This window comes from Cyclopterus lumpus, chromosome 12 (genome assembly GCF_009769545.1).
Source record: "Cyclopterus lumpus isolate fCycLum1 chromosome 12, fCycLum1.pri, whole genome shotgun sequence".
Classification (NCBI taxonomy): Eukaryota; Metazoa; Chordata; class Actinopteri; order Perciformes; family Cyclopteridae; genus Cyclopterus; species Cyclopterus lumpus.
Genome location: NC_046977.1, coordinates 18658402 through 18730490, shown reverse-complemented (window position 1 = coordinate 18730490; position 72089 = coordinate 18658402). Strand labels below are relative to the sequence as shown.

The window sequence follows — 72089 nt, the reverse complement described above, 5'->3', positions numbered from 1 at the left end:
ACCAAGTGACAGGGTTTCATTAAGCCACAGGGTTTCGCCATCCCCACCTTTACCTGAGAGACAAAAGGGTACGTTAAATAAATAAATACTTTTGTGGTGTCATTTTGTGGAAAGAGTGCATTTCCCCAGTCAAATATGAAAGCTAACTCTGAAACATTTCCTGGCTTACTTTGCTCTTTAATACCAGTTTTTTTTAACCCCTTTTTTTTTTAGACAGTATCTGTTTTCAAATATGCCCTTAACTGTAGCAAAAATGGCTCCTAAACTAGATCCTCAAATGCAAAAAAAATCACATCCTGATGAATCTGGCTTCTTAATGAATTTAAAATAAATAAAATAAAAATAAAAAACCTCTGGTCAACTATTTGTTTTTTTTAAACTGACTTGACTTCATAAGATTCTCATTGGAAGTTTTAGGTTTTAAAGTCCAGTTGCATTTTGCAGCATGCAAGCAAACATGCTTGCCAGGCTATTCTGACCAACAACGCCCTGTGCTGCAGATATATGAGCCAGAGGGTCAATGTTCAAGGTGCCAAGTTATGCCAAAGTAGTATGTCCCAATCAGAAGGCAACCTTCGGGTCTGAATAGGGAAGTCAATGTCAATTGTCTTAAACTTTCATTCTCCTCCAGTTGTACTGAAGTTTATGAGAAAATGACCCTACATCTGATGGAAGTGGGACGTTTTTAATGTAGTAGTTTTATATTTCAGTAACCTTAGAACTATCATTTCTCTACATTGCGGTATCAACTGTGTGTCCGTTGGCCTTTTTATGATCTCTTATTTATGTGAAATTGTTGAAACTCGGTCAGAATACCCAGGGAAGTTAAACACGTCTATTGCACAGAAATACAATATTGAGATGACAGAGGTCTTTTATACAGTACAGCAAAATAAACTGAATTGAATGATTCAATTCAACAAGTAAATGTTAGTAATATCAAATGTCTTAGATCTCATCTTAACTGTCACCATTCTGCAAACATGTATCTGCAGTAATTAGGTTTGTAATCCACAAGAAAGTTTCCAGTAGATTCCATCTACAGAGATGATATTTGAAGTCAGAGTTGGACACACGTTTCTTCCTGGATCAATATTTGTATAAATAAATAAATAAATAAATAAATAATAGAGATGAATGTATCAGGTCACAAATAAAAGTGACAACCCTCAGGAGCTCTGGTCCAATGAAACAAATGGTTGTATATGATTTTCAAGCAATGTTATGATTTGGGCTGTTCTTTTATTGAATTGGGGTGGTTTTAGTTGTGATCGCGCTGGAAAAAGTAAATGTGACCTGGCAACAGTGCCCCTCTCGTGCACAGACCCCGCTTCTTGGTAACACTTGACTACCAGGTGACGTCCTTTAAAAGCGACATGTCACCGGTAGAGGGCAGCCTGCACTCATTTACAACTCGACTATAGAGTCAACAAAAATACCAATAAGTAAATGATAAAGTGAACATCTAAAATTAATCAGAGGATAACTTCATATTCAAAAGTCGCCTTGGATAGTGGCTTCCCCCCGGGCCCATCCATCACAAATTACTTTTTCTTTTTGTACAGATCAGATGATAAAAAATGTAAAAGCTAAAAAATAATGGTAAGCAAATCTCCTGCAGCATAATGTTTCTGAATCCGTCACTCAAGGAAACAACAGCTAGTGTCGTAGAAATATAATCTAACGTTAAATATGCTTTAGTAGGTTAAGTGACTATGTGTATGTCCAATGATATTGAAATGGTCTTCAGACATATTAACGTTACTCCAAGCAGGTGCATTTACTGAGCAACATCATTCTGTTAATAATGAGTAGCATCGAGTTCACTTCGTTAGCTTTTCTTCATGAGACCAAAGAGCATTAAAATATGCTATTGTCGTCTCGGTCAAGCTTGTCCTTAAGTGTATTTTAGCTACCGTTATATTGAATCTTAGCGAACCACAACATCACCTTTGCCCCACTTAGCTTTGCTAACGTTAACTGCTACCGCGATCCTCTTCAGTTTACTACTCTACGAGCTAAATTAGCTCACTATGCTAACAGTTAGCACAAACTGCTTCACCGCCTCGCGTTAGTTAGGTAACTAGCGTTAACTGATCAATCAACATCATTAAGGTTATCTAAAGTTCGAAGGTCAATTGTATCAATTTCAATGACTTTTGCTCAAGTCGGCTTTTGGCCAGTGTAAACAAGATCAGCTAAAAGTGCGTTACTTACCATAGTTCTGCTGCAAATCCCCCACATTCTGCCCTCAAAGAAACGCCCACAGGTCCAGTTCCGGTCAGTCGGTGGTCAAAGTGCAGCATTAAGTATAAGCCTGTTATTAATCGGCGTTAGGTCAGACCCAACAGAGACAGGCTGGCTGTGAGTGTGTAACCGGGGACAGCACAGCTGCTGAACGCCACAGCACGGTTGCTTCGTGGTGGGTGTGACTTATTGAAGGAGTCATGCAGTGTTTAACGTTTCATGTTCAATAAATGACGACGGAGGGAAACCGTGTTATATATATATGTGATATAACATGTCATTCTGAAAGAGGAACTTAACGGGAGTAAGTGGAATTTGAGTACTTTCATATGTATACCTCCGGTATATTTATGCTGGTACATACATTTTTTTGTAATGCACGGTACTAAAATAAATTAGTTAAAATCGATTGTTAGTATGCTTATAATAGAACCTGGGACGCCGTTTACAGTTTGGACAGCGGTGGCAGTAATGCGCCATGGTTAGTTTAAATCTGCCTGAAACCCACGAAGAAGACTGTTATCCTCACCATGGCGGAAACAGAGCAGCAGTCAGGTAAAGCCACAGCTGGTAGCTATTGATCAGCTTTAGAAGGTGCTGCATCGTTGTTGCTCTCTTGTGTTAAACGTTGTTAACGTTAGCAGGTATAACACACTACCACACGGGACACGAAGTCGTGAATGAACTTTTCGGTTGGTAGATAAGCCTAGAAGGCACATTGCCGCTGTCCTCCGGCAAATACATCCCTAACGTTACATTTGGAATAACTTAAGTTGCCACCAGTATTGGTTTGACACACTTGAAGTCGTGCTCAGTAATGTTTAGTTAGCAGTCGGTGTCAAACTCTGAAAAAGAACAGTCTCGAAGGTGTTAGCTAGCACGTAGAGGGAATGTGCAGGAGACCGTTCGCAGTGTACCCCCACTGCCGTTCACTTATGATGAAGAACATCATTATGAGAGATTGTATTTGAAAGTTCGGTTACAATGTTCCACGATGAATGGAGCAAGTATTCCTGTTGTGTTCTGCTTCAACGGGTAACATTGCAGCCCTCACAGGAGAACGGTTTAAACATTATTTTTCAAAAATGAAGCAGCAGAGGCCATGTCCTGGATTGTAGTCCCTAGTTTGAGCCTAGCTGCAAAAATACCGGATCCTACATATCCCATAGTACGCCTTAATGCATCTTTCGTTCGACCTTTTATGCCTGGTAGACATCCATATCTTTTACATTTTGTAATCACGATTTCTGTGAAAAATCTACATCAGACAAAATGAACAATCTCACATTGAGTGAATATTGAATTACTTTATCGTTAAAATACTTAGCTTCGCTGCCAAAACCAATAAGATATCTGCTGCATATCTAAACTGCAATTACTTTTTGACATCTTTCTTTTCCTAAACTATTTATTTAGGATCCACTCCTGAGGATGAAGCACATGAAGTCACAGACAGCGTCACCTTCATGGTCCCCAAGAAAGAAATCAGCATGGTGCCTGACATGAGCAAGTGGAAGCGATCTCAAGTAGGTTGCTGCATTAGCATGTTGCAACGTCTTCACCACACCAAGAACATGTAGACCTGATCAGTGTGATACTGAGACAGGTTTCTCCCAGACTAAAAGTGAATTTGTCTTTTAATCTTTTTACAATAATAATGGTTATCATCTGCAACTATAGGCTTTGTTCACACCTGCAGTTGGTTTGATGTAGTTGTTTAGTGGGTTTATGATTGAAGCCAAGCAAATAATAATGAAAACTTTGGAAAGCGATTGCAGTTATTAGTTCTTGAGGCCCACGTAAAGAGTTTTGTCTGATTGTAGTCATCACAGTGGAATATAGGCCTTATCTTGATCAATATCCATTTAGTAGCAATACTCCTCAATATCATAGCATTGGGATTAGTTTTTGTATTAGTTTGTCTGACTGCACATCTTGATACGTCCCAGTTTTGAACACATCTCTCCCTCTTACAGGCGTATGCTGACTACATGGGCTTCGTTCTGACACTGAATGAAGGTGTGAAGGGGAAGAATCTCACATGTGAATATAAAGTGTCAGAGGTATGTTGTCTTTCATATCAGGGATATCACCCTTCACACATGCTCAAGAAGACAACTTCCTGTTGTCTCCTTGTTTTTGAAGCTGTATCTATGTTAAAGCCATCAGTCGACTTCACAGTACCAGTGCAGCCGCACAGGAGCTGCTAATCTCCTCCATAATAATCACATTTTCATACTTTAAATTTGTCTGAGAATATAAACGTATGGCAATGAGAATAACTCTTGAAATTCTGCGACATGGAAACAAAGTCCCTAAGGTTTTCCACCTGACGCTCAGATGAGTGAACCAGGACCCCCCTACTGAGCTAAATAAGCTGTTTTGTTGTTTGCTCCCCACCATTTAATGATGATGCTAAATATCACTTCCAGTGTTGCTGCAGTTACTGTTGTCTTGTTGTGTGACAGACAGTGGAGAAGTTACTAGATCTTTTGGAGACTCTTGACCGGTGGATAAACGAGACCCCTCCTGCTGACCAGCCATCCCGCTTTGGTAATAGGGCCTACAGAACCTGGTTTGCCAAACTAGATCAGGTTAGTGCACACGCACACCCCTACACACGCACACCCTTACACACGCACAACCCAACACACAAGTGTGCGCGCATACATTACATTACATGTCATTTAGCTGACGCTTTTATCCAAAGCGACTTACAATCATGTTACATTCATACACTGTAGAACAGCTACAGGGAACAATTCAGGGTTAAGTGTCTTGCTCAAGGACACATCGACTAGGGCGGGGATTGAACCACGAGCCCCCTGATTGAAAGACGGACCTGCTAACCACTGACCCACAGTCACCCACAACCTACATAACCTGAGACTAACAATTCTTAACTACAAGTGACAGTTGTACAAATTTCAGTTATTGCCTAAGATGTCTACCGGTAAACATGTGTGTTACAATGCAGCAGGCACACCATCACAGTCGACTTGTCTTGTGCTTTAACACACAGCGCTGAGCTGCTCATTCTAAAGCAGCTGGGAAGGGCTCAGTGTAATGACATGTTTTACATCTCTTTACCAAAACACTTTACCTGTTCGTGGCTGTGTCTTTTTTCTCACAAACCAGAACAGATGGTCAAAACAACGTAGCTCCTCCGTAGTGTTTTATGACTCCACTTCCTAAAACTCAAGCTATGTGTTTCGTCCATGTAATGTTTTCAAACTGACACTTGTATAAAAGTGCCCAAAATGTCTGAATCTAGTTTATAATTTGAGTTCATGTGGCATAACAGCACAACTTCAAGTACAGGCCTGCAAATGCATTTATTGTGAGACCCATGCCGGCATAGTATCAGCAGTAGCCTCACTCATCATTCACTCAGCACATTAACCCTAACCCTGTCTTCACTGTGGATCAGTCAGATTCACAGATCCAACGTCTGTGCGTCCCTCATTGACACTGTAACATGCCAATTGTTTCAATTCAATAGAAAAACATGCCTTAAGACCTGGTGTGTTTTTTGTGTATTCCTCCCCATTTATAAATGTCAATCATTGTGTATTGAAACTGCAACGTTTTCAAGATTAGCAAGTTTAACTTCTCTTTGGACAATTTGCAGACATTCTCTGTACGAACCCTTTTGTAACCATGATCCCTTTTGTAACCATGATCTCATTCCACACAATCCATAAAGCTTTCCCCATGTTTGTATTGGACACATCCCCCTGGTGAGGTTTTTGTGTGTGCATGCAGGAGGCAGAGGCTTTGGTGGCAGCGGTGCTCCCAGCTGATAGATGTGCTGCAGCTCCAGAGATAGCTGTCTATCTGAAAGAGTCTGTTGGGAACGCCACCAGGATAGACTATGGAACAGGTAACTGCTGGTTATTTTGCTCCGTATAGCTATAATTCTATATCAAGCATTATGGGAAAGTATATAATGACAGTAACTGAAGAATCAGTTGAACTGGTCACCACATGTTTCCTGTCAGTTCTCCACTGTGTACCATCTAATAAAGACTGAAATTACAATGAACAATACTTCCAAAACATATGTTTTTTTTAATAAAAAGCAAAGCTTTGCTTGTGTGTCACAATGTATTGCATTTAGCAGTTATTTAGCAGTTATTGGCAGTGTCATTAATAGTACTGCCCATGTTCTTACTCTTAAATTAAAACCAATTCCAAACCTTGACACAACCCAGCCATCTTTAATGTTGAAGAGCCGGTCCTCATTAGACTCACTGCTACCTATCCAAGATGTGTGGATTTTAAATATCTCTGAGATATGCCTCCATCCCAATAAATAGAGTGAAATGGGATTTAGTTTGTAATGCTATGTTCCATGGATGATCTGCAGTAACAGACACTCTCTGGAGAGGCATTGCTGTTGGATTGTCAAAATATTTTTTCAAGCTGTAAACTCCAGAAACTTAAATGTACAAGATGACCTCTAGAAAGAGAGGGAGAACATGTTTCAATGGTTTATATCTTAATGTAACCAGATGGGATCTCTTGCCTAGTTTGTTGTGTCTTTCACAGCTCTTCTGTCATAACCATGGTGATCTGTCAAGTTGTCTTGACACATGATCACGTAGCTGCTGTGGTGTTTTGACACGTGTATCAGGCTGTAGATATACTACACGGACACCAGGAGGTGCTCTTGTGTCAGAAGTAGGCCTGATTCAGAGATGCATGCAGGCATGTATTCCTACAAAAGTAAAGAAACACTAGACAAATACTTTGAGTTCAGCTTCAAAGACTACACATGGATTTGAAATGTTTTTCAATGCCATATGTGTAAATGTCCAAAAATGCATTGAAAACAATATTGTGAGGAGCTATGGAGAAGAAGTCATTCAGGGCAAAGAGTCCATTTGGAGGACATTTGGACAAAAGGCAGATATATTGAGCAGAAGTTGAGGCAGCGGTGGTCTATAAACTACAAGTAACAAAACAATTCATTGTAGAAGTAGTACGTTGTAAAGTACTAGCTGAAAGCAGATGTAGTAGCTTGATTATATTGTCAGGTTTTGTTCTTCACATTACAGTCAAATCAAGAAAGGTGGAGAGTTAAAGTGAAGCACAAGTGAACTGCACACAGCTGTTTGAAGACCTGTGATGTGTGTGTTCTTCTCAGGTCATGAAGCTGCCTTTGCCGCATTCCTCTGCTGCCTCTGCAAGGTTGGAGCTCTCCGGGTAGATGATCAGCTGGCTATCGTTTTCAAAGTGTTTAACAGGTGAGCGTGTGTGTGTGTGCGCGCATGTGTGTGTGTTTCACGATTAGTGGAGAAATTCTATTATTGCAATAATCATGAAGATCTCCATATGAGTGATAGTCATAGTAGAGAAGTGAAAAGTCGTCTGATACATTTGGTATATGATTTTTCCAAAGCAGGTTAGATTAAGTGATGACTGATTTCCCGTAGGTGTGACTGTCTGTGTGAATGGTTGTCTCTCTCTATGCGCCCTGTGATGGTCTGGAGACCTTTCTAGGTGAACCTTGCCCCCCAACCCTGAACAGGATAACAGGTTAAAGATGATGGCTGGCTGGTTGGAAGATTGATGTTTGTGTATTTGATACACATCCCCTATCTCTAGTGTAACTGTTGGAATACACTGTTACTTTTGATCAGTCTCTACTGGGACCCTACATTGTCCTGCAGAGTGAGTACTGTTTGTTTCTGCAGGTATCTGGCAGTAATGCGGAAGCTGCAAAAGACCTACAGGATGGAGCCAGCTGGGAGCCAAGGTGTGTGGGGACTAGATGACTTCCAGTTTCTGCCCTTCATTTGGGGAAGCTCCCAGTTTGTAGGTAAGAGTCTCATCACGGCGTGCACGTTGTGACTGCTTCACTACGGCGAGTATGAACTACGCTTGGCTCGATCTGCTCTGGGTTTTCATCTGGGCCGTGAAAAGCTAAGGCCACTTTCACACCTGTAGTCTGGTTAATTTTGTCCATGCCTTAGTAGCATTGGTAGGTCAGACTGTAACTGGACCTCCATAGCTGCATCTTGATGGACAGATAGAAACAGGACACGATAGAAGCTCTTTGTACTATATTATTATGGATGCTATGTTTCAGACTCAAACCTAATGCACCTTACTTTCCGATTGTTCAGGTGAAATCACTGCTGCGGTTACCAAATAATCTGATAAATATTCTAATCAATAATGCTTATTAACATTAGAATATAAATCTGACAGACAGACATAAATCTTTTACACAGGCTGACAGTATAAGGAAGCTAAAACAGGACTAATGCCATTACAATCCGTTACAATTTCAGACAATCTGACTTCTTCCCAGCAGCCATTGTGACTTGTCCTTGTGCTACTTTTAATAACATGGGCTTTGTTTTGTCCAGATGTCACAGTAAGCCATGACTAACGAGACAGTGAGCCAGCACGAACAGTACCATTTAAACTTGTGCTGTTCTTGCTGTCACATGTGAGAAAGTCCACATTGCTAACTAAAAGTAATAACTGTAGTTGTGTTGATCCTGTGTAACAGGGCTTGGAGTTGGCCTTGATCTCAGGTAATGGGAAGATAAAGTGACACCTGGTGGTAAACATGTGCACTTACAGCTCATTCTCCCTTCAGATCACCCAACACTGGAGCCCCGGCACTTCATCGATGAGAGGGTGGTGAACGAACACCACCAAGACTTCATGTTTCTGGAGTGCATCAAGTTCATAAATGAGGTGGGCAAATGAAACGCACTCTGAATGAAACAATCTGATTTATTTTTATATCTGCTCAGGAACAACTCAACAACGCTTGTTGAACATTGTCAACTTTCTGAATGTAAACTTGACTCTAGTGATGGCATTCTACTCTATTTGTGTTTGCTATAACTCCAGTCAATGTTTGGTATTGACTATGGATCGTATGCCGATGTGTAATATAAAAGATGTTCCCAGAGTGACTAATCACATGTGCATTTAGCACATTAGAGTTCATTGTTTTGGTTGTGGTTCAGTCTTCCTGCTCTCATCACGTTGTTTCCAGCAGCTGTTTTGAGTCTAAAGTGTCCCTCTTATCAAGAGCTAGCAACTAGCTGCTAAACATAGCGGAGCATTTAGTAGCTAAACAGCTAAAGAAATACCCTTTTTGTAATGTGGGTGACCTTTTTAAACATAAAATGAAAGATTACAAGTAACACACGTCTAAGAAAGTTTCCTTTTTGAATTGTCAGAGCAGAAACCCCCAGAGCCCAAGGAGCACAAATTGTAGGCGCCCCAGATGCCTGATGGTCCAGGCGCATTCCACTAAGCTACAACAATTACGCTTCGATACCCGGCCAAAGTATTGCTGTTCTTACCCGTCTCTGTCCCTATTGTCTCTCTACACTGATGTCTGTCAAAATCAGCAAAAGGAAAACTTTAAAACGTTGTAGTGACTCAGCTGTTGGTTTCTTGGAGGCCTTGACATCTGTTCCCAGAACTCCAGATCATCCCTGCTGTTTTATAGGAGTACTGCCCTCTAGTGGACATTACCCGCACTGTGGTTGAACTCTGACAATCTCCTCACATGTATATAACATTCCTTTTGTGTGTCTTCCTGTATCCTATCATTGTGCACTTTTTAGATTACTTAGCAGTGGGATATATATATATATATATATATATATATATATATATATATATATATATATATAAATCTCTCTCTCTTTAAGTAGACATTGTACTGATATTGTTGGAAATGCTTTGTCCAGGAAGATGGGATTGTGTTGGTGGAGAGCCAGAGCAGGAACCAATGGCTTTGTTTTTGGTTTGGAAAGGAAAAGGAGGGGAGGGAAGTAGAGGAGGGCGTTGTTGGAGCAGCTACATCCTTTGCCTCCTTCCCACTCAGAAGCCATCGCCTTCCCTCTGCTTCCTCCTCCTCCTGCCGTTTGACCTCTCCCTCCTCCTCACGGCCATGAAAGGTCATGAAAGGATGCTGCTATTGTGGGAAGAATGGCTTATGTGGTTCTCCTCATCTGTTAGGCAGTTTTAATTTGTTCACGGTCATGTTTGATGTGGACAGGAAATGAACCTGTACATATTTTGAGAATGGGTTAAGTGTTCATCATTTAGCTTTCATAGATGAGAGGACCATGTGAGGATGTGCTGCTTTTCTCTGTTTGATATCATTCTAAACAGAATATCTTTGGTTTTGGGACTATCCGTCAGACAAACAACCTCATGAAGGCTGGCTGAGTACTGTACTCATCTCGTTACAGGTATAAGGGAAGGGAGGACTTGTGGAGAGAAGTCTCATTGTGTGGATGTTTGTGCGTTGTTAGAGTCGCTGTTGTGTTCACAATGCTTCCATCCTTACATTTTTAGACAATTAGTTTATAGTGTTTAGGGGTGACTGGTTCAGTGGTAGAGCAGGGTCATCCTTTAATCAGAGGATCGCTGGTTTGATCCCTGACCCCAATCGTCTGATGGGCAGTTTGCCCCTTGCAAGGTAGTTCCCGTCATCAGTGTATGAATGGGTGTGAATAATGACAAGCAGTGTTGTAGCACTTTTGAGTGGTCGGAAGACTAAAAAAGATCTGTACAACCATTTACTCTTCATTTAAACTCAAAATCAGTGATTCAATCAAGTATATACAATCTGTAAGTACAAGTAAACTACATATATTTTACTGCTAAAAGGATAAAGTCTCATCATAACATCAGAAAGTGTTTCCATAGTACTGGGTCAGTCCAGGTCGGTCCACTTCAGACCTGTGTTGCGGTCCAACCATGCCCAACCCGCGGTGGCTTCCTGCTCTCAGCTGGAGGGGAACACCTTTTCCTTGCTGTGCTGCATAGAGGATAAAAGACACAACGACCTCCTCTTCTATGGAAACCTCTAAGAGATAAATGCCATGCCGTCACTGAACTTCTAATTGAGTTTGTCTTTTTGTTCATAGTATCCCCCAGTATATTTAACTCTTTAAATGTAACTTACACTAACAGATCTTAGTGACTTCTCAACAACCAACATCTGTTGTCCTTGTATCAGCATTTTTCATTGAGGAAAAACAAATCATATTGTGAATGATGCAATCAAGCTAACTCGCCTATACTCATGAAGGATAGGGCTCAGCTGGAAATGGAAAAAACAGAGAAATCGTAAAATGTTGACCGATGACAGGCAGTGCTGTATCAAAAGTTCAGCTGGTCACCTCTGTATAAGAGTTTAGCCTCGGCTCAATAGTTCTAGTGGCTAACGGGACATTAAGGTTATTCCACGGACCTATTTTTACTTCTGTCTCATAACTGCAACATTTACCCTCACCAACAGAGCTTCCTCTGTTAGTGGTCAACATTTAGACTCTGGCTTCAGTGGATAGACTATTGCCTACAAACTCCATTTTAACTCCAAGTAAGAGGTTTATTTAACTGTAGGTAACCATAGCAACAATACTGAGGCTTAATAGTTAATACCACTTAACTCTGTGTTGAAATGGATTGTTTGGGAAGTGAATCAAAAAAAAAATCTATTGCTGGCCTCATTGTGTACTGTTGCTAAGACAGACCGTTTAAGCATTCAATACTCTACGTGTGTGTGTGTGTGTGTGTGTGTGTGTGTGTGTGTGTGTGTGTGTGTGTGTGTGTGTGTGTGTGTGTGTGTGTGTGTGTGTGTGTGTGTGTGTGTGTGTGTGTGTGTGTGTGTGTGTGTGTGTGTGTGTGTGTGTGTGTGTGTGTGTGTGTGTGTGTGTGTGTGTGTGTGTGTGTGTGTGTGTGTGTGTGTGTGTGTGTGTGTGTGTGTGTGTGTGTGTGTGTGTGTGTGTGTGTGTGTGTGTGTGTGTGTGTGTGTGTGTGTGTGTGTGTGTGTGTGTGTGTGTGTGTGTGTGTGTGTGTGTGTGTGTGTGTGTGTGTGTGTGTGTGTGTGTGTGTGTGTGTGTGTGTGTGTGTGTGTGTGTGTGTGTGTGTGTGTGTGTGTGTGTGTGTGTGTGTGTGTGTGTGTGTGTGTGTGTGTGTGTGTGCGCGCGCATGTGCATATGAGTCACTTCCTTCCCCACATGCTGCTGTGAATCACTCCTTCCTCCAGGGAATACGGTCTGCTCCATGCCCCTCCCCCATGTGTTCTCAGGCGAGGCCCTGGAAAGTGTCTAGAGCAGTGTGGCGGGGGATGGAAATAAGGAGGGGGTTGTTGGATTGATGCCCCAGGGTTTGGATTCCCCTGCCTCTAGGGGAAAATGGTCAATAGTCCTCACTTCATTCATACATTTATGAATTCATACATTTATTCTTGTCACGATGACTGTCTACCCATTGTTCTGCTCTATAATCTTACTAGTGGCTGTGTTGGTACTCTAGACTTTATTATCTTTATTTAGGTGTTTGTTGGAACAACAATCAACGTTTTGTTCTGCATATTGAAGGCAGAGAAGTCAATGTAATCACGTTTCCATGACAAGTGTTATTGAGGTCACACTCATTTGGCAATGACTTTTTCTTCCATCCTCCTATCATCTTTAGAAGAACAAACCTAGTAATGATAAAAAAGCTAAACAATACAGGATAATTTCAGTGGGGGCACTATTGGATTCTGGTGAATGCAGCTTTAAAGTTACAATCAAGACTAGCTAGACAGCAACAAAGGTTGCAAAGGTTGTAATTCATTAGCAGTGAATAGATCTTCATCTTTAGATCAAAGATGATATGAGGCCGTTGATCGAGTGAAGACAACGCATGTACATAGTGTATCTTTGAATACAAAATCTGTCTCAAACTTAGATTTCCTGGTTTGTCTGGAAAATGCTTTTTTGCTGAAAACAGCTGCCTAATCACCGGAAACGATGAGAGCCGTGAGAGTGAGTCCAAACAAGCCACAAAACAATTTATCAAGCCGATGCTGTAAAGTTCTGTGGAACTGGTGACAATGCTCTCTGTTTGTCACTTTCACATACAAGTAGTGACGTGATCTACTGATCTAAAAATATTGTATTGTGATGTATGTAGCGGCATCATTTGCATATCATTTTAAGCTTGTTGTACTCTTTCCTGGACTGTGCGATGAATCAAAGCAGGGTTCCCTTTGAATTCCTTTCTGTACACAGTCTTTCCCTCTACAGAACATATTAACTGGACACGTCCTTCAGTATAACTATCACTTTTCTCACATTAATTTCATTGTCATCCTTCACCATAATCAAAAAGGTGTAAATCTCAGTATCAGTGTTTTTCATTGTACACTTGAGTCAGAAATTTTGTCTGAATAATATTTTCATTATTATTGTGTTACTTTTTACATAAAGTGAGGATTAATTACATCATAGGTGTCTCACTTCTGGTCTTTGACACTCTTTCTCTGTCCTGTAGATGAAAACCGGTCCGTTTGCGGAACACTCCAACCAGCTGTGGAACATCAGTGCAGTTCCTTCCTGGTCCAAAGTCAACCAGGGCCTGGTCAGAATGTACAAGGCCGAGGTATGCTTGCTTCTTTCTCTCTCGTTGTTACTGCTCGGTCCAATTCTTCTTCCTTGATGTGTCACTGTGCTGGTGAGTTCATCCAGGTTTTAAGAACTTAAATTTAATATCATTGCTTGTTCTGGGCTGACCCCAAATGCACACCATGAAGTTAGGTACCATGAAGTTGGCTAACACACTAAACAAAGATTGAAACCATGGTACAGTAGATGCTAAACATCAACACATTAGGCATGTTGGCATGCTGATGTTAGCATTTGGTTCAAAGCACTGCTGAACGCCGACTGTCCTTATGAGTAACTAAGGCTGCATTCACACCAAATCAGGCGTTGTGATGATTAGCGCAGGGTTGTGCTGTGTTTTGGGAGTAAATGGCCCATTTGTGTGACACCATGGTACTAGTAAGCTGGTTGTACGAGTATTCAGGTGTCCAGGCAGATGAAAAAACAAAAACATTTCCTTTTAAAACTATGCAGGATAGGAGCCCTATCAAACAGGTGGTTCTAAGTGACAACACTGTTTTAGTCTATTGTGCTGCTGTTCTTGCTGAGGCCATCCTACGGTCAAATCTTGCGTGACTGGCCAATACAGTGTGACGTCGGGATGCTTTCTACCAAAAGTTGATTTTGTATGAATGTGTCAGTTTTTTTTTTTTTGGCAGCCTCCACTGCCGCACCCTACACACATGCAAATGAATGGGAAGACTGACGTTACATCCACAACGTTCGATTTGGTGTGAATGCAGCCTAACAGACTGGTTCAGCCTAACAGACTGGAGAGAGGCAGGAAAGGGTTAATAAAGGAATGGATGTGTGTGGGTGGGGGGGGGGTCGGGGGGTGTGTGGGGGGGGGGGTGTCTAAGCCCAAGCCCGTTCTCCCCGCCTCCATGCCCACATCCTGTGTTTTCCAGAGCAGCCTGTGAGCCTTCCCGAAGAGCTTAGGGGCCAAGCTGTCTGCCTCTCACTCCCCCTCCTCCTTTGCCATTCCCTTCATTAAATCCTCCCCTCCCTGTCCCGACCTTCCTCCAAGCCTGGAGCAACCATCAGCAGACTTGCATTCCTCACTCCCTTTTCCTGGCCCCACACAGGGTTTCGGCAGAGAGTTGTACTAGACTTAGACAGAGCAGAATCCACCATTTTCTGTCGGAGGAGGCAGTTCTGGGGGCTTGTCGCCTGTTCAAAACTAACTGACAGGGAAACAATGCTGGATGCACTTGGACTGTTAGCTTGAATGGACAGAATTACAGAATTACACAGTATGCCTTGTCCATACACAAGATCACCTTCTGCATATTTGGGCTCCTATTGGTGTGTGTTACTACCACTCATATTTTAGTTTCTTTCTTCTCCAGGCAGCTATTGGGTTCAGTTCAATTCAATGTACTATACAAATCTACTCGCACAGACTTGCTTGAGATGGATAATTCATCCCTGTAAACATCATGCTTGATTTATTGTTGTCAACAAGTTAATTTACATAATGGAGAGAGATGAATGAAATCCAGCTTTGAAGGAAGGAAAGACATTAAAACGCTTAATAGATAAGGCTGGTGTTATTCAATGTTTTTGACCACAAGGAACATGCCAATGTGACACAGTAAGGCTCATTGATGTGTTTTTAATGTTTTTTAGTCAACAATGGAGCTCTCTGGCACAAAGAGAGAATATGTATCCACACTCACTACTTTTTAGTGGATATAGTCAGTGATGGTTTGGGTCTGTTCATGGGATTTGTTCACCGTAAGAAAAATGTAGAATATCTCACTTATCCTTTCAGCACTTTGGTGTGCTGTAAAAAAAAAAAGTCAGCAGTGTGTGGGGTTTGATGTTAACAAAGACTAAAGCGTATAGAAACAAATGACTATGGATTGCCTTAATTTTCTTCAGCCATTTTGATTAAATCTATGTTAATGCAGATTATTAGAATAGTCTATCTTTGATCAATGACACGCTTTCATTGATTGAATATGTTTAGCCCAAAGTTCTCTGAGGCATGCGTTTCCACCCCAGTTCTGCCCAGATCATGACTGATAGTGTCACTGCACAGACAGACTGAGCACAAGAGTTCAATTCCACTGTGCTCCCTGAGACAGCCTCCCAACCCCCACTGCAGACAGCCACCACCCCCACCGCTGCTCCCCAAAACTGGGTCCATGTTAGTACACACTAAGGGCTTCCTCTAGGCTGAGCCACAGCCATCTTGAACATGTACAAATGGTGGTAAGAGTTAACAGCATCACTTGTTAATGTTAACTCACTGAACTCTATTTATCTAATAAGATAACGTTTTCACGACGCTCATCTCACGTCTATTTCTAATAAGCCTATAGCCTATTAACTAAAATATAATAATAATATATATTATACTTTTGTTTAAGTCATATATAGTGGTGATTTGCAATAAAACACACAATTCTAATGATTTTGAAATAAAATATTATTTAGCTGGTTAATGTTAGGAACTCCGCTCATAATTATTTGTAATATCTATTTATATTGTGTATATGTGTGTGTGTATATGTGTGTGTGTGTGTGTGTATATATATATATATATATGTATGTGTTTATGTAACTTTGTAAATGCTGTTCATTCTGTACACATGACATCTATTCTTCTGTCCATCCGGGGAGAGGGATCCTCCTCTGTTGCTCTCCTGAAGGTTTCTTCCCTTTTTTTCCCTGTCAAAGGTTATTTTTGGGGAGTTTTTCCTGATTCGATGTGAGGTCCTGGGACAGGGATGTCGTATGTGTACAGATTGTAAAGCCCTCTGAGGCAAATTTGTAATTTGTGATATTGGGCTATACAAAATAAACTGAATTGAAGTGTGTGTGTGTGTGTATACATACATACATACATATATGTATGTATATATATATATATATATATATATATATATATATATATATATATATATATATATATATATATATATATATATATATATATATATATATATGTATGTATGTTTGTGTGACTAAAAAAAACGTTTGATAAGAATTCTGCACAATGTTCATTATTATACTGCAGATAATCTTCAAATGTACCCAAAGATTATCAAAGACGGAATGTAAGTCAATGGAAATTTCCTTAAAAGTACTGGAGAAATAGACAAATGCAGTCTTCAATTGAGTGGCCTTCATCTGTACTGTACTTAGTTGGAAGCATACCTTCTCTGGTGTTGGTAAAACAGTTCTCTTCCTTTCTCTCTTTTCAGTGTATGGAGAAGTTCCCTGTGATCCAGCACTTCAAATTCGGTAGCCTGCTGTCCATCCAGCCAGGGAAGCCTTGACGCTCAATCTTCGCACACAATGGAAAGACCAAAATCCCAACAGTGTTCCCTTTCTCTGGCATCTTCACGTGCAAATAAAACAGTAGCAAAATTCAACCACATGTAGTTTGACACACTGATTCCCACACGTTCAAGCATGTGGTCATGAAAGCTTGAAGGCCATCCATAACTGCAATGCAAAGCATGTTGTGGATGACTTTTGGGATTTTGGAACATCTTTATATATATTTTTTTCATGTATTTATATTATGGATAGAGTTTGAATCGGGCTCCTTTTTTGAGGGATTTAAAAAAAAAAATTTTTGTAGAAGTCTATTCATTGATTGAATTTTCCTCAAAGGTGTGGCTCCTCGTGAGCAGAGACTCTGTGTGACTTCTACGAAATCATTAGTCATAGATTCTGTAGATATTTTCTTTGTTTTACTTTTAAGGCCAAATGTTTAAAGTGTATTGCAAATGTACGAACAATTTGATTGCCCAGTTCATCCCAACATGTAAGTCATATTAATAATTTGCTAAGAAATATCTGTGTTTGAGTGTTTTTTTTTTTCTTAAACAGAATGTCTTGACAGTTCAATGTCTCTCACTCAAAGGCAATACGTAAAGGATTAGGTTTTCAAAGCTTCTGTAACAGCTCATCCAAAGTTTAATGTACAGAGTTTATTCAGTCATGGTCACAAGCTTTGCATGAAATCCCTATTTTAGTTCCCACTCCCTGACCTGTCAAACCTGATTTAATAAAAGTCATCTATTATCTGGTGACCCCACCATGAATGTTGTTCTCAATTTCCATGGTATGTTAAAGTTATCACATTTTAAAAAGTCCCATAATCGGACCCCAATGCTCCCTGCTAATTTAAAAAGTACACATAATGGCTTTGAGACAGAAATAAGTTGTTTTGTCTCTTCATCCTCTTTCAGTTGCATCTTCATTTTTGGGTGAACTTCATTTTAGTTTTAATCCTGAAAGAGGCCCAGAACAATCAGACAAGATTAGTAGCTGCTGCTGTCACCGGAGCAATGCTGTAGACAAACAAATGAAGAAAGGATCTGACATGAAGTTAACTGTAACAAAACATCTCTCAAGCATGGCTGATATGAGAGGTTATCATGTGAGCGGTGATGTTACACTGTTCTAACAGGATGATACTGGACAGACCTGCTACAAGAGGCCGCTGCCAGACTCCGAACTCTGAACTCTTTATTTCAATGGATATAACTATAAATATGGCATTAACTGTTTAGGAATTACAGCCCTTTTACACAGTGCCCCACATTTTCAGAGATTCAGAAGTAATTTGACAAACTAACATAATAGTGAATATAATGATCATTTTTAATACTTGGAGGTAAACTCATTGGCAGTCAATGATTGCCTGAAGTCTTAAATCCATATTCATCACCAAATGCTGAGTTTCCTCCCTTGAGATGCGTTGCCAGGCCTTTACTGCAGCCTCCTTCAGGTGCTGCTTGTTTGTGGGTCTTTTTGTCTTCAGTTTTATCTGATAAATGAAAAGCATGCTCACTTGGGTTGACATCAGATGACTGACTTGGCCATTGAAGAATATTCCATTTCTTTGCTTTGAGAAACTCTTCTCAGTTTGTTTTGGGTCATCGTCCATCTGTACTGAGCCGTCCAATCAGTTTTGCCACATTTGGCTGAGTATAGTATAGTGTAGTATAGCCCTAAACACCTCAAAACCCATCCTGCTACTTCTATCAGCTCTTGACCTCAGTATTCATGTTATGAAGGTTTTTTTCTACTTTGCATGTCCTCCGTGGTCTTCTGGGCCTTTTGGGGCTGGTGAGTTTGCCATTTTACACCTTATTTTTCAGAATGTAACAAACTGTTGATTTGGTCAATCCTAATGTTTCTGCTACTTGTCAGATAGGTTTATGTAGTTTATCAGACTTTTAATGGCCTCCTTCACTTGCATTGCCACCTCTTTGGTCCTCATGTTGAGAGTTCCCTGGACCAGCTACCAAATATAAATTCAACATTTTGAATCATCTCCAGATATTTTTATCTGCTTGATTTGTCATAAAATAACGAGGGCCATACAATTGTGCAATTACTTTTGAGCTTCTGAAAATGTGGGGGACTGTGTAACAATCGTAATTCCTAAACCGGTAATACGATAGCTTTGTTATATCCATTGAATTAAAGCTGAAAGTCTACACTTCAACCACATGACTGTCATTTCAAATCCCTGTCATTAGAGGAAAATAAGAAAAATTGTGTCACAGTCCAAGTACTTATGGCCCTGACTGTATATGTCAATAAGAATCCTAAAATGTATTATTATTATTATTATAAATTGGCAGCGGTAATGATGATAATATGGTGAAAAGAATGTTAATTTTGCATCAGGTTTTTCTTTGTTTTATTTGAGTTAATATGGTATCATATCTTTACTCAAATTGATTGGAGGTCAAATTTTTTTGTTTTTGTGTTCACGTGGGAGACAATTCACTACGAGAAAATGTATAAATGCCACAAATTCTTTGAAATAGTTCATTGTTAAACTCGTACCTGCCACTTAAGAACTAGTCTCTGTGTAGAGTGTTTCCTGCATGAGGCCCACTGTTTTATTGGATATAGTCTTGCTTGTGACCCAGAGATGAACCCATTAGTGAGGCAGATGGATTATGAGATGAGAAGAGAAAGTGTTGAATATTGCATGAGTCAGGACACTGTACACTACTCCTTTGTGTGAGGGAGGATTGCTTAGATGTATGTATTATGTAGGGGAATTCCCATTCATGTCAAATTTCTGATTCTAAAACATCATACAACAGTCCGTTTTTCTACTGCGACAAAGACTGGGCTGGAATTCCCCTTATGTACAGGATGTTGGACTGCAGGGGAGAGAGCGCTGGAATTAAGCACAGCAGTGCAAAGGCGACTGAGGAACTTTGTACAAATGTTGTAGAGTAGCAGCTGTGTCCCATTTCAAATGAAGCCTCTGTTGTAGACGCAGGTATGTCCTTCACAGGAGTGTGATGTCATCAGACGAGATGCTGACTGGAATAAAAGCACTGGTGTATTCAGCCAATCCTTATCCCGCCACAAAGTCTGACAGCCATCAGGTTCGTATTCACCAGGTCTTTGTTTAGTCCACGAGATCATGAGAGCTGGTGTATTGAAAAAGCCACTGTGTAAATAGTGGAATCCCGGCAATAAGCTCAACACCCTGTGGAACCAGCTTCCTGCTCCCAACATCCTCAAAAAATCAATATGACGTGTTCTCACTAGCAAACTGCCCAGCGCGTCTGGAACGTGCCAACTGTACTTTTTGATGTCATAGCCAGACTAACTTGGTGCAAGAAAGGTCCTAGTATAGTTATCTTGTGTAGCTTTGTGAACTTTTTCGAATGTGTCTGCAACACGCCTGTTGATGTTCAGAGGAAATTAGAATAATGTATCCAAACATCCCATTGGATGTGCACATGCGTAGGGGGTTCTGTTACTTTACAACAGTCTGATGCTGGTTGCACAATATGTAACCAGCGGGTCTGCAGTGTGTAACTGTGGCTTGACACTGACATCATCGCGGGAGCGGGAGACTGTGGCTCAGCAGGGTTGTCCTTCAATCAGAGGATCCACTAGCCCATGTCGATGTGTCCTTGAGCAAGACACTTAACCCCAAATGACTGTGCCTATGGTGTATGAATGTGTTTGAATGTTAGTTAGTCCTGATGTGCAGGTGGAACCTTAGCTCCTCCCATCCTTGTTTGAATGGGTGTGAATGGGTGAATGATGACATGTAGTGTTAAAGCCTTTTTAGTGGTCGGGAAGACTAGAAAAGAGATAAACAAGTACTGGTCCATTTATCAATTACCATATCGTTCCAGTTAGAAGCTGCTGCCTTCATGTGGCCATGAAGGAAAGGCCTTCAGTGTAGAACCACTAACTGTCATGACAGACTTTATTCTGCCTGGATGGCTTTAATGCCATCAGCATTATCATGTTGTAAGATAAAGTTATTGTTGCTGTCATAACTAAATGACACTTATAACCCAAATAAGTCAGGTTTCTGTCCATGCCGCTGTAACAGTATGTGTCCTCCCCGGAATCCAGTTCATCAAATAGATGAAGGTAGCATCGTAAACCACCAAACACAATACAGAGAGTTAAGTGATTAATCAGCATAATTTAGACTCTGATGTCTGGGGTTTGGCAAGTATCATGATCATACTTATTCATCATTGATTATGATTATTGACTCATTCATCCATACATGGTTTTAAAAAAAGTGCTAAATGCTTAATGTTTAAAAGTTTGTCTGCTGAACTTTTTAAACAGAGTTCCTGGAGTTTAGGGGAGATGACCCAGATGGATGAGGGCCTCCTCATAAAATGACTTCACCCATAGGTGATCTCACACTGTACTAAAGTGAACAATGGACTGTGATTCCCATGCTGGGTTGGGGGTACAACTCTGAGGGAAAAGGCTGAATCTGTTGGGCTCGTTGCGAGGAATGTTTGGAATGGGACAGCTGCGTCGACCCATTCCCACATGTCTGGGCTTGAAATGTGGAATTTCTGAAATGGGAGGCAGCTGCTTAAGATGGTGGAAAGCAGTTGTGGAGAGTAAATAAGTACATTTACTTAGGCACAATTCTGAGGTACTTGTACTTTACTTGAGTATTCCCATTTGATGTTACTTTCTACTTCATTACCGATGGAAATATTATAATTTTACTATACTAATCTATAGTTACTTTAAGATTTTTCATTATTGACTTATAGAACTCAATGCATTATTATATACTGAACCAGTTGTTCCCAGCCTTTTTGGCTTGTGACCGTGATGCCAAATGTTCCAGAAGTCCCAGCAAAGAGGGAATTTCCCTCTTAACTTCTCTTGATGGCTTCAGTTAAAAAAATATTCAAGGCTGAAAGAGGCTAAAGTACACAATTATTCACAAAAAGCTAAGATTACTAAAATGATTAGTTCACAACCACCCCAGATGTGTTTATTTATCTTCTGTAAATATGTTTTATTGCTTTTTTACAGTTTTTATCCCACCAGAACATACATATATTTTACTTAAGTAAATCCTCATTCCCGACCCCGCCAGCCCCCCATTGTAGGGTTCAACTCTCTGGATTAACCTGCCTGTACAAACTGTATGTGAACTCGTCCAACAACAGTAAGAACAGTTCACATTAATGCAGCAGTTATAAACAAAAATGTTGTACTTCTTAAAAAAACATTCACAGGGCCATTTATATGTGAACTTTTAAGTAGAGAAGCTAATACTTCTGTACTTTTACTTGAAGATTTGATTTACAAGGACTTTTACTTTGTTTTTTTATATGGTTGCATTGAGGAAAGATTGTGTATGTTTTTACTCAACTTTATTTAATCAGCTATTCATCTATTCAGTACAGTCCAGTCAATAAGTTCAGCGTTTTATTGTAAAAAGATAGACCCATTGTGAAATAGATAAATGAATTGAATAATAAACATTCTCTCCATTTCCTCTTCTGAGCTTTTATTATCACTTTAGAAATTACATTCAAAATCCTCATTATTTCTATTTTCAGTGTACTAGTAACATTGTGACCTGATTAGTTATTATGATATGCAAATAAGATACAGCATTATGTCCCCAATATGGAATAATACCATAACCTAGTTTTCAATATGCAATATGCAAATTCATATTTAATAGGGGCGTGGTCAGTTTCTTTCAGCATGTTTTTTTAATTGATATGCAGCCATTCTTATGCACAACAGGCGTGGTCTATTTGTGCACAGTTATATGAGGAATTTAATCAAATCCTTTGCATTTGATTGGAGTGGACGGGCTCATACAGCTACAGAGGTCTGTGGCTCCACACACACCTCCCTTCACTAAAGGTTGGGATGGATATAATGATGTTTTTGATTGAAATTGGTTGGTAGGCCTACTATAGCTTACATCACCACACATCATTATTGTGTCTTACAAGGATTACAAGGAAGAATTGATCTTTTTCATATATTATTGCTATTGATATATATATTGATTGTCATTAGGCACAGTAGGACAGGTGATGTGATTTAAAGGGTGAAAAAAGGCATTTTTCAATTGATCTGGATTTAACTCGAAATGGGGGAGAGACCTATGTGTTCAGACCAAGCCCCCAGGAGGCACATTTGACATAGTGAATAGTCCTTATAAAAGTTATAATACATCCATTTATTTTTCTTCCTTTATTGGTGTGATCAAGGGCTGGGAGGCGGGGCTAAAATTAATGCTTGTGTGATTAGGGATTAGTTTCAAATGGTCCCAAATATGTAATACTAATGAAAATTCATTTTTTTTATAAATGTGTACAAGGATATGTGAGCAATTTTGTGTTTTATGATCCAATCTACACACAAATACCAAGCTTCCAATCTAAATATATGTCAAACATGTTAGCGTGTTAGCCTCGCTATGATGGGGGCTGTCGTTCCCCAACTGTATAGAAATGACCAGAGGTGTCAAAAGTATTCACATTCATTACTCAAGTAGAAGTATAGATACTAGGGTTTAAAAATACTTCTGTAAAAGTTGAAGTATCAACTCAAGCTTTTTACTTAAGTAAAAGTACTATAAAAGTAAAAGTAATGTAAGGGGAATTTTTTTTCCATTAAGGACAAACTCTTAATCCGCGTCTCAGGGGCCTATAGTGCACTACCCCACCTCCCCCCAAAACAATAATTGTTCCAAAGGCCATAATCACTATAATGTTGTATTAAAATGTTATGTTGAAAAATGTGGGATGCACTAGGCTACCCGTTTCAGCTGCATATATGCCCATTGAAAATTATCCCATTTTATTACAATGCAAATACATTAAAGTGTACTACTGAGCATTAACATGAGTTTCATGGAGCGGAAGAAATGACTATAACTAGTTGCCTATAAGTATTGTAATAGTGCAAAAGGTCAAACTTCAGTGGAATGTTATCAATAACCTTTATTGGAAGAGACCATTGAGACCTTTGGACTCAATCCCGTATGTACATCAACACTACCAATAGGCTTTGTTCAGCCGCAAAAGCAGCAGGTTCTCAAAGCTATTTGAGCCAATGCATGCTCTTCTTGGCCTGAAGATGAGCCCTGCAACACTAAACAGTCTTTCACAGGCTGCTGAGGCAGGAAGTGCCGTATTAAATTTAAGTGAAAGCTGGCACAGAGCTGGGAAGGACTTCAGTACATCTACTGTGTCTCCTCCTGGGCACCCCAGGTACGCATCCAACTGCTGGGTCGTTTCAAGAGGGCCGGTCTTCTTCAAGGAGGAAAAGAAGTCCTCTTCCTCAGATGATTGGGAGCCCTCAATGACGTGATTCTAAGCCTGACAGTCCAAGTGGCTTCTAATATAGTCAAGGCCTGTGGAATAAAAAAAACATAATCAGGATAATTTAGACAATATGACAGTATTGTAATTGTGTATTGGATTGTGTGTGTGTGTGTCATTAAATGTAATTTCACTGTCTCCATAGAAATTACACGTACTGAGGGGAAGTTGAGAAGTGAGACACTTACCAAGTTTGAGGATATTTCTGTCACTTAAATTTAGGAACTAGAATGGCTGCGGCTCTGGATCTGCAAGCATCTCTCCGAAGCGTTTTTGAAGGCCTGAAAGAAGTGCCGTAATCAAAGGCTCACAGAACTTGGAGGCGACGTGAAGGTGCTGGAGCTTGGTCCTTAGCAGAGTTATGGTTGGGACCAACCATCCCACCTGCACACTGGTTTCTCCCTGAAGGACGTCAAGTGCCTTGGCAATTGGGCTCATTGTCTTTGCATATTCTGCAAGAAATGCAAGTTCCACTCGAGTAAACCTGTACAAAGAAGAAAAGAAAAACACAACATGGAACATTTAGCCTACTTGATGTAGCACCTTTAACTGGATAATTAAAAAGGAAACATATTGTCATCTGAGACTTTTAGAAATGTAGTTGTGTTGCTACAAATCACATCCATAGTAAATTTGGGGACTGTATATTGGCATAGTGCATACATGTGTTCTACAGTACTCAAAGTATAAAACTGTAACTTAATCTATTGTTAATCACTTCATTAACCGAAAGGCATAAAAACAAGCATTTACTTAGGTTACACAGCAGTGTGTTTACTCTAGTTCACTGCAGGCAGCTGCAAGGGCTCCCTCACCTTGTTCTCTTGTTATTCTCACTATTCTTTCTACGGCTGAGAAGAGTGAATTCCACCTTGTAGCAACAGGCCTTACGAGTTGGAGTTTGCAGTGGTCTTCAATTACTTCAGATGCAGGGTTGATCTTGAACTTTTGTTCCACAGGCTAGAGCATTTGGCAAATGTGGACCTTGCCACACGCTTGTACAATGGGTTGACCTCTGCTTTTGAAGCATCAACTGTGGACACTAAATTGAGGAGGTGGCAGGCGCAACGATGGTGCTTGGGTAGCTGGTATTCCAAGTAGTCATCTTCGTCCAACAGGGCTCCGGCATCAACAAATTCAACACCCTCAACGCTTTCCTCATCTTCATCATAATTATCATTTTGGCCACCATCATCCTCTTCTCCATCACCCTCTCCTACAGGTTCAGGATTATTGTTCTCGTCAGTCTGCCCATAAACTCTGAAGGCTTTCAGGAAGTTTGATCCATTGTCAGTTGTAGTGTGAACGATCTTCTCTCTGATAGTGAATTCTGTGTGAATATCATTAAGGGCACCAGCCAGGGCAGAAAAGTTATGTGACCCTTTAAGTTGCTTCCATGCCAGGGCAGCACAGGATCTCTGCATGGTCTGTGGGTTAAACCAGTGCGCAGTGACACCAATGAAACCACGACGGTGTGCCGTCAGCTTTCAGTTTTCTTTTCATTTCAACAGAGGCCTTTGTGACTTGGTTTACAACATGACATTTGTATTTGGCTGAAGATGTTGCACAAGATCAATGAAGCCCTGTTGCTGAACAATGTGTGGTGGGTGCAAGCCTTCGACAACAAATTTGAGGACTACTTTATCCACACTTGCCTGGGACACTCTTCGAGTCTCCCACAGCTTGGTTTGTTTGGAGGGTGGGTCCAAAGAACCTTCAGTGGATGACTTCCTTTTGACGGCTGGTGAAGTAAGTTGCGTGTACCTCTCTAGACAAGTGGGTACAGATTGAGATTCATATTATTTCTCTCAAACCACAAACTCAGATTATCTAGGATTTACGCTGTATTAAATGTCCTGCTTGAAGTTCATGAAAGAAGGTGAAAGTTAGGGAGCAGTTTCACTGGTCTATGCAATTATGTTGAGCATAACAGAATATTTACAGCTGTTTTATGACCACAAGCAGCTACTGGCATGACCAAAAAGTAGCATTATTGATGAGATAGTCCGACTTTAATTCATTTTAAACTGCATTTGGCTGATAGTTGGGCCTATTACCTCTTTACAAGGACCCATGGGGCCTGCCCTACACAGGTGCGCGCACTCTCATACACAGACAAGATCATGCCTATCCTTAGTATATGCTTTATCAACAAGCTGTAGACTACAGCTTTGCACAATTAACCTACAAATATTGCATATAGCAATAATATAAGTTCAGATGACCTTTGGCTGAAGTTGAATTTCAAATGTCACACAGAGCCCAACAAACGAACTTGCAACGTTGAATCACAGCCTTTTTCAAATTCGACGGCAAGTTTTTGAAAGCCATTAGCTCGTGGTACTTGGGTGCGCAGAGCTTGCAGCGCATTCGAAATGAATTGTTTTTGCACCCAACCATCTCGAAAAAATTCTTCCAGGTACGGCCAGGGATGTACAAGGGTTGGCTGGTCTTGTTGGCTATCAACCTCCTCGCTGATACCTGATTGGGAGTGGGATATTCCGCTTGAGTTCTCTGACACATACATCTTTGTATGCAAAAAAAACATATATGAAACTACAATCAACACAGCATGATTCTGTATTGATTGTAGTTTCATATACAAGTAGCAGAAAATTACCAGCTTAGTTTACATGGAAAACTCAAACTGGTTAAAAAAAAGGGCAGGTTTTCAGATGTATCCTAATGAGCCTGGACCTGGTCTACATCAGAGCCCCCAAACCCCCCGACCTCCACTTCCCCCACAGACCTCTGTGCAACCTAGCTGACCCCCCCCCCCCCCCCCCCCCCCCCCACACACACACACACACACATACACCCACCCACCAACTACTGTCACAGTTGGCCCCTTCCCCCTCTGCAACCCCCCCCAATGCATCAACCCCCTTTCCTGACAAAGCACGCCTCCCTGCCCCCTCAGACTCTCACCCTCCCTCTGTTGTGTTCCTCCCAGCTACCCCCACCAACACTAGTCCCCCCCCATCCTAACCACATCAGTGAGTGATTGGTAAAATAAATAAAACACTCTTTAAGCATTTCTATCCAGTCATGCTTCAGATCTATAGGTATTCTTCTATTTATTTTATTTTGGATATCTGAGTTTTGTGTGTAATTTTATTTTTCACATTATATATTATATTGTATTACAATAGAATCAAACCAAAATAAATCACAACATAGGCAGAAGAATCCTAAATGCAGATGTGTATGACAAATAGGGTAGATCAATAATTAAAAAAACACTGATACCAAACAGAACTTCAAAGGTTTCGATTGAGAGTGTGTGCGTGTGTTCAGGAGTGTGTGTCTTTCCCAGTCCAGAGGGAGGAGCTGTGTGTACACCATGGTAAATGTGCTCATTGGCCACAACGCACAGAGGCTGAACCACGGTTTGCTTCTGATAGCATGTCATGTTTTTGTTTTGTTGGATCCTTTATTTTGAAGCAGAGGTGTTGTGTCTTAGTGCAGGAGGCAGATGTGCTCTGTAAATAAGCAAATAAAGGCTCCTCTGCACTCTGTCTCTGTATCATTACACAAGGCATTGTTCACATTGCCTCATTCGTTCCATTACACTCCACCTACTGAAAGTTATTATGGGTAACAGGAGCTGGAAATAGCCCACAGAGTTGGAGGAGCAGCCATGTGTTGGGATAGAGACAGAGAAATGAGCCAGGCAGGAAGAGGAGGAGGATGAAAGAGAGGAGGAGGAGGAGGCTGTGAGGGAGGGTCAGCCTGCGGTGGCTTTGCTCTGGATACACAGCCCGACTGATATCTCCATTCATTGATTTTAAAGAACACCACCAAGTGGCACAGAGCAGAGATAACATGACTCAGAGTTTAGCTTGGGGAGGGAAGGCTATGTCTCATGATGGTGCAGGTAGTGCATTTATTTTATGGATTCATGGATCTTTTGTTAGGGACAGATATAATAAACATGGACACAATGAAAACAACTATCCTAGATAGATAGATAGATAGATAGATAGATAGATAGATAGATAGATAGATAGATAGATAGATAGATAGATAGATAGATAGATAGATAGATAGATAGATAGATAGATAGATAGATAGATAGATAGATAGATAGATAGATAGATAGATAGCAATCGTGTTGATGCTAATTTGCAACAGCCATCCCTAGAATGACTTGTTCAGCATTAATTCATTATGAGCAGCTCTTTGGTCAAATATGCTGGGGAGTAAAACACAGCATTTGACACTTAAAAAGCAATAGATTAATAATTAACTTAAGATCCACTTACAAGTGTTTTCTGGAGCTTTCTACTGCAACTACAGGGGAGTTTGCTCATGACGATAGCTCAGCTGTCATCATGTGAGTCCAATCAAATGTTGAACATACAATGAATGCAAGATATATAACATGCATACGCCGTCCATTAAGGAAGACCTTGACATGTAAAAAGATAAGTGGACATTGAGTTTACTTCTTTAGGTTTCTTTTCTTTTCTTTTTTCTTCTTTTTATCAAACTACTGTTTCCAAGCTCAAATAAAAATAGGTACTGTTTTGGACATTGTTATATTGTATTAGTATTGTTCCCCCTTTCTAAAGGTTTACGTGTTGTTACAAATTACTTTATTGATGTTACATAATTTAGTAATGATTTATAAGTCATTAATAGCAAGATTGGGAAAGATAACAATAAAAAACTTTTTAATGGAACAGTTTGGGGAAATACGCATTTGCTTTCTGGCAACTTAGTTGAGAAGATCACTCTTGTATCTGTTTGCAGAACTGAGAAATATTCTGGAACATAACCTTGTTTTTAGACTTTAGTGCTGATGAAGTAATTAAGATATAATGTGTAAATCAGTGAGTTTCAGAAAACTGTTACCTACAAATCCAGGCTAACTTTTTCCCTGTTTCCCATCTGTGTGCTAAGCTAACCTTCTGCTTGCTGTAGCTGACATAATGGCATAAGGGCCATCTTTCCCTTTAGCCTTTACTGCAGACTTGATGAATTACTGTAAAAAGTCCCTTGATTATTTACATATGACTCTAGACTTATGAAGCTTATAATAAAGCAAGAAACCTGTCACTCTTTATTAATGATGTATGTATTACCATACGTTGAATAGGTAAATACAAGGAATAGACATCAGTGGTCCTGATGTAATAAGCAATAAAGTGTTTCTACTAAATGTATTGAAGTGTGTTTTTTCTAATGTGTGACCCTAGTCAGTCACTGTAGGCCTGTGACCTCATAAATATTCAATCAGAAGAAACGGCTAGTATACGGTTTTCATTGTTTATTTAGACATTTTTTAACAAATATTTTCTGGAACAGTTTTACCCGGTGATATACAATTTAGTAAGGACAGAAGTACAAGAATAACAACTAAATATATAGAGAATGGCTGAATACTCTCTTTATTTTGGTACACATAGTGCTCATAAAGCTAATGCGTGGATTCTCGGGTTATGGCTAAATCAGGAGTTTGCCTTTTTAAAACAAAAGGACTAAGATAATTATTTCACAAAACAAAGTAAACTCACAAAACCAAGAAATGTTGGAATTCTGAATAACTGTGAAGGCTTTGAGCAACAACCATGATTAAGAGGGGGGTGGGGATCCAACCAGCACTGTTCACTATCTCACACTGGGAGAGTGTTTCAGTACCGATGTGTTGGAGAGCCATTAAGTGATGTGAGTGTTTAGGAAGGAGTCTTGTTTTACATGACAACAAACAGTTTTTCCAAATGGCTCCTCGGCCCAGAACAGGAGAGACATTCAGTCACTTTCTGTTTGTTACAATAGCTAGCAGTGGTGTGCATTTCATTTAAGGCAATGGACGTCAATCCCTTCCACCAGTCCCACTTCTGTAGGTCATCTGCAGACATTATCTCCTATTCTGACACCAGGAACGCTCGTACAAGACTCACTGTGTATAACACAAACTCTCTCATCTCCCTCCTCTTTTAAATGCTCAGTTTTTAAATACTTTTTCCTTTTTCCTGCAAAAATAAAGTAGATTTAGACTTTGTAGTGGAGACCGGGCTCAGTTGTAACGCCTCCATATCCTCCAATCAGAAACAAGTGTGGGTGATGTCACACATACACACCAATGAACCACGGTGACATATTATTATATTATGTGAGGTATAATTCTTGACACTTTTGTCTTTTTGTTAAAAGCATGTGAAACGCAATCCGATGCTGGGAGGTAACGGTTATAAAATCCATGTCAGTGTTCCACATATGGAATAATTAAAGTTATAGGTTACAGTTTGGCTAATTGTGATAATTTGACACTTTGAGTGTTATACGTTTATTAATAATTAATTATAAACGAGTGACCATCACTGGGAAGTTGAATGGCATCTCCTACTGACCGTGCTGCTGTTGGTGAACTGACCTCACAGGAGACTGACTGTGTGTGTAACAATGCACAGCTTCTGGGATAACACTGACTTACAGCAGACTATGGTACATAGAGAGGAGGTTTATTAATATTCTGTAGTGTTCCGAAAACCTGTTCAAAGAACATTCCCAGGAGGTTGTAGAACACATTCCGTCTTGCATGGCCATTTAAAAAAACACAGAACATTTGCTGAAGTTGCACAGACGACATGAGAATGTGTTGTAAACACGGGGAAGATACTTTGTTATCAAGAACATTCTCCTGAGTTTAGCCAAGTGTTTCCCAACAATGTCCCCTGGGTTCACTTTAGTTGAATACTTCATGTTACAACTGACCCCGGTGTCTCCGAAAATAAAGGGTTTGATTCAAAATGCCACAATCGCTCGGGTCCATGCCCCCAGACTAGCCAGGACCTGTTTGCTACAGATCTGTTCCAAGTCCGCCTGTCTGCTCAGCAGTCCTGAAAACCCCGAGCCGAAGATGGAAATCAGGTTGGAGATATTGGAAGTGTCCGTGTAGTCGAGGCTGGAGTAGGAACATTCCTCGCGTTTCGCCCGTTTGCGAGCAGCTGTAAAGTCCGATAGTTCCTCAGCGTCGGATATACAACAGTCGAACTCAACCTTCCGTTTCTTGGCCGGGGACTGGAGTGCATCACAGCAGCAGTCCTGGTGGAGGTAGCCGTTCTCCACTGTGGTCACCACATGTGTGTCCAAATCCAGCACCGTGGTCTTGTTGCAGTGCGTGGTGTTGCTTGCAGGAAGCTGCTCACAGTGGGACACGGGCGAAGCCTCCATGCAGCAGCTTCGGTAGTAGTAGGGATCCGGTTCCCGGCTGCCGTCCTCGGGGGAAGAGCAGCCGAAAAGAGGGCTCGCTGTCCGGGCGTGCGTCGCTGACTGCGCCGTGCCTCGGTGGCACGCAGAGCTGCACAGACTCGCCTCTTCGCTGCAGCAAGTTGCCCGTGCCTGCTCCTCATCGTCGGCGTCCTCTGCGTCCAGATCCAGCGGGTTGAGCTCCTGGATCTCATTGCAGACCGTCATCACCTCCTCGTACTGCTGCATCCTATAGATCTCCGCGTATTTCTCCTTGATGTAGACCTGCCTGGCATTCCTCAGCACATAGGACACCAGCAGGTTTTTGTGCAGCTTGATCCCCCCTCTCTGCGTCCTGGAGTTGTGGATCTTCATTAGAGAAATGGAGATCAGGCTTTGCGCGTCCACTGCGCATTCCATGGTGTTGATCATTCTGGTGTTCCCCAGTCTACCTCCAGCTCCTCTCCGGGAGACGAAACCCGACTCTCGGCTATCTCAACGGGGGTCGTTTTGTTTGAGGAGAAAGGTTTAAGTCAGCTCTGTGGAGAAACATTGGACACAATGATCTGCCTCTCTCTGAAAGCCAGCAATTATTTGCAGATGGCCAGAAACCAGAACAAATATATAGTCAAGACAGAGGACCCGCCCTCTTCAAGAAGAGCCAATTAGCTACCTGGAATCTGTTGAGTGACAGTCTGGCGCGCTGGAAATATGTCGGTCTCGACCAATCAGCGTCAGGCGGTTCCTCTGTACTATTCAAATTCCACCCAGGTTGTCTAAGAGGAATGTCCTCATGTCAGCTACCCCACAGCTCGGACTTCCAGAAAACCAGTACAACCCACCAAGAAAAATGTTGGTGTCCCAAGGACAAATATCAATATTCGTTTGACCCTTTTAGACCAAGATAAATAAAGCATAACTTCATTTTGTCTCCAAACTGTTTAATTATGACAGACGTGACAAGAAACAAAACAAGTAGATGAACAACAACCAAAACAACCGCATAAATGATGACGTCTAGGGCTAAAACGAAAAATGTGCACTGGAAAAAAATTTCTGTGACAGTCCTTATACACCCAATACATATTTGTGGGTTTTAAATCTACAGTGTATACATACACATATTTTGATCCATGTACAAACAGAATGTCAGTCAAAATGTGGTGGAATTGCTGAAGTCATCCTATAATGAAGACATGCTCAGTCATAATGCACATTAGTAACATGAGTGTTAGAAAGCCTGTGTTTACAAAGACCTGGAGGGAAGTACCAACAAAAGCACATTCCCTTTCTTATCTATGCAGATAGTTTCATTTGGATTTGTCCTGGTTGTGAGATTTCTGCCTCCATCTGAATACAATGGAGGTAAATATAATGTCATTTGCGGTGCTCACAGTATTGGAACATTTTTTGTAACATTTAAAGAGGTGTCTTTTTGGACACATTGTCCTGGTTACTCTGGCTCATCCACAGCCCTCACTGTCAACAGTTTTCATTGTACTGTCTTTCCAGCAAAGTCGCTATGAAATTGATGATACATGATTACCTTGTCCATTCCAATCCACCTCCATTGTATTCGGGTGGATGCAGAAATCACAGGGACAACTGTATTACATGTAATGTAATGTATTCTTTTTTGGGAGTGAGAAGTTTCATTGGTGGATACATTACATGTCATTTAGCTGACGCTTTTATCCAAAGCGACTTACAATCATATTACATTCATACAGCTAAAGGAATCAATTCAATTATGTGTCTTGCTCAAGGAGACATTGACTAGGGCGGGGATTGAACCACCAACCCCCCCTGCTTAAAGGACGGACCTGCTAACCACACAGTCACCCTACATACCAGCGGACCTCCATGGCTGAGACCTGTGTCCATTTGTGTCTCCAATGGCTCCAACATGTATCTAACTGCACAGGATTCCACGCAAAACATCCAAACTTGTCTTGAAATATAATGTGAGTGTCTTGTCCACAAGTAGTCAGAGTTTTTACTGAGGCTCCAAGTTACCTTCTTCTATGTGCCATGGTGGCACTTTGAGGATGTCATTTAAACCTACAATAAAGAACATTTATAATGGGTCACATGGTTGTATTGCTTGTAGTGACAAACACATTGAGAATTATTATTTGGCCTACAACTTCACAGTCTTGGTTTGCTTTCAGGTTTTTCATAGCGTCGCTTCCAGTAGAAGCAGGCAGCTTTTTTCAGAGAGCTCTAAAAGGCCACTGTACACTTCCTGCTCAGCACCATGAGAGGACCACAAACATGGCTCTACATGAAAAGTGATGTTGCTCTGGCCCAATCTCCACACTCACATTGAGTGTTTGAGGACTTCATAGCAATGTAACAATAAACACAAGGTTGCCAGCATGTAGACATAAGAAAAAAAGGTAAACAAAGTAAAAAAGTATCAAATAAATACCCATGATATGAAGTTGTCATGGTAACATATTTTGTTGCAGCAAAGTGCTGTCCCATTCGTCAAGCCCTTACAGTCGCTTACAGTCTCTTACACTCAACCATTTAACAGGTGACGTCAGTATGGTTCAGAGCTTAAGGCCTTTACGGGGGTCATTGGGCCTGGGCCTCTGTGTCTGCTGGATGTGTCAGTGTGAATGGTACAGCCGGCATCGCTGTCGAATAACGTCTTGCTGCCATCTCAGCTGAAGGACAACTGTGTCCCCCCGTTCTACCACCGTTACTTTTTATACAGAGCAGCTAAGCGGAACGACAGCACAGTGAATAGACTGTGTGGAAGTGGGCTTCTGATGCCTACAGTAGTTTTCTGATACATGTCAGGTAATCATTACACCGTTATAGATAGACAACTGTTGACTGACATCTTTTACAAACCCAACACTGACATGCTTCATCTTGCTTTCACACCCAACCCGTTTGGTTCGGTTAAAACAAACTCAGGTCCATTTGCCTGGTTCGGACGGTTTGTTTGGGCTGGTGTGAAATCTGTCAATGTATTAATCTAGTGTAGTAATCTAGTGTATTAATCTAGTGTGGACCAAACAACCAAACTGCGACCACCTGCTTCCAAGTTGACTCTGGTACAGTTTGTTTGTGGTGTGAAAGCAAAGGATCCAACCATTTTATGATAGCAGATATGTGATATTAGCATAATTTCATGAGCTGAACTTCTAATTAGTTCATCTGCTGACTGTTCAGGAAGTGATCATCTTGATCAGTATTTAAGGTGTATAACTATTTATGTAAATCAACACATCAGAGTGGTAATAGATCAACAGCGGTTTAAACCGCTGTGCTAGTATCTGACTGTGTACTTTGTCAGTTCATTATGTACAATAAAAAGTGTGTGACAGCCATCCACAGTAATGAGCCCTGAATCATTACTGCACAAACAGCTCATGCTGTGCCCGTGGGCTCCAGTCATCTAAGAGCATGCAAAATGACATTTGATCATTGTTGTTATTACCTGTTATTGTCATTATTAACATTGTCGATTTGCAGACTTATAATACTAATAATGCTTATCATCAGTTAATTCCTTGTGAACTCTTTGTGACACCAAAGTCGTTTTGGTGTCCTCCAGAGTCAGGAAGCGGGCTGGTAAGATCACTGCAGACCCTTCACACCCTGGACACAAGCTGTTCAAACTACGCCACAACCACCAGACACAGGAACAGCTTCTTCCCTCTGGCCGTCACTCTGTTGAACAATTAATCACCTCCATCTGCACTATGAACACATTTCTGCACTACATCCCCATTTCACTGTTGTTATTGTTGATATTGTTGTCTTTAATGTCTTTTTTATATTTCACTTGTAATTGTAATTTAAATATGTTGTACGATGAGAGCGTACGTGTAACCGGAGTCAAATTCCATGTACGTGCACACGCCAATAAAGCTGATTCTGATTCTGATATACACATCATAAGCATTAGAGTGCTGCATAAACTGTTGGTCCTAATGATGCAGGATGACAATTGCCAAAACTGTTCAACCAATGAGCTACCTTTCAGTTTGTATGACTTCATGTTAACTCCTCTTGGGTGTTTAATAAAAGACCCTCCCCAGAACTCAAATGCAACAATGTATCCTTCTTTCCCTTGGTGTGGACCAGATGAACCCAACTACAGGTGTGCCAAAAATGAGTTCATGCAGCTTTACATAGAAGTATGTTTTTTAGGTTTTTTGTACACTGACAGGTATTTCATATATCTAGATATATTCATCTCTAAGATACGCCTTCATTTTAAAATTCCCATGACATGTCTGTGTCACCATTTTCGGTCAAAGTACAACTCAAGTGTCAAATCCGGTTTTAGTTGCTTTTTACGAGTTGATTTAAATGGAAACATGTTGTCATCATATTGATCACAGGCCCCTGAATTTAATCCAATTGAAATTGTATCACGACAGGCAAATATATTGCTGTCCAAAGAATCTATATCATATCTTATTGTGATTAAACTTGCAATATACACCCCAGTGAATATGTCCCCTGCCTTCGCCCTATGTCAGCTGGGATAGGCTCCAGCGCCCCGCGACCCTAATGAGGATAAGCGGTATTGAAAATGGATGGATGGATGGATGGATAATAACTGTTATAATAATACAATTTATTATAATTTTAATTATATTAATGTTATCATTAACATGGCAGCTGAATATGTGGAATGAATAACGGATGGTAGGATTAATGAAAGAAAACGCTTTTTCACACAAACACAATCACATAGCAGGACGCCAGCATTGCAGTGGCCTCTACAGGTTTATTCACAGGTTCAAATATTTGCTGTGTGAGTGCAATAACCCGTGTTGAACCTGCAGAGGCCAGTGCAGCACTAGTTTTCTGCCCTTTGTTATTAGTGCTTTGTTACTGTTTCCAAATTCTCATTCTGAGGTGGGACATTGCTTCTACGGTCTTCAATAGGAAATTTATTTTCCATTCAGTATGAAGCAGAATCCATGAGTCTGACTGGATAAGCTGAGCTGAGGGATGGCTGAAGGACACCTGATTGTAATGTTCTCTACGATTGATGAATGATGCAGAGCTTCCAGAGGAGGTAGTTGTTTGCAAAGAGGAGCACAGTCCAGGTTTCATTCAGTTTAATAAAGATCACCGTTCACCAGATCAAGGCTTATTGGAGGTGCTGGAGCTGATATTCAACATTTAATGAAGAGCGTCCCCATGCTGAAGATTTCAGTGCCTTATTGATTGCTTGAGGAAAGCTGTTAGTAAGGAACCTCTTTGAGAATAGTTTTTTCAACCATTCAATGGCACAATTCGTAAAAACACAAGCCCGCCATTTCATTTGCTGTGCTTTTCAGGATAGCGGAGAGCCTATGGTTGTGGGCCTCAGAGCACCTGCTGTCTCTGAAGGCTCTCCATATCTTTCGACTGGAGGACAGCGGTGCCAACCTAACGCTGAGAGGTGAACCACTAGGAGACAAGTGGAGGCATTACCCCGAGGTGGTGACCTAGATGTGGATCCGTTTTGGGAAAGTGGAAGTGGATCTGTTTGCTAATCGACGCAACACCCACTGCCCGATATGGTTCTCCCTTCCATGCAGGATGATCCACCACTGGGAGTAAATGTATTTTCACACGTGCCATGGACAAAAAAAGTTGCTTCACTCCTCTTCGACATTCTACCTTGTCCGTCTCCTGCTGCAGAGTGAGGTAGGAGCAGTTGTCGGTCATTCTGGTAGCCCCAGGTTTAAATGACAATTTCCCAGTTCCAGGGGCTCTGTCTCGTGAGGCGGGGGACATCCTCTCCAGGCTTGGCTCCTGAGGGGGACAGCCTGAGGAGGCTGGACTGTCTGTACAGATTAAGCAGACCATCAAGGAGGCAATAACACCATCAAAGTGTCAGGGTTCCAACACTAGTGTGAGGAAAAGAGGCTAGATCCTCTGTCCTGTGCAGTTGGGTATATTCTCTCCTTTTTTGGTGGACCGGGGGACGTCTCATGCCACTGTTAAAGTGTATGCAGCAGCCAGGTCTTCCTGACCCAAGCGCTTTGGCGACCTGGTGTCAAGGGACAACACCCATTGATGTGTGCCTCCTCTCCACAGTGGGAACTGCCATTGGTGCTTGAGACCTTGTTGAAGGGTCCCATTGAGTCTCTGGAGTGCTCGTCTCTGAAGGTACTGTCATTAAAGACAGCTTTGCTGCTTGCATTAAACTCAGAAGAGTTAGCAAACTAACTGCCCTGTCAACGTACTTCAGTTGCTTGCTGTTTTGTAGTGACCGCAGTGGGGATTTATTCTCACCTTTATTGTTCCCAAGAGATTATGTAGTTCTTTCAGGTCGAGGGTTGAAACGTCTACATGTCCCCGTGCTCCTTGATGTGGTATGCAGGATGTCTAACCTTTTTCTTTTCTTTTTTTTTTGAACTCACTTTTTTTTAAATTTAGTTTTAAACAACATAACTATATGTATTTTCATACAGACACTTTCTTTGTCAATTTTTTTTTTGTCAATTCAGTTTATTTTATATAGCCCAATATCACAAATTACAAATTTACAATAGGGCTTTACAATCTGTACACATACGACATCCCTCTCCCAGGACCTCACATCGGACCAGGAAAAAATCCCAAGAAATAGAAAAAAAAACCTTTCACGGAGAAAAAAGGGAAGAAACCTTCAGGAGAGCAACAGAGGAGGATCCCTCTCCCCGGATGGACAGACACAATAGATGTCATGTGTACAGAATGAACAGCATTACAGAGTTACATAAACACATTCAATAAATATGATAGAATGTATGAATGGACCGCCACAATCCATGAAACAGAAGGCGTTAGAGAGTAGGGGGGGCGGGACGCATCAGCAGGGGCCATTCAGGTACAGTGTACATACAACAAAGAAAGAACAACAAACATCAAATGGTGCTCATTCCAAGAAAAAAAAAGAAAGGATAATAATGAATAGATTGCATACAAAATAATTAAATAACCTCTGTCTTTTTGACCCCTGCAGGGTTAGGCAATGGCTCTACCCAGATAGTAACTGAACTCAGTTACTTCCTATAAGGGTTGGCTGGCGCCTCCTACTTCTCTATTGTGGTGGCTAGGTCTTGTGCAGTGGAAGATTACTTCCCTACCGCCCCTTGTTACAACCCTGGCCGTATTTTTTTTTATTTATTTGTTTTGTATGGCTGCGTTTTGTGTGAGAATTAGTGCTGTCTTGTGAGGATCTTTTGCATCAATTTAGGTTTCTTTCTCTGACTGGCTGGAGTCGTGGGTTCGACCTGGAGTTTGTCTGCTGCTGACTGGTACAGTGTTTTACAAATGTTTGGATTTCCGGAAGTCTGGTAACATCATTTTGACAGCAGCAGCGTTCTGTCTCCAGCCTCCACATCTATTTTTTCAATACCATGGGATAATTTCAGAAGACTGTAGTCTGACTTTTCTTACTTTTATGGGGCGCAGCTGCTCCTCTTTACTAGATGTAACATAAATCAAGGGTTTGTCCAGAATCAACTTCCGGATAGCGAGATGTCCCGAGTTCAAATCCAGGACGAACCCCCACTTTATGTTACGCCCCAATCTAGGGGTCTGGGAGCGTAACATAAGAACTCAGAAACAGGAAGCAGATGAATGCAACAATTAACGATTACATTTCTGGATACAGCAATGTTCAAATTATTTACAGAGGTGAAGCTTCTGTCCAGAGTGATCCAAAGGCCAAAACAATAAACAAAATGGAGTGCTGGCCTATCACGATAACATAAAAGAAACAAACAAAATACTAAACCAATTAAGCTAAACTTTACTCTCTAGACAGTGTAAGGGTATGTCTGGGTCCGAAGCACCCCAATAAAGAAAAATTACAACAACCGCTCCCATTGAGAAATATTGCTAAACCATGGCACAATCAAGCTGCAAAAGTCACTGTATTGATCTGTTTTGTGCCAACCAAAAGCCAATGCATCCACAATGTTTCCACAACTTTCCACCGGATTGCAAGCTCGCTGGGTTACAGCGACTAGAAGAGAGGAATGTGCCACTTTCAAAATTCTTCGTGGGAGCACCTATGTCTGCAGTCTTCATTTAAAAATGAGGATATTTAACTCCGAAAAGGCTTAAGACATCCTAAAAAGGAGGCTGTTCCTTTGTCTGGAACGACTGGGAAGGAAGCCAAAAACGGCTGGTGTCAGTAGAACTTTACCTCATGTGGTGCAGCTGCTGTCCCTCACCCTGACCATGACGATACTTTATCGCCTCCACCTGGTCAGTTTAAGGCTTCCCAGTGAGAGTCAATAATAAAAAAATCTGGAGATGGAGTCGAGGCTGACAAAGGGGTTTTAATTGATGCTATGCTGTTTTTAATTGATGCTATTTTCATTTAAATTTAAGTAAAAGACACACAGACCCTCGCATCAAACATTTATACTTCAATCAGGGAGAGACCAGTTAGATAAAGAAAGGATACATGTTTATTGTTAACGGATGATATGAAATGATGAAGTCTTTGGCGCTTGGATTCTACGGGGAGATTTGCAATTGAGGGCCGACGCCCCGATCAGCAACGGGATAGATCCCCCCGTGGAGTACAGACCTGGTGGTGATGAGCTGATAGAATGATGAGTTGATGAAGCTGATGGATCCGTGAAGACTGGGCGGAGATGGGGAGGTGGATGGATGCGTAACAGCAGCATGAATGAACTGAAGGTAGAGAGACAGTCATATTTAAATGAGATAGCAGCAAGATGATTGGCTAATGTCATCGTTTCCGTCTAGAGGACAGACCTATCTGTCATCTTGTCTCCATTCTCACAAGAGTCAGAAAGCACATAAGCTACCCAATGTTTGGACTTGAAAAACACATCTAAATAGTTGTCGTAATAAAACATTTGGCGAACGGTGTTCTTATCCCTCCAGACAGAGGGATAAGAACTGGGAAAACAGTGTGTGCAAAGTCATACCACTCCAGCCCGCTGATGGCCAGCTGGCCTGTGATATTTATGGCTCTTTTACAGTGTGGCCTCACCTCTGACTGGAGTTTGGTTCCTTTAAGAATGAGGGCTGTCAGGCCTTGTTGCTGAGGACATGCCTCCCTTAACCTGCTGGCAGACACTCTTGGTGGTCATTCTTGGACCCACAAGGGGCAGTCAGACTGTTCCCTGTTCTCAGAGAGACCATGAGACACATTTATGCTCTCAAAGTGGCACTGCTGCACAGGCAGGTGAGGGAATTATGGGGCATTTGGATGTTTCATAGTTTCCCTAGTAGCCTCAAGAGGGCACTGGTATAATAAAACAGATCCAAAGGGCACAAGTCCAAATTTTATTTAATCACCATCGTGAGTTTCTAAAGTCCATAAAGAATTGTTCAGATCCATAGCTGTATCCAAATGTCTCGCAATTTGTCTCCAACAGGCACCACACCCAGGTCAGGAAGGGGCTCTACAATACCAGAATATATCAGGGTTTATAACAATCCAGTGTCAGGTCCAATGCCTCTTGGCTTCTAGTGTTGAGACAGTGAAACCAAAACAAAATGCTGAAGATCTGGCTCCATCGGTTCAATGCGAGAGCAAGTCAATCTGTTCTACAACAACAGTTATGTTCATATCATAATAACTGAGGCTGTAATTGAGAGTTTCGTGCATTCTTATTAGCACTAACACCTGCAATTGTGAGAGAATTGTGCACCCTATATATTCATGAGGTTTACTCACATTAATATATAGGCTGGATTTGATAGCTGACTCCACACCAACTTTCCCTGTAATTGTGGTCTATGAATCACCATCTCATCAACAGACCCTGTTCAAATAAAACAAAGACTGTTAAGTTGTGTACTTGAAAATGCCTCCACTTCCTTATAATATTAAACCAATCATAACCTATTTTGGATTGCTGTCTGTCTGTGTACCAAACATGTAATGACCCAATCTTTTAGTTTAAGGCACTAAAACATTTGAGAAAGAACCACCACCAAATGGGGCTCTTCCTGAAGCACAGGGACAATATGTGGACCATATCACCACAACAACCATGGCGGCTTCCAATGTGATCTGTAAAGGGACGTTCAAAGACAAAACAAAAAACAGATTTCAATAACCAAAAGGATGACTATAATAACACATTATAGGATATGATCTGATAGAATACAACACATGTTTTGTCATGCATGTCCTGAATTAATGTGCTATCACCATCTGGTACATTTCTCTTGTGAATATCTTGATATCTATCTATCTTGTTTTTCACAGGTTAATTTTCTAAACAAAACAAGTTCAAATATTTGGCAATTAAGAGTTTTACTGAGTTTTACACTGCATATATTTTCAAAACAACAATAACGTGCAACCTGTGCAAAAAACAAACAAAATTAGTGCAGATATGAGTGAGCCATCAAGTTGTTTCAGTATTAGTGGCTGCAATGAGCCTTCTTTCCAATACAGATCTTTTTTTTTGCAGACTTGATATGGTCACTTCAATTGATATGGCCACGTCAATTCATGCTCAATGTTAAGCTTAGATCAGTATTTTGTTTTGAAGGGCAACAGCAGCAAAGCCGATCTCACGGATAGGACGTGGCGAGTCTCCAAGAATCTTGGCCGTCGTAACCTGTTAATGCCGTAATGTAAACATTTACACAAAGGTATTTATTAATGACTTAGTTTTATGTCCGCGTACTTTGGTAATATGTGAAGTTCTCAATAAAGGTCTTTCTGCATTTTCTGTAATACCACAGTTTGAGAACCACTGCATAAAGTAGTGTAGCTACAAAAAAAAACATCTGACTATAATCACCTTATAAAGTGGTACACATGCAAGAAGTTGCTTATTTACACAGAGTTGTGTTACTGGTCACGCAATAAAGCTGAACATTCACTCTCCTTTTAGCTCTGTTGGTCAACACCAACTCATGGGGTAAATATCTGTCTCTTTAGCTGCTAAATGCTCCACTAGGTTCACCAGATAGTCACTAATTGAGTCAGCAATCCCTGTGGTTAAGGACAACCCGCTCTGTCCACTGAGTCACAATTACCCCTTAGAATCAGAGGAGAGCACCACTACCACAAATTATTCAGTTGAAATATTACAACAAATAAGGAATTGACAGCGATCAGCACAACCAGTGTGCAGTGTCTGAGCCTAGCCCTGATGAACCACCTTCTTGATCATAGTATCGCCTGTGATGTTCACGGTGATAACAGCGCCACCTAGTGAGCATAGATATGTATGACATAGGCGAGTAAGCAGACAGCCTATAATGGATACATGTGTGAAAGCGAGCGGAGAATAAAGGCCCGGCAACCTACACCAAGTTGTCGTTCATCCGGTGTATAACCACCCAACAGAAACACTACATTGGTGACGAGGAGTAAACGGAAAAATACCTTGAAGAATCAACCCAATTACTGCGTCTTTCTCTTTGTTTCTCAAGCAAAAAAAAAAGAGGCGAAAAACGGACACGCGGGTGAGTGAGGCTAACGCTAACGCTAGGTCAAGCTAGCGAAGCTAACAGACGGACGTGAATGGCAGTCGGCACACTGCAGCAAGCATGGCAGTAAACACCGCTGCGCTCCCACCTTTCGACATAGAAACCGACGCTGGCTCAGTTGGACCTCGCTGGAATAAATGGATGCAAAGGTTTGAAAATTACACCACTGCTATGAACATCGGTGGAGATGCTAGGCTCAAAGCATTATTGATACATATAGCAGGAGAACAAGTGCATGATATCCACGACACACTAGCAGCAGCAGATGACATATATGCAGAGACCAAGCAGAAGTTTGAAAAACATACAGTAGGCCTATCAAGTATACCTTTTCAGAAAAAATGTACAGGAACCAGGAGAAAATGTGGACAGTTATCACACTAGGCTAAGGATGTTAGCTAAGAACTGAGTTTGCAAATGTCGAAGCAGAGATTAAAACGCAAATCATACAAAGCTGTGCATCATCCAGGCTGCGTAGGAAAGCGCTAAGGGAGCCTGAACTTGGCCTAGAAGAGCTTCTAGATCATGGAAGAACACTGGAACTGTCTGAAATGCAAGCGACTGGCATTGAAAGAGGCACAACAGCCAGTTGGACCAAAAGACTATGCAGAGACATCCAAACAACAGCCGATGGTCAGAAAAACGACGTTCGGACAACAGGTGCAGGAACTGTGGAGGTAAATATCCTCATGAGGGTGAATGCCCTGCTAGAAGCGAGCAATGCAGAGTCTGTGGTAAGCTAAACCATTTTGCAAAACAATTTTGTTCTAAAACTAAAGACATTAACACAAAACAACCACAGTACAAGGCTAACCAACACTTTAAAAAAGTCCATCACATAACAAATACACAAGGTGAAGAAATGGAACACAACTCTCCCAGCAGTGATGACGCCTATGTGTTTGTTTCGTTGATGCTGACAAAATATCAGAGCTGCCACAGACACACATCAAGTTAAATGGCAGTAGCATGCTAATTTTAATTGATTCAGGAGCCTCAGCAAAATGTATAAGCAAAATAGGTTTTGAGAAACTGACGCCATGTCCTCAACTAAGCCCCGCAAGCACAAAGATCTACCCTTTCCTGCCCAAAGTGCCATTGCCGGTCAGTGGTGTTTTCAAATGCAGTGTGGAAAAAGGACATGAAAAGACAACGTGCACATTCTTTGTAATAAAAGGAGACGGATTCAACGTTCTCAGCTGTAAAACATCGAAAGCACTGGGACTTATTAAAATAGTCACAGCAGTATCAGTCACACGACAGTGTTGCACAGTCGCAGATGAGCTGGTTGAAAGTAATCCTGAACCGTTTCAAGGCATCGGAAAACTGAAAGACTTTCAGGTAAAGCTACACATAAATCCTGACATTAAACCTACATGCCAACCACATTGACGTGTACCATTCCGCATTTGTGTGGCCGAAACACAGGGAATTCCCTGGAAACAACAACTGAACATTTTTCTACATGAGTATCGATCCACACCTCACAGCACAACAGAAAGCTCCCGTGCCAAACTGTTGTTCCAACGCAAGCTGTACACAAAGATTCCTTCATTCACTCACACTGTAAGCAAATGTTCAGACTCTGAAGTGAGATCAAGGGACTATAAGGCTGAAGCCAAAATGAAATCTCATGCAGACTCATAACGCTACCCCACACACTCTCACTCCAGGTGACACTGTGCTTCATCGTCAACCCAAGCGCAATAAGCTCACCACACCATACAACAGTAAGCCGTACAGAAATGGACACTTCATTGTCAGGAATGCTTCATTCTTCAAGAAGATCTCTTTAGAACTGTTGGACATCCCACCAGATCCTGATGATGATAATGATGATTGTGATTACAGTGATGCCTTTACAGTCACAACAACACCTAGATACCCCTCAATGCACAACAGATGTCCTCCCACCTACCTACAGGACTATACGCTAGGACACTAATGTGAACTGTTTTGAATTCAAAGGGAATGATGTAGCCTGAAGTTTTAGAAGATAGGGGATTTCCCTTTAGAAAATGTTTGTAATATACTTTTGTAACAAGTGTGAGTTCCGGCGAAGCATAAAAGAGTGCAACACATGATATTTCACAAGTAACCGGCTGTATTTTTCTGCTTCCGAACGCTCGGACAGCGTCTGCTCACCGTTCTCCAGCCACGACCTACTCTTATATTGAAGAGACAAACATTTAATTGACCCCAGCTGAGGCGGATTACACATCATGGCACTGTTCCCTGAACCACCCCCCCGCTCCCTCCCCTCTGCAGCTGAGCCTAACCACACCCCACTGCCACAACTTTCAATATGCATCTCACTATATTGAGTTATGCGTCCCAACATAGTGTGGAATGTAAATGTTCAGAGATACTGGTGATACAGATTTGTCATACTCTTAGAAGAGCATAATGTTCAGTATGTAAATAGGGCAGGCGACATATTGTTAGATATGTAAGAGCAAGCCCAGGTTCAGAATGTATAGTCATTATGTTGGTATATGTGTTTTAAAAAAAAAAGGGCAATGTGATGTTCACCGTGAGAACGGTGCCACCTAGCGAGCATAGATATGCATGACATAGACCTAGCGAGCATAGATATGCATGACATAGGCAAGTAAGCAGACAGCATATAATGGATACATGTGTTAAAGGGAGCGGAGAATAAAGGCCCGGGAACCTACACCAAGTTGTCGTTCATCTGGTGTATAACCACCCAACAGAAACACTACATCGCCCCTAAGTAACTATTTCACAATCATTTGACCCATCATTAGATAAGATGCAGCTAGATAATTGGTGCAGTCTTAATAATTGCTATATGGTCACCATTCCTATATTAAGGAATAGACCATTTCCATACCATGTCCTTTAACGTCCATATGAAACAAATCTCAAGGACTGCATTTTTTTCACTTACGTAACATTAAAGAAATCAGGCACATCTTGTCTCAAAGTGATGCAGAAAAACAACGCCTTTGTTACTTCTAGACTAGATTATTGCAATTCCTTATTGAGGCTGCTCTAATAAGTCTCTTAAGTCCCTCCAGTTAATCCAGTATGCTGCAGCTTGTGTACTTACAAAAACTAAGAAAAGAGATCACATTACTCCTGTATTAGCTGCTCTGCACTGGCTACCCGTAAAGTTCTCAGTGTTCTTGACATGAACTAGGTGCCCCGTCCATCCATCCATCCATTTTCAATACCGCTTATCCTCATTAGGGTCTCGGGGGCGCTGGAGCCTATCCCAGCTGACATAGGGCGAAGGCAGGGGACACCCTGGACAGGCCGCCAGTCCATCGAGGGCACATGTAGGGACATACAACCATTCACTCTCACATTCACACCTATGGGCAATTTAGAGATCAATTAACCTGCAGCATGTCTTTGGACTGTGGGAGGAAGCCGGAGAGCACCCACGCTGCCACGGGGAGAACATGCAAACTCCACACAGAAGGACCGCTCCGACCGGGAATTGAACCCGCGGCCCTCTTGCTGTGAGGCGACAGTGCTAGCCACTACACCACCGTGCAGCCCAGGTGTAGGTGCCCCGGTCAGTCAGAATCTCTTTCGGGATTCCGACTTGGGAGATGACCTGAAACAGCGCCTGCACGACACTCTTTGCAGAAATGTTGCACAATGGCACTGCCTCTGGATATCGCGTTGCGTAATCCACGAGGACTAACACAAAGCGATATCCGCGTGCACTCCAGTGAAATGGCCCCATGAGGTCCATGGTGATTCGCTCGAACGGTACCTCCATTAATGGCAGAGGACGCAAAGGCACCCTCGGAATGGCCGGGTGGTTTACCAATTGACACTCCGGGCAGGACGCACACCAACGGCAGGAGGCGGACAGCCCACTCCGCCGCTGGCCAGCCGCTTGCCTCCGCCACCGCCTCGAATGTCTCCACAAACATCGTCCGCTGCCGTCATTTTATGCAGGGCCAACCCCCGTAAAGGTGTGAAGGGTCCGGCATCGCCACAGCTGTGCCAGAGGCGAGCTGTTCCATGGCGTGAGTCTGCCTCTCTGCTTGGGCCAGGAGCGCCCCCAGGATCTGCCGGTTCACCTCTGCCTGGTCCCGCTGCATCGCTGCCACTCCCGCCAGCATCTGCCCCAGCGCAATAGCTTGCTGGGTCGGCAGATCTGGGTGCATTTCTATGCTCTCCATGGGTGCTTTTTAAAAAAAATGTTAAAGGGGGCCCCACGTTTGGCTCCAGTGTAAACAGGTTCTATGCTGTCACATGCAGGTTGCTTCCCTCCAGCACCAAAGGATGAGCATACAACTGAATATGTTTCGGAATATTCTTTATTGTCCAGACTGTGTCTCTGCTCCCCCTCTCTCTCGCCTCCACCTGTGTGCACCATATATAAGGAAGTGTCACTCTGGCATTGATTTGCTGCAGCTGAGGCCAATTAGGCCTCTCCCCGGCACCTGTTCCCCGAATCACTCCCCCACACCCCCCGCAGCTGAGCATAACCACGCCCCAGCCACCACAGTGCTATATAAATAAATGTATTATTATTATTATTATTACTAGAGAGCTGCGGGGCTACTCTTTTATGGAACCAGCTTCCACTTTCAGTCCGGGGAGCAGACACAGTCACCACATTTAAGAGTAGACTTAAGACTTTCCTCTTTTTATAGTTAGGGCTGAATCAGGTTTGCCCTGGTCCAGCCCCTAGATATGCTGCTATAGACCTAGGCTGCTGGGGGATATCTTAGGATACACTGAGCTCCTGGCCTCATGCCTCATTCGCGCTGCCTCTTTCACGATGCCTCCTGCATAATGGGCCTGCCTCCTGCCTCCGTGGCCCTGCCTCCTGCCATGGCCCTGCTGATGCCCCTCCTCTCTACCTCCTTCTGTTTACATGGATTGTGGAAATCTGCATCGTGGTCCATGCCTACTACTCATTAATCATCATTTCTGTAATATTCATTGAATGTGTTGTAACACTGTTCATTCTGTGCACATGACATATATTGCTTATGTCCATCCGGGGAGAGGGATCCTCCTCTGTTGCTCTCCTGAAAACTTCTTCCCTTTTTTCCCTTCAGGTTTTTTGGGGAATTTTTCCTGATCTGATGTGAGGTCCTGGGACAGGGATGTCGTATGTGTACATACATGTGTACGTAAATTTGTAATTTGTGATTTTGGGCTACACAAAATAAACTGAATTGAATTGAATAATATCAGTCAGTAAGAACCAGCACAATTGGTAGCACAAACCCAATATGGGTTTGTCTGATATTAGTTACTGTATTGACAAAAGGCACGACCACAACCCTGGAGCAACACATGTCACAAGCTGCAAAGAGGCAAGAGCAGGATGAATACATCATTAGTAGGAGAGCTACAGTATCGGCAGGTGGAGTTTTAATGATGGCGAGCTGCAGTAATGGCTAATCACATCCGCTCATTTAATACCCTTTGAAGGAGTAAATGTACCCAGCCTGAAAATCCTGCTCACTTTGCCATTTGGCAGTCGCTGCATGCTTTGCCACACCTCAGCGACAAGACTTTAGTGGTCCCAAGTGCAACTATTCCCACTTGTCCGCACCCTGGAGGTCAGAATGCCATGCAACGAACCTTTCAACCTATGTCAGTGCTTTCCACAAAGACAAGATTTAGTGTAACATTTATCCTTGAAAGACTTTACAAACCCACCATCCAACATTCACACTGCTGTGAGGTGCTGATAAAGGAGCCAGGAATTGAACTGCTCTCACTAGCTCTTGTTTTTTCATTTCCTTCATGTCACGTGTGGCTGTTTGGATCAGCTTTGGATACTTTTAATTTCCCATGTGGCCGCACCACACGTTGTACAAATTTGTTTTGAATGAGCACATTCCAGCCATAAGAATACACTTTTAAGTTGTGAATTATATTATTGTTAAGAACCAATTATTAATCATGAAAAGGCCAAAACCAACAATGCTGATACTTTCTGACTTACCTATCTGGTCTATGGAGCATTGGTCCTACTGTGGCGACTGTGGCTCAGTGGTAGAGCAGGGTCGTCCTTTAATCAGATAATTGTTGGTTCGATCCCCCGCTCCATGTCGTTGTGTCCTAACCCCACATTGCTCCCATAGCTTTGCCTACAATGTATGCATGTTAGTTAGTTCTGATGGCAGGTGTTACCTTGCTGCCATTAGTGTATTAATGGGTGAATGATTACAAGTGTGTTAAAGCACTTTGAGTGGTCGGAAGACTAGAAACACCTACAGTCCATTTACTCTTTACTAAAGATTTAAGTGTTAAAATAACTCACAATATAGTTTACCTTCTTTAAAAGGCCCATACATTTCCTAAAAGAGCTGCTCTCTGTAGTAGGCAAATGTGACTTAAGAACTTAAGAGGAAAAGGTGGATTGTTTGGGGACTATTTTTTTAGCAGTGGATGAATCCTCATGTGTTGCTCTTTTGAGAGATTTTCTAATAAAAGTGAAACATTGTACTTGAAATATAAGCAGTCGTTCATTCCACATTTGGATGTATTTTTCTAGCTCTGGCAACCAGCTATAACAAATAAAAGTAATTGCAGTGATCTGGGACTGCAATTATTTTAGACATGGTCCTTATTTGCCGTAATAGCAGCAACTCTATGACAATGTTAGCCAGTCAAAATATCTCAACACTAATACATTTCTTTTATCCTTTCTCGACCTCCGCCTGTAGTCCATTTTCTAGTCCAGCATTTATCATCCCACATTACAATTGACTGAATCCTAGTTCATCTTGAGCTTGCGATCTCCCTGTCCCCTCTTTTTGAGAAAGTTCTGTTCGTTAAATAAAAACATTAAAGTTTTTTTCCCTGCTGCCAAGAAAAATAAGTTATTTTTTCCTATTTGTTTCTGTCTGGATCTAGCTGCTTTGCTCTGCAAGCCCCCACCCCCCCTTCCTCTCCTCTCCTCTCCTCCCTTCCTCTGCTTTTGCTGGCTCTGCTCTCATTCTAGCCTCCTCCCCCCTCAGCTCCTCCAGACCTCCGTCTTCCCTCTGGAGAATAGGGGTCATTGCACAAATGATTACTCAGACCCCTGTCGCCATGGTAATGCTGCCACGTAACGGGCGACAGGGATGCATCGAGCACAGCAAAGACGCCGATTAGTAAGCTGGCGATGGAGGGAGCAAGCGCTGTCTTTGTGTATCTCCGTTTTGCCTCAATTTTTTCAAATAGCCTGTGTTTTCTGTGTGTCTCCAGCATAAGGAGGGTAGATGGAAAGAGGGAGGGTAGCAGTGGAATAGAAAGAAGCCTGAAAACATTCTGCTCACAGTCCTCCTGCTTTGTCTCCTTTCCTTGCTCGCCTTCTGTATCTGAATAAGGACTGCTGTTGGTTTATTTGAGCAGAAACGGTTTTAACGATTCTGTTAGCACAAATCTATTCAGAACAGTTAGCCACAATCTAGAGTTTGAAGATGGAAAATGTGTACAGGAAGAACAAGATCTCTTCTTGTTTTGTACAACAAACAAAGCTGGTCGAGCGTATCATTGTTTTTTTTTATCACCTTATTTCCCCTTCTCTGCAGGGAGGGCTATCGAAAGCCCCATAGAACCGTTTTTTCTCGCAAATAATAATTTTCTCACTTACTCCCATGGTATATAACCATGCAGACATGTTTTACTTTATTTGGGAAGGTTTTTAGATTTCTGCACCCACCTCTTCGAGTTTGTCTACAAACAAATTTAAGACTAGCAGCATGTCAACGCCACTTCAAGATTTCTCCCTTCAAGGATTTTAATGCAACAGATTTTATAAGCCAAATTTAAGGATCCCTTCAGTTTAAGTTACTTTCCAATTTGTTTGGTTTACAGTGGTATTATCAGATAATCTTCATTTTTAGAGTTTAGTGTGTTGGTCTGTCTACCTGAAAAAGACACCCACTGTGTTCATACTGTCAAAATATTGGACAATGAAAAAGGCATAGCTCAACACAACTGTAAAATAAAGACACCAAATATAATTTTCAGTAATCATGCCATAATGAAATGTATCCATTATCTGATGGCAGTAATAACTAAAAACAATGCATTGTTTAAGCATGGGGATAATGCTGCACACTGTCACATGTTTAGAGAGAAACACTCATTACCGACATGGACAAAAGACATAGGCACGGTTGGTATTTTGTCCCTCTTTCTCTGGTGGGGCTAGTCATTCTGGTCTTCTCTGGGCATAGTCATTTGACAGCAGCACCATGTCAGGGCTCAGTGATGTTGGTGTAATGGTGACATGGAACTTGAGTTCCCTCCCTGGTTCCACATGAAGATGACAGTCATTTCCTGTAGGGGCGGACATGTTGTCACCCTGGACTGTGGTTGATGGAGTTCACCTGCTTGTATGAACATCAAATGATTCATAGGTGAGTGGAGATGCTTGCTGCTATTGATGGCTAAATGGTAAATGTGCTCTGCCACTTCATTCAGCACCTGGTCAGTGGCTTTCCCCCAAGGTATTTGGGCATTTTTTCTCAGGATGTGCACCAAGTTTCCTCAACCAGTGCATTGGAGCTTCACTGTTGCCACAGGCATGGAGGCAGTATGGACCTGAGCCTTGACCATTAACTGGATACAGTGAGGTTCTGCATACCAGATCACCAGCTCACTTTTCTACATGCCCCCCCCCCCCCCCCCCCCTGTGCATACTTACCATCCTGACATTGCCTTCTCCATTGATGAGGGCCATCGATCACAGTTAAATTGAACATTATGGTAAGGTTTGAACCTTACAGCAGTAATTCTTTAATCTCTCAGAGGTATTTCGTTAATCCAAAAGGAACAGTTGAGAGTTGCAAAGGAAGAAAAGACAAATATCAAAAAGGAAATATTTTCGGGTTATGGCTAAGGAAGTGCTTACTTTTAGATATATTTCAAGACAATCCATCCATCCATCCATCCATTATCAGCCGCTTATCCGGGGTCGGGTCGCGTGGCAGCAGGTTCAGCAGGCCGACTCAGGCTTCCCTCTCACCCGCAACACTTTCCAGCTCATTCTGGGGGATCCCGAGGCGTTCCAAGGCCAGCCGAGAGATATAATCCCTCTAGCGTGTCCTCGGTCTTCCCCGGGGCCTCCTACCAGTTGGACGTGCCCGGAAAACCTCTAATGGGAGGCGTCCAGGAGGCATCCTGACTAGATGCCCGAACCACCTCAGCTGACTCCTTTCGACACGAAGGAGCAGCGACTCGACTCCAAGCTCCCCGCTGATGTCCGAGCTCCTTACCCTATCTCTAAGGCTGAGCCCGGCCACCCTACGGAGGAAGCTCATTTCGGCCGCTTGTATCTGAGATCTCGTGCTTTCGGTCACGACCCAGTTCGTGACCATAGGTGAGGGTTGGAACGTAGACCGACCATTAAATGGAGAGCTTTGCCTTCCGGCTCAGCTCCCTCTTCACCAATCCACCCAGTCCGTGTGAATATAGAACATTTGTTGGATTTTCGAGATATGAAACAATTGCATGGCTGCCCTGGCCCTTAATGACATTTGCTGTGACTAAAGGAACCATTTATCTTGTTGCTGTTGCATCATCAGAGCGAGGGAGGCAATGAACCGGGCCGGGCCAGGACATTGAAAATGTGCCATTATGATTCAATTACCCTGAGAGATCAATGGCGAGTTTACCACAGTATGTGAGGGTTTTCCTGCCAATCAGGTGTCGGAGTCATCATCAGACTTGGAAGAGGACATTATGTCCATCAGCTTTCCATCTCCAAGGACGCTCAGGTCCTTTTTTTCTGAGCATGCTCAGGATTTTTTTCTGAACACCTTTTCCAGCATGAACTTCTTATTGTTGGTTTAAAATCTGCAGATAAAGGTATTGTGATTGATGATTGAAAGTTCCAAAACAACTGCTAACTGGTGCTATACGTGATCTAGACTTTTTTCAGTTAAGATACAATTATATATAAATTGTATAATCTTCTAATAAACAATATTCTATGATATGACAATGACTCTCACATGTAAATTGATGAAGTGAAGCACTGAAATCTAAATTTGAGGGTCAAATGGTTCAGATGGTGACAATGTAACACAGCCTTCTAATCATGTTGTAATTGTCACTGGGAGCATTGTGTTTCACTTTAGTATTCTCTTTCTGTAAAAGTGCTTCTTTTTTTGCACTATTTTTAAAAGTGCTATTTAAAAATAAGTTTACTTGTTTTTCTGTGTCTGTATTACCGCTGCACAGCAGTGAAGTATTTTTTTATTTGGAATGGTATGGTATGGGAGTAGGAGGAAATAAGCCAGGGTTTGTGTTATAATAGTGTATTGTATGGTATAAGAGCAAATAAACAGAATGCACTTCCAAATGCTAGTGTGACACAGGAGGCTAACACTGTCCCTGTCTGCTATTTGGACAGAAATTAAGGTAAAGGAGCATCTCACATATGTGATCAGTCCTCGAGGTGTTGTGAAAGTCATCCTTTTAAGGTTAAAGGTCTCACACATCAAGATGAGTTGACTAGTAATAGACGGCCTCTGACAACAGTTGTATACTTGAGAAATTATACAACTCCTCCAGAGCCTCTCAAGAGAAGTCTGACAAAAATAATGCTGATCATGGGCGTTTAGCAGACATGGTAGCTCTGACAAATAGATTATATCAAGCTGCATTATGGTAAGTGTAGGATTCAATCTTTTAGAGCTCCAATACTACAGAGATGTGCTCTTGAAGTGGATGATTTACTATTAAAGAAGATGAGGGAGAATAAAAAAATGTAAAAGAGTTAATGAAAAAAAGATCTGTAGAGTGAGGAGAAGAGTGCAGATGATGCTTAGTGTTCCTGCAAGAATTTGCTGTTTAGTTCAACATGGCGTATTCGTCTGTGTGTGGTTCTGTGAACTTTGTCCCTCACAGAGATTTTTTCAACCCTCTCTTTTATTTTCCTAGTGAGAGAGAGAGAGAGAATTAGAGAGAGAGAAACTGGAGCCAGCAGTCTGGAACGAGCATGACAGAATTTGAATTATAGAAGCAGCAAAGAGGAGAGGGAGCGGGGGATGGTGTTTCAGTGTGTCTGTGTGTGTGTTTGTTTCTGTGTGGCAGGGAAACAGAGAGAGAGAGAATCATTTCTGCAATGGAGGCTGTTATTTTGAAGTCATTGTTGAAAATCAGGTTAGAAATAGTTTCATAGCACAATTTTCATTTAGATTATGTTTCCAATCACTGTGCAGTGATGAGGAGGAAGAGTGTAAGACCTAAATGTATTCAGTAAAATATGCAGTGCAACACTGATATTGTGGTTTAAAACTCTCAAAACCACATTGTGAAAATACTCCAAAATATATCCAAATAAATAAAATAGTCCAAAAAACAAGACATACTGGCTAAATGCTAACCGTAGAATGTTTAAGGTTACATCTGAATTGTTAATATGCTGATTTTTTCAAAGCAATGTTTACCTTGTTCACCATCTTAGTTTAATTAGCTTGCTAACACTAGCTAATTAATACTACACACATTACTGCTGAGGCTGATGGGAATGTCATTAGTTCTGCAGGTATTTGGTCAGAAACCAAAGTATTGGACAAATTGAAATGTTGACCTGAATGATGCCACTAGATGAAAAGTCAGAGGATGAACGCATTTATTACACTTCATCCAGGGTCATGAATGTCAGAGCCACATTTCATGTCAATCCATCTAATAGTTTCCAGGACATTTCAATCTTCACCAAAAATGCTGGAGGAAAAGTCAAAGAATCATCTTCTCGGGACCTTGGATCTCATCTCCAAATGTCCCCCACTTGTGTCACTATTAGACACCCAACTGACGTAGTATAAAGGGTAAGGTAGTCCACACAGAGCAGGCAGTGCATGGGGAAGGTAGATGGGTCAAACAAACCTGCACACTCTTACCAAATGGCGTATGAATGACACAACAGGTCATTTAGCGTGCAATAAGAACACTCTTCTTTCCTTTTGTATGTCATTTGTACACCATGTAAATGTATGTGCATTACAAGTTTAAAATGGGAGAGGGACCACTTGTGGCAGTCGGGTGTGTAAAACCCTATTAGTTCTGTCTGTCTCCCCAGTGTCTGTTGATTGCTCATTCCCTTCACCTGCCCTCAGCCACTCCTCTGCCTCCTTGATTACTCATGCCCTACACCTGTGGTTTCCCCCCTTATATATCCTCCCATTCTTTCCCTTGTCCCCTGCCCGATTGTTTTTAGTCTTTTTTGTGACTTCACCTTTCAGCCTGAGTTTTACATGTGTTTTTTTCTCTGTCAAAATTTGTTTTCTTTCACGGACCTGAACTCCTGCCTATACTATCTGTGCCTGAGCTTTACCCTACCATCCGTGTGATAGTACAATCTGGCCATGACTGGCTCAGCAGAGGACATTGTCATGCGCTCAGCTCTCCAGACGCAGGAAAGACGTCGATTCGACCACGAGCAGTTGCTCTCCGGGTTGACCAGCGGGATCCAGGAGCTCCACGACCGTCAGAGTGTTTTTCAGATTTCCATGATGGAACAGATGCGGGATCTCCAACTCCAGATGGAACAGTTGCGTTTCAGCTCTCGGTCTCCAGTTGGACCAACACCGCCAGACTCACCGGCCCCAGTGGCTCCAGGGCCTTCACCTAACCCGCAACCCAAGCCCAGAGTTCCGCAGATCGAGAGTTATGATGGCGACGCTGCCACATGTCTCTCCTTCCTTTCTCTGTGCGTCCTGACCTTTGATCTCCAGCCCTCGTCCTACCCCACCGAACGGTCCAGGGTGGCGTTCCTCATTACTAACCTCTCGGGGAGGGCGCGGAATGGGCTACAGCAGAGTGGGACCATCAGGCTGCTAGTTGCCTCTCTTTTGTTGACTTTCCGGAGCCTTAAGAAGGGTGTTCGACCACCGAACCTCGGGCCGAGGGTCGGCCCGGGAACTTCTGACTCTCCCACAGGGGAGCAGCCGGGCTGCTGATTATGCAATCCACTTCCACACCCTGGCAGCGGACAGTCAATGGAACGACCCCTCCCTCTCAGACGCCTTCTTGAGTGGTTTCTCTGAGGACATCAAGGATCAGATTGCACCTCTCGACCTCCCTACGGACCTTGATGCCTTGGTTACCAGGATAGATAACCAGCTGCACGAGAGAAGTGAGAGACGCCAGGCCGAGAGGAGACCTCCCGGTTCCTGGAGGCAATCTTCTCCACCACGTCTGCCAGACCTACACCCTAGCCCTGGTTGGAACCGCCAGGCCGACCCCACAGGGGCCCCTGGGAGATGGGAGGAACCCATGTAGTTGGGCCGTACTCGTCTCTCCTTGGATGAGCACCACTGTCGACTAAAGGAGGGGAGGTGCCTTTACTGCGGACAGCCGGGACACTTCCTGGCGAGGTGCCCGTCAAAAGATCAGACTCGCCAGTAGGAAGATTACTGGTGAGCCGAGCCTCTTCCTCACGTCCTCCCATCTTCCCCTGCTGTTTCCCTGGAGCTTGCGGTATTTATCAATTCAGGAGCAGATGAGAGCTTCGATCGAGGGCTGGGAGAGCAGCTACGGTTGGTACCCCTCGAGGCTCCCCTGCATGCCAACGCCTTAATAATAATAATAATAATGCATTTAATTTATATAGCGCTTTTCGTAATACTCAAAGACACTTCACATAATTAAAACATCCTAAAAGCTAAAAATAAATAAATAAGAATAGCTAAAATACAGGTAAAACAAATAAATAGGGACTTTATGAATTAGCTCGGACCCTGATAATAAAACAAACAAACAAACAATCACACATTAAAAGCAGTTCTGAACAGGTGGGTTTTGATTTGCGATTTGAATAAGGAAAGATCAGTGCAGTCTCGGATGAGTTTGGGGAGAGAGTTCAAGAGGGAGGGGGCAGATATGGAGAAGGCTCTGTCACCCCACGTCCGGTGCTTGGTCCTATGTGGGATGGACAGGAGATTGGCATCAGAGGAGCGGAGCCTGCAGACTGCCTTAGACGGCAGTCTGCTCTGTCGTGTGACTCACTGTACTCCACCTCTAGGCCTCCTCGTGTCAGGTAACCACTCTGAACAGTACACCTTCCACGTCATTGACTCACCTCAGTTACCCATCATTCTTGGTTATCCCTGGTTACTGGAACATAACCCACACGTTGATTGGCTTACAGGGTCCATAGTAGGGTGGAGTAACAAATGTCATGCATCTTGTCTCCGGTCCGCCTCTCCTAACGTACCTTCCAAGCCTTCAGGCCCTGTTACAGATGCCGCAGATCTCTCTGGGGTTCCCTCAGGACGTCTGGGGAGGTGTTTTGCAAGTCCCGTGCCACCTGCCTTCGTCCTCACGGACCCTATGACTGCGCCATCGCCCTCCTCGTCACTACGTCCCTGCATCGACTAGCGAGGTCTCAACGACATCACTGTTAAGAATCGTTGCCACTCATTTCCTCTGCTTTTGAACTATTGCAAGGTGTTCCATCTTCACTAAGCTTGATCCAAGAAACGCTTATCATCTTGTCAGAAGTCAGAATCAGGGAGGGGGACGAGTGGAAGACAGCGTTCAATACCCCCAGTGGCCACTATGAGTACCTTGTCATGCCGTTTGGCCTCACTAATGCCCCAGCTGTGTTTCAGGCACTGGTTAATGATGTCCTAAGGGACATGTTGAATGACTCTTTGTTACAGGGCGGGGCCAGTCTTGGATGGCCCGCAGTTTGGCCTCTTGCGGTTTGACAAGGCCCCGGCCTATTGTGTATCCGAGGTACTTGGTTTCACTGTATGCTAGCCTACACTTGCTGGGATTAGCTGTGAGACCTGCTTCACGAAGGGCATCCGGTACCTTCTGTACCTGGGGTAAATGATATCCCAATCCGTGCTATGTATCACTATGTCATCCAAATATGCTGCGGCATACTTTTTGTGGGGTCGCAGGACCCGGTCCATGAGCCGTTGCAGGGGCTCCGCGCAGCCCAAATGGTAATTTGGTGTACTGAAAAAGCCCCTCACTTGTTACAAAGGCGGTTTTCTTCTTGGAAGCTGGAGAAAGCGGGACTTGCCAGTATCCCTTTGTGAGGTCCAGCATTGTGATGAAGCGAGCCATTCCCAGGCGATCTATTAATTTGTCTACAAGGGGCATGGGGTAAGCATCAAACTCTGATATCTCATTTAGCTTCCTAAAGTCATTGCAGAATCGAGTTGACGTATCAGGTTTGGGGACCAATACGATAGGACTCGCCCAGGCACTGTGGGACTTTTTGATAACACCCAGCTCCAACATCTTTTTAACCTCCTCCCGAATTGTTTCCTTATGGGCCTCTGGCACTCTATAGGGACGCTGATTCACTACTTTACCCTATTTGGTGCGGATTTCATGTACCGCGAGGTGCGTTGTGCCAGGCTTAGCTGAGAACACATCTCGGTTATGGTCCACCAGCTCCATGCACTCCTGTCGTTGCTGGGGGGACAGATCAGGGCCGACCTTTATGACCTCTCTTGGTAGCGCTCCTGTGTCTTTTGGAGGTAAACAGCTTAACAGGACCTCTACAGAGTGCCACTTCTTCAGCAGGTTCACATGGTACAGCTGTTCTGGTTTCCTCCTTCCTGGTTGCTTTTCTCTGTAGTTCTATTCTCCCACTCTTTCGATAATTTCATAGGGTCCCTGCCAAGTTGCTAAAAACTTACATTCAGCAGTGGGTACCAGTACCAGAACCCGGTCTCCTGGCCTGAACTCTCTGGGCTGTGCAGGGCGGTTGTAGGATGCTTGCTGTTCTTTCTGAGCTTTGTGCTTTATGTGCTCTCTGACAATAGGATAAATGGCATTTCATGGCCTCCACATACTCAATAACCGTGCGGTGAGGACACAGCTGTTTTTCCCAGGATTCTTTTGCCAGGTCCAGGATCCCCCTGGGTTTGTACGAGTACAAGAGCTCAAAAGGTGAGAAGCTTGGGGAACCTCCCTAACTGTAAACATCAGGTAGGGGAGGAGCTGGTCCCAGTTGCGCCCATCTCTATCAATTGACTTCCTCAGCATCATTTTGAGAGTCTTGTTAAACCTCTCTACTAGTCCATCAGTTTGAGGGTGGTACACTGACGTCCTGAGATGCTTGAACACAGGCCTTTAGTGACACGAGACATGAAAGGGGTTCCCTGATCTGTCAGTATCTCTTTTGGAAGTCCTACTCTACTCTGCATAGGAGAAACAGTTCTTTTAGGCGATATGTGGGGCTGTAGCCTTTCTGAGGGGTATAGACTCGGGATATCGGGTAGCATAGTTCACTAGGACAAGAATATACTGATGCCCCCAAGCACTCTTGGGTAGGGGCCCCACAATATCTAACCCAATCCTTTCAAAGGGGACCTCAATAATGGGGAGGGGGATCAGGGGATTTCTAAATGAGAGCTGAGGGGCCACGAGCTGACATTCTGGACAACTTCTGCAATAATCTTCGACTTCCTTGTGAATGCCTGGCCAAAAGAACCGCTGTAAAATCCTGTATTTAGTCTTTTCCACTCCTAGATGCAGGTGGGTATGGGCCAGTTGTAACACAGTAGGGCAAAAGGATTTAGGCACCAACAACTGCTCTGTTACCTCCCCTCCATTCCAAACTTAGTGAGTCCTATTCTACTTAAAATTTCCTCTTTAAGGACATCAGTCATTGGCTATTGTGCTATCCAAGTCTTGAAAAGCTTTCTGTGACTCACCGGACAGGAACGGGGCTAGGATACCAACCCACTGGTCTTTCGGCCATTTTACTCTGGTTGCCGTGTTTTCAAAAGCATGAAGATAGGCCTCTGGATCATCAGTGGGTCCAATTTTAGGGATAAAGTCAGGGTTGGGGTTCAGTGGCCCTGCGTTTTGATGCCGACTTCTCTGTAGCCTGAGTTCAACATGTTGGCTTTTCTTTACTCGTCCACCAGAGCCTGGTTAGCTTCCATCTGGATCTGGGTGCTTTGCACCAGCAGCTTAAGCATTTCCACCATTGCGTTGTCACTGGTTCTCAATTGTGCAAAGCGAAAAGGTTAAATACATCAGGAATAGACGCCCTGACTTCCCTGAATGCATCGCGCTCTCTCTTCCGGTAAGCGTATTGCATCACTTCCGGTTGCCAGCTTAGCAGCTCGTGATGTTTTCCTCCTCTCCCCCTCCCTCTTGCTCAGAGTGTCTCATGTATAGCTATTCCTCTGCCTCCCTTAATGATAACGGTACATGCAACAAGTGTAGATCATTTGCTAGGTTGGAGGCAGTTCTAAGTGGGTTAGATGCACGGCTCTGCACCATCGAATCTCAGACAGTTACGTTAGTTAGCTTGCGCCGCCCAGAAGCAGAGTTGTAGTCTTCCACCCTTCTCTGCACTTCCATCCGAGCAGTTACCCTCCCTTAACCTTAACTTTATAGAGACTGTGTCTGTCCCACGGCCACTTAAATTAATTAAATCAAAAGTAACCAGAAGAGGAGTCATACAAAATAACCTCATAAAGGTTAACAACACTACTGCAACAGTGCAACAAAACAGGATAATTAAATGTGGACTCCTAAATATGGCACTTGAATTTATCCTTAAGTTTTCTTAAAATGTTAGAAATACAGCTGTCTATGATCGTTCTTCACCTTCAGGTGTGAGGACCATGTCAGGTTGTTTGTAATGCTGATTCCCAGGAACTGTTAATTTGCTCCACCTCAGCTGCATTCATGTAGATAGCGTGTCTTCGCCTCCTATTTTCTCAAATCAGCTCCTGATTCATAATATTGAGAACACGGATGGTGGTCAAAACAATAAGACCCTAGTTGCGGAAGGGGAATTACCAATTAAACCTATTTTGTCAGTAGAAGTGATGTGTGCTTGGAGTCAGTCTAGAGACAAATCAGTGATACCATTAAAGATACTGTCTGAGAGCTTTCTCAACAGAGACAGATGTGGATTGAGAAGTGACGTTGTAAACTACTGGATTGTCTCCCCTTCAGTCTTTCCATGTTACTGTTTAACTGTCCCTCTGTTTCACACTGTCTGTCCCTATGCAATCAATTCTGACAGCAGAGCAGGACAGAACATACAGGGTTTTGGGTATTTATTGGTGTACAGTCAGCAGCATTAACACCCTACAACGCACACAGAAACCCATTAAACTGCTATGATTCGACCAGCTTTCCCATCCCAAAGCTATCGTCTCACAGAACACTTTCACACAGTCAGAGAGAAAGAGTGAGGTGTGTGTGTTGGAGGGGAGGGAACATTCCGGAGAAGTTAAAGACAAAAAGAGAAACAGAGGGACAGACATCATTGTAATGACTGCATGCAATTCAATACTCCTGCATACTGAATTTTCCCCCCGAGGGCTTTTTCCATTACCCCAGAACGTTGCAGTCGTTTGGCTGATCCAGCCCAGCTTTTCCTCCTTTCTTTCTTTCTTTTTTTCACTCCCTACCTACCTCTTCTTTGCTGTTTTTTCACGGACACGTTGTGCAAATGTAACCTTTTGCAAGCCCCAACTCCCCCTCCTCCCCATCCCCAGGAAGCTGGCTAGCCGCTTTGCTGCCAAAAAATATGAAATGCTGGCAGGCTGCCCGTTTCATCTGCAAGCACACAGCGGAAAAGGGAGAGAGGGCTGAAAGCAGCAGGAGATGGAGGTGACACAGAGGAGAAGGAAACGCTGAAGCTGTGCTTGCCACGAGGAAGAAAAACGGAATCAAAAGCAAAGCAGAGAGATAAGGATGAATTTTACTTCCATGAAAAGGAGCCACATTACTGACTGAAGATAAATCATGTGGAACATTTTCTTAGTAGCAGCAAACCCAACACAGCCCCGGATTAACAGAGTGAACACACACCACACACATGCAACCCAATTCTGCTCTAGTTCTCCTGCCATAATAATAATAATATTGTACCTGAAACAAGAAATGTACCTCAAAATGTTATTAAATGAAAATTGGTGAATGGTATGGTAAATGGACCTGTACTTGTATCGCGCTTTTCTAGTCTTCTGACCACTCAAAGCGCTTTAACACTACATATTCACATATTCACACCCATTCATGGTGGCAGGCTACTAAGCAAGGTGTCACCTAGCTATCAGGAATATCTAACATCCATCACATTCACACGCAGGCCTTCCTAGTTGACACCTAACTGTCGGCTTTTCCTGCTTTGGCCATGGTGCACAATGTTCAAACAGGCTAACCATGAGTTGACAGCCTCAATAAGGTTGTAGGGAATAGAGCATTTCACCCTCCCCTAGAGGTGGAGACATTAACAACTCACGGCTCGGTAGAGAGCCATACTGGATCACTCACAACAAATCAGCCTGTACACGATTCCTAATTACTGACATGGAAAAACTGTCTTGAAGGTTACCACAAATGTAAAATGTAGGTAGATCACATTTTACCCACCAACTGGACAAAGGGTAGGTCGCCAGTTTAAAGTCTATGTAAGTTTATGTAGGTTTTCAGATTTTGTCAGTCTCAGTGACATTTTCTAGTAACCAAAAAAGACACAAAGGACAACCAAGACTGTGACAATGAAAGCAAAAATATATGAATATTACACACATTTCTAAATTTCACAAACTGCCGTCAAAGAAAGGGGCAAGATGCAATGCATCTTACAAATGGGGATAACTCCATATACTGAGTATCTCCTTAAAGGCAATATTTGAGTTGCACTTGGTTTTTCATATGAAAAGTGATAGAAGTGGTTGTGTGAACATGCAAAAAAAGGAAAGATGTCAAATCCTGTTTAGTATAACATCTCTACCACATTCGCTACATTCACCAGGTTAGAATTAGAGAGCAGTCGGTGAATATGGTGCAGCGTTTAGCAGCTGAAGAGACAGGAAATAGCTGACAGAGAGTGAATATTGATACGACTTTCCTTCATCGGCTGGGCACAAACACCACTGCAGATTAATGATGATGTTGCAGTGTGACAGCTTGATGTGTAAATAAGCAACTGTTTTAACTAGTTCTCCATATTTAACATAAAAGCATTGTCTGTCCAATAATATAAATAATTGGTTTGATACATGTTGTGTACATTTGTGCAATGCTGGATCACATAGGCTGTGTTAGATTACTAAAATAGCTTTTACTCAATCAGGTTACTTTTGTTAGAGTGCCTCCAACTGCCATTCTACTTGACATCTTTCCTCGACCTCATGACGTCAAAGAGTCTAGTCAAACTCATTTTTATAGCACATTTCAAACAATGTAAGCTCAAAGTGCTTCACAAACCACAAATATGAAGAGAAAAATAAGTAATAAATCAATGCAAATTTATATAATACAATAATTTAATAAAAAAGAAAATCCCCTGGCACCGACCAATCATAATTATTATTAATAACAATGATTATAATAATTACAATAATTCTACATTTTATTTGTATAGTGCTTGAAAAGGTACTCAAAGGCGCTTTACATGTTAAAAATAGAAACAGTATAAGCAATAATAATACAAACAAAGCAGATAGATGACATTATAACAGTAAATACTGAACAAAAACATACTTAACTGGCATTTAAATAGGTGAGTTTTAAGTGCAGTTTTAAAAGAGAGTGACGAGTGATGGAGAATGTCTGAGTTGCTGGGGGAGTTCTAGAGGGAGGGGGCAGCAATGGCGAAGGCCCTGTCTTCCCAGGTCCGATGCTTGGACAGAGTAGCCCCCGTACGGTTGGCATTGGCGGATCTGAGGTTGCAGGTGGGAGTGTGTCGGTGCAGGAGGTCCGAAAGGTAGGAAGGGACTAGGGTTTTGTATGTAATGAGGATCATTTTGAACTGTATTCTTGTATGGGTGTGGAGGTTTTGAAGGACTGGGGTGATATCATCTCTGGTGGAGTGGGAGAGCAGATGGGCAGCTGAGATTTGGATGTATTGTAGTTTGTTAAATATGTTGGTGGATGTTATATACAGGATGCTGTTGCAGAGGTTGAGTGGTGAGGTGATGAAGGCGTGGATGAGTGTTTCAGTGGCTGAGGAGGAGAGAGGAGAGAGGAAATAAGCCCTTTAGTATAGTAGAGGATAAAACATGTTGCATTGTTTTGATTATCCTGTATTATCTGGGAAATATAAGATTGTCTAGAGAGTTTCATGTCTTTGTTATAGCTCTTAAGGGAATTTTGTTTTCTATGACAGCATGCTGACTGACCAACATACCTAATATATTATCATGAAAAACACTTTCTGACTGAATTGTCATTATTATGCAGCCAAATACATATAAAAGAAATGCAGAACTTGTCTGAGATTGCAACAAATACAATGGATGTAACTGTAATATTAAGACCCTCTGAGATAATGAGCTGAAATGTGGCCTTGTAACATGTTGTGACTTTTAGAGATTAATGAATTGTTTTGTATATAGGTTATTGGGTTATCAGTTGTCCCCTGACTTTGACAATGTACTCAATAGAAATGTTGGACAGTAGTCAATAAATTCCATGAAGAAGCCATGTGTAAGTTCAAGAAGTTGGTACAATGTTTTTAAATTATTATTAAAGCCTCAGCATAGAGGGTAGCAACCACCCCACAGGAATACCGTACGTTGGCATGGGAATAGGGCAGAAGAAGAGTGCTGATAGGAGAAAGAAGGGTTTATTCCTGTAGATCCTGATCATTCAATGGAACATCAGTGGGATGTGTCTTTGTGCAAGCTCTTCCTGTGGTTTGGATTTCTCCAAGTGACGCTCTTCCTGTCTGTTGCCTGGCAACAGAGGAGGAAAAATAGATGAGGGGATAAGTGAAGGTGAGCCGAAGGGACATCGCCAGATAGATAGATAGATAGATAGATAGATAGATATATACTTTATTCATCCCCAGTGGGAAATGTGTTTTTAGCAGCAGCAAGCAAAGTTATTAAGTATGAAAAATGCTTAATATATACAATAAAATAAAATAGCAGAACATATTAAATTTAAGAAAATTAAATAATAAAGAAAATGCAAAAAATGCAAGGAAATATACAGTGTATAATATAACTCCAATGCTGCTCCCCCAGCAGACTACAGAGAAGTACAGTGCACTGGCTACAACAGACTGGTAGAACATCTCCAACATCTTGCTGCATACATTGAAGGATCAAAGTTTCCTCAAGAAAAAGAGTCTACTCATCCCCTTCTTGTACACAGCGTTGAAGTTGGCCTTCCAGTTAAGTCTGTTGTCGATGGAGACACCCAGGAACTTGTACTCCTCCACCATGTCTACATCCTCTTCCACCATGTCCACATCCTCCTCCACCATGTCCACATCCTCCTCCACCATGTCCACATCCTCTCCCAGAACTCTCAGCTGTTGTGTAGCCGTTGTCTTCCTCCTGAAGTCCACTCTCTCTGGTCTTGGCCACGTTCAGAAGCAGGTGATTTCTACCGGCCCACTCCGCAAAGTCATCCACTACTGCCCTGTACTCCTCCTCCCGTCCGTCCCTTATACACCCGAACACTGCAGAGTCATCGGAGAACTTCTGCAGATGGCATGACCCCAAGTTAATCTCTTGCTCTCAGCCAGTGTCCTCAAGTGGAGTGGCCTTAGAAACTGTATACCCTGGTGTATATTTGGATGGATTTTCTCCCATCAACCTTCACCAATTGTCTTCAACGGTTTCTATTTCTAAACTGTCTACCTGTCTTTTGGACCCCAATTCCGACGAGGCTGCTTAAAGACATTTTGCCTTTAATTGGCACCTCTGTTGGATATTGTTAATGTGTCTTTGCTAACAGGCCATGTACCACATTCCTTCAAAGTAGCTGTAATTAAACCTCTCCTGAAGAAGCCCACTCTTGATCCGGAGGTGTTGGCTAACTACAGACCGATCCCTAACCTTCCCTTCCTCTCTAAGATCCTTGAGAAAGTAGTCGCAAATCAGTCGTGTGACTTTCTCCTTCATAATAGTTTATTTGAGGAGTTTCAGTCAGGATTTAGAAAACACCACAGCACAGAGACAGCACTGATGAAAATTACAAATGACCTCCTAATTGCATCAGAAAAAGGACTCATCTCTGTACTTGTTTTGCTAGACCCTAGTGCTGCGTTCGAGGCCATTGACCATGACATCCTATTACAGAGACTGGATCAGTCGATTGGCATTTTAGGTACCACACTAAGTTGGTTTAAATCCTATTTATCAGATCAATCTCAATTTGTATTTGTAAACGATGAAGCCTCGATGACCACCAATGTTAATCACAGAGTTCCACAAGGTTCTGTGCTTGGACCAATTTTATGTACCTTTATATATGCTTCCTGGTCCATGCGTTTGGGCAATATTATCAGGAAACACTCCATAAACTTTCATTGCTATGCAGATGATACTCAATTATATCTGTCAATCAAACCAGAAGAGACCAACCAGCTCGTTAAAATTCAAGCATGTCTTAAAGACATACAAACATGGATGACCTGCAACTTCCTGATGTTAAACTCAGACACGTTTGTTACTTCTAGACTAGATTACTGCAATTCCTTATCAGGCTACTCTAATAAGTCTTTTAAGTCCATCGAGTTGATCCAGAATGCTGCAGCTCGTGTACTCACAAAAACTAAGAAAATAGATCACATTACTCCTGTATTAGCTGCTCTGCACTGGCTCCCTGTAAAATCACATTTAAAATTCCTCTCCTCATCTACAAAGCCTTGATTGGTGATGCACCATCATATCTTAAGGAGCTTGTAGTACCATATTGCCCGACTAGAGAGCTGCGCTCACTAAATGCGGGGCTACTCGTGGTTCCTAGAGTCCTAAAAAGTATGATGGGAGCCAGAGCATTCAGTTATCAAGCTCTTCTTTCATGGAACCAGCTTCCACTTTCAGTCCGGGATAGTGCTAATAGTTAGAGCTGAATCAGGTTTGCCCTGGTCCAGCCCCTAGATATGCTGCTATAGGCTTATAGGCTGCTGGGGGCCGTTTTAGGATACAATGAGCTCCTATCTCCTCTTCTCTCTCTCTTTATGGATGAATTTACATCTCTCCATTGCACATTACTAACTCTACTTCCTCCCCGGAGTCTTTGTGACTTTGCATCTCATAGGGTCCATTGGATCTGGCTGTGTCTGAAGCTGGTCCTGGGTCCTGACTCCTTGCCCCTGCTTCCTGCATCCAGCCCCAGGCCTGGACATGGCCTCCTTCCCAATGACACTGCCTCCTGCCTCAAAGGCCTGACCTCTTTGGTCCGGCCTCTTTCACGATGCCTCCTGCCTGGTGGGTCGGCCTCCTGCCTCTGTGGCCTTGTTGGTGCCTTCCCCTCTCTCCCTCCTTCAGTTTCATGGATTGTGGAAGTCTGGATTGTGGTCCATGCCTACTACTCATTATTCATACATTTCTGTCATATTCATTGAATGTGTTGTAACTCTGTAACGCTGTTCATCTGTACACATGCAATCTATTTCTTCTGTTCATCCGGGGAGAGGGATCCTCCTCTGTTGCTCTCCTGAAGGTTTCTTCACTTTTTTTCCCCTGAAAGAGTTTTTTTCGGGGAGTTTTTCCTGATCCGTTGTGAGGTCCTGGGACAGGGATGTTGTATGTGTACAGATTGTAAAGCCCTCTGGGGCAAATTTGTAAATTGTGATATTGGGCTATACAAAATAAACTGAATTGAATTGAACCACTGTTTAAGACAGCACACGGTCCAGTTGGACAAACTGTGGTCTGCATGTGAGGAAGTCAGTGATACTGGAGACGGTGGATGCCCACCACCCGCAGCTTCTGACTCAGTAGCAGTGGTTGGATGATGTTGAATGCAGTCAAAGAAAAGAGAAAGGGAAGAGTGTGTGTGTGTGTGTGTGTGTGTGTGTGTGTGTGTGTGTGTGTGTGCGTGTGCATGTATGCCGATACATGTTGCTTATATGTATGTACACATGTACTGTACATATAATTGTAGATATTGATCATTAATTATTTGTTGTGGTCTTCTTACGACATTTCTTTTCCTGAACTTTGAATGAAATAAGGGTTTATGCTTTTTCATTGGAGTTATGCAAAAAAAGTTGTTTTACACAACAGCCATGCGACTTGTAACTATCTGTCTATTTCATTTCTCAACTTCTTAAAATCCACCTGCCTTCGTGAGTTGGGGATCGGGATGAATGCTAGTACTACGGTTGAGGTTTTCTGTGTATGTTATTAATAAAAAAGGGGTTTTCATTGCACTGATCATAAGTGTTCTTCAAACGCTCCTCATCTCTTAAGTGGATGAAAGCGACGGATGCAGAAATGACGAGAAGAAGAGAGTATGTGCAGTCCCAAAGCTAGAGAGGGAGAGAGCAGGAGATTGGAGAGGCGATGGAAGGATCAATATCTAATTTCAGCCCTGAGTCCACTGTGGACAGTTTTTTCAATGAGACTGGGCTAGAACAGCACAGTTTCAATAGACTTGTATCTCTGTCTGTCTCTTTGTCTTTCTTTTCCCATCTGCCTGTCTCCCTTTCTGCAGCCTCATATGTGGATCACACCTCCATCCATGTCCCTTGCTAATGATGTGCAGGCTACTAAGGTCACTGCCAAGCCAAAGAATGAGTAGCATCTACTGTGTACTGTTCTCACTTAAGGTTGTTGTAAAAAACTTGCATTGTCCAAGGAACAGACAAATTGTTGTATTTGGCAGAATTTAATGGAGGAAAATATAATTTTGTAAAACTGAAAAAGAGCTCAAAACACATGCCTTTGTAAGTACAATAATACATCCTTATGCAGTTGACAGTAAACTAACAATCACCAATACTGTATTCAAACCAAATAAATATTAAGCTAAACATGTTAATATAAATGTAAACAGTAGATGACTTACGGATGAAGTCGATTTTTGTAGACTTTCAGGCAAGGATTGCGCAGATTCTAAATTTAGATTCTCACTCTGTGAGTTCATGGGCAAAAGGAACTTCCTGAACGTCCTCCCCGTAACCAAAGCCCCACCTTCCACCGCAGCCGGCCTCCCGCAGACCCCCCCCCCCCCCCCCCCCATCCACCACCCCTAAACCAGCCAGCCGACCACTTAGCACCCTCCCCCAATGTCCCAGCCCTCCCCCAAGGTCCCAGCACGTCCCTGGAATTCCTTGGCATCACCCTAGACTTAGTCTTATTCCAAGCGTCACTACTCTCCGAAAAAATCAACCGCATTTCACTTTTCATCTCCAATTTCATCCTGACCCCCAAATGCACCAAGCGCCAACTCCTTTCACTGTTAGGCCACCTTAACTACGCCATTTGCATCATTCCCCCAAGGTCGATCCTTTTGTCCCACCTCCCTTTCAGTCGCTGCTTCCGCTGAAAATCTCCACGCCCAAGTCACACTCGACAAAGCATGCCAATCAGAGCTTAGATTATGGCACCAGTTCCTCTCCTCTGGAATGGCATCTCCTTCTTCTACGACGAACCACATCACCAAGCCGGAAGACATCCAGCTCTTCACAGACGCAGCGCCCTCTATAGGCTTCGGGGGCCTCTACGGCAACAAGTGGTTCTCAGGCGAATGGCCGCCGGAATTCACGTCCCTCACTCCCTCCTCCGCGATCTCCGAGATGTACCCCATTGTCATCGCAGCCATTCTTTGGGGGCATGAATGGTCCAAAAAACCATTGCCATCTACTCAGACAACAGTGCAGTAGTCGACATCATCAACAAGGGACGGTCGCGCTGCCTAGACATAATGCAGTTCATGCGTAGACTAACCCTGGTCTCAGCTCGGCATCAGTTCATCATCCGAGATGTCCACATCCCAGGTCGCAAAAACCTCATCGCTGATTCACTTTCTCGTTTTTCTTTGCAGAAATTCAGACGATTAGCACCAGCCTCAGAACTTCGGCCGACTCCGGTCCCACCGTTTTCAGCCACAATCTTCATCTGACCCCACAACTGGATCACCTGGTCTCCACCTCCCAAGACGCCATCATCACCAGCATCGCACCACGAACACTTTCTTCATACCTCACAGGATGGAACAGCTTTAAAGCCTTCCACGCCTTCACCAACTCGCTCACTAACTTCATCACGTACACCCATTCCCACAAAATCAGGTCCTCTACCATAAGAGTCTACTTAAGCGGAATTAACTTCCTCACAAAACTGTCCTCAGGGGCTCCATGTCCCGCCACGACCCATTCGCACATAGCCATGCTCCTTAAAGGACTTCGTAAAACCGAACCGCTTTCCGCACCTAAACGCCTGCCCCTCACTCCAGACCTCCTTGCTCGTTGCATCCACACACTCCGTTCAGGCTACCTGTCTCCCTTCACGGACAAAACACTAGAGTCCTCTGACCCCTCTTCTTCCCTTACCTCTTACCCCTCAACCTCCATCCCTCACCCCTCGACCCCTTTTCCATTTCATAACTTTTGCAATAAACCATTCAAACTCACATTGCTACTAGCGTGATCATTGTTAGTGAAATGGAGTTTTACAGAACTTAGTTCGGGAACAATGACCACGCCCCGAACGCAGCTTACTTCCGGTGCACTTAAGTACTTAAGTCCAGCACACCTGTTGATCCCACCTTGACTATGTCTCCACATCCCTCCCCCCAACCCCTTTGTTTCTAACATATTGTTCTCTCCCTCTCACAGGAACAACGGGGGACTCCGCTCTCCGAAGATTCAGACAAGACTACCCCCATCCAAGAGTCTCCACTGCCCCCGTTCCCACCAGCCACGGGGACACCGCCGACCAACCATCGCACCCCGCCGACCTTCCCTCTCTTTCATCCCTCTGCCCCTTCTTCTTCCCTTACCTCTTACCCCTTGACCTCCATCCCTTTCCCCTCGACCCCATCCCTACATCCCTTCATCCCTTCATCCCTCACCCCTCGACTCCTTTTCCGTTTCATAACTTTTGCAATAAACCATTCAAACTCATATTGCTACTAGCGTGATCATTGTTAGTAAATGGGTTTTGATGCTTGCCACTTTTGACGTTGCTGCTTTGGCGATGTCATCAACTGACAACCTTTCTTGCACAAGTGCCAGGCAACACAGCCGTGATTGTTTCGTGCAAGAGAGAATCACTGAGCTATGTGACAGAGGCGGGCTCTGTCACGCATACTGTATTTAAGCAGTTAATGAAAAGGGCTGCATTACTCACTGCACAAAGGAGGAATGTGCTCTTTGGCCCCAACGCCGTTACCCAAAGCTCACAGTGTGTCAACTGATTTGCGCTCATTTAATAGGCACTATTTATTATTATTCTGAAAACAAATCAAAAACTTACATGAATAAGGACCGTAAACTTAAATTGCATGTAGACAGAATTAAAAAAGAACCGTCGGAGCACCTTCGTCTCCGAGTTAATGCAGCCAAATCCCGGCAACCTCCCACGTTTGATTCTAGCCAAATCAATTCAATTTTCAATTCAATTCAATTCAATTCAATTCAGTTCATTTTGTATAGCCCAATATCACAAATTACAAATTTGCCTCAGAGGGCTTTACAATCTGTACACATACGACATCCCTGTCCTAGGACCTCACATCGAATCAGGAAAAACTCCCCAAAAATAACCTTTGACAGGGAAAGAAGGGAAGAAACCTTCAGGAGAGCAACAGAGGAGGATCCCTCTCCCCGGATGGACAGATGCAATAGATGTCATGTGTACAGAATGAACAGCATTTACAAAGTTACATAAACACATTACATGAATATGACAATGTATGAATGGAACTCCAATCCATGAAACAGAAGGAGGTAGAGAGGAGGGGGCGGGGCATCAGCAGGGCCAACGGGAGGCCGGCTCACCAGGCATCAGACACCTCCAGGTCCAATGGACCCTACGAGACGTGAAGTCACAACGACTCCGGGGAGGAAGCAGAGTTAATAAGGTGCAATGGAGAGATGTAAATTCATCCATAAGGAGAGAGAGAAGATGAGATAGGTGCTCAGTGTATCCTAAAACATCCCCCAGCAGCCTATAAGCCTATAGCAGCATATCAAGGGGCTCGACCAGGGCAAACCTGATTCAGCCCTAACTATAAGCACTATCAAACAGGAAAGTCTTAAGTCTATTCTTGAATGAGGTGACTGTGTCTGCCTCCCGGACTGAAAGTGGAAGCTGGTTCCATAAAAGAGGAGCTTGATAACTGAAGGCTCTTGCTCCCATTCTACTTTTTAGGACTCTAGGAACCACAAGTAGCCCCGCATTTAGTGAGCGCAGCTCTCTAGTGGGGCAATATGGTACTACAAGCTCCTTAAGATATGATGGTGCATCACCAATCAAGGCTTTGTAGGTGAGGAGAAGAATTTTAAATGTGA

General features: G+C 42.6%; 4 protein-coding genes and 1 pseudogene across 6 annotated transcripts in view; 2 read left to right on the top strand and 3 right to left on the bottom strand.

The window, feature by feature from the left end:
* The window catches only part of crata (carnitine O-acetyltransferase a), a 16124-nt gene extending 13668 nt beyond the window's left edge, over positions 1-2456 (bottom strand). The window contains exons 1-2 of the mRNA XM_034546228.1: positions 2218-2456; positions 1-53 (exon numbers count right to left, since the gene is read on the bottom strand). The exon at positions 1-53 is cut by the window's left edge and continues 244 nt beyond it. Of these exons, the coding sequence (XP_034402119.1) occupies positions 1-53; positions 2218-2244 (80 nt within the window). The 5' untranslated portion in view covers positions 2245-2456. The remainder of the gene's footprint in view (positions 54-2217) is intronic.
* Positions 2452-17731, top strand: ptpa (protein phosphatase 2 phosphatase activator). Of its 3 annotated transcripts, none has more exons than XM_034546231.1 (10): positions 2452-2551; positions 3664-3773; positions 4224-4310; positions 4716-4841; positions 6013-6130; positions 7397-7496; positions 7947-8071; positions 8861-8961; positions 13561-13668; positions 16883-17731. In XM_034546231.1, exons 2-10 carry the CDS (start codon positions 3714-3716, stop codon positions 16955-16957), a joined length of 900 nt encoding a protein of 299 aa, XP_034402122.1. In that variant the 5' UTR covers positions 2452-2551; positions 3664-3713; the 3' UTR covers positions 16958-17731. The 3 variants fall into 3 exon arrangements, with proteins under 3 accessions (XP_034402122.1, XP_034402120.1, XP_034402121.1); XM_034546229.1 differs by lacking the exon at positions 2452-2551 and adding an exon at positions 2699-2802; XM_034546230.1 differs by lacking the exon at positions 2452-2551 and adding an exon at positions 2792-2891.
* Positions 17732-29605: 11874 nt separating this feature from the next.
* ier5l (immediate early response 5-like) lies at positions 29606-32062 on the bottom strand. Its single transcript, XM_034546964.1, has one exon. It carries the CDS (start codon positions 31919-31921, stop codon positions 31046-31048), a length of 876 nt encoding a protein of 291 aa, XP_034402855.1. The 5' UTR covers positions 31922-32062; the 3' UTR covers positions 29606-31045.
* Positions 32063-42493: 10431 nt separating this feature from the next.
* LOC117741017 lies at positions 42494-42635 on the bottom strand (annotated as a pseudogene).
* A 20845-nt stretch (positions 42636-63480) lies between these two features.
* Positions 63481-69697, top strand: LOC117740754. The gene is given in 5 exon segments (XM_034547295.1): positions 63481-63596; positions 64577-64608; positions 68883-69067; positions 69069-69417; positions 69420-69697. Coding segments are annotated over 5 exon segments (960 nt in total).
* Positions 69698-72089: the final 2392 nt, after the last annotated feature.

What these genes read in the sequence shown, in the direction of transcription:
- ptpa (XM_034546229.1), top strand. Translation starts at nt 2,778, where the DNA reads ATGGCGGAAACAGAGCAGCAGTCAG. An exon ending in GGAAACAGAGCAGCAGTCAG is followed by an intron (nt 2,803 to 3,663) that starts GTAAAGCCACAG and finishes CTATTTATTTAG; the next exon opens with GATCCACTCCTGAGGATGAA. An exon ending in GCAAGTGGAAGCGATCTCAA is followed by an intron (nt 3,774 to 4,223) that starts GTAGGTTGCTGC and finishes TCCCTCTTACAG; the next exon opens with GCGTATGCTGACTACATGGG.
- ier5l (XM_034546964.1), bottom strand. Translation starts at nt 31,921, where the DNA reads ATGATCAACACCATGGAATGCGCAGTGGACGCGCAAAGCCTGATCTCC.